This window comes from Equus quagga, chromosome 14, assembly GCF_021613505.1.
Source record: "Equus quagga isolate Etosha38 chromosome 14, UCLA_HA_Equagga_1.0, whole genome shotgun sequence".
In the NCBI taxonomy this organism is placed as follows: Eukaryota; Metazoa; Chordata; class Mammalia; order Perissodactyla; family Equidae; genus Equus; species Equus quagga.
Window position 1 is genome coordinate 23,750,447 of NC_060280.1, and position 72,089 is coordinate 23,822,535.

Genomic DNA, 72,089 nt, shown 5'->3' on the forward strand with positions numbered 1-72,089 from the left:
CAAGGGCACATAGGTGGAGCAATTCCGATGTTGTGAAAACACATTTCTTGTCCTGATTTGTGTTCTCCTCACGATAATTCATAGAGTTGTGTAGTCATGACTCATGTTGTCTTCTGTGTGTTTGTTATACCTCAATTAAGATATTACTTAAAAATAAATTAACAATCTTTGAGTTTTTAAGTTAATTTAATATTTGTGTCTCAAAAATTTTAGCAGATTGCAACAATGGGCTAGGTAATGCACTAATCATGACAAATTTATAGTGAAAACATATTCTATTAGCCAAAAATATATGCATATTGAGAAGGTGCTTGGCATTATATAATGTGCTAACTTTACATCTGTGAAGGTTTTATAGTCTCTTTCAAGGGAAAGTTTAAATCTAGAGGTGAAGAGAGTCATGATAAGATACTTAACTTACAGTTTTTTTGTTTTTGTTTTTGTTTTTTGACTGTCACACATCTGCCTTTATTGTGAGCAGCAGGGGGATCACTTCCAGCAATAGTAAAAAAAAAAATAATTTACAAAAGCAGGGATTCAGTGAAGCTGCCTGGTTGGAACCCTTGGGTGCTCATACGTAGATGCCGACCCAGAGCAGCAAGAAGAGGACTCCAAAGTCCGTGAAAAGCAAGGCCACCAAAGAGATGAGGAGCTCTTTATGGATATCCTGAATGTACTTGGTGGAGCTGACCTCATAAACGAACAACCAGGTGGTGAAGAACATGCCAATGGCCAACAACTCCATGGTCAGACGGAGGAAGACAGCCAGGTTCCCTGGGCAGGTATATCTGCTCATGGCCTCAAGCTCCATTTTGCTGGGCTCAGGGTATCCGCTGCTCTGCCCTTAACATACAGTTTTTTCAATGTAATTTTAGAGGCGTATCTCAGTTTGTGCGTTGGTGCAGGTGAGCTTTTATCTCTATCTAGTGCTAGTAAGATCTATAATTCAACGTTACTATTGCCAGATTTATGGGTCAACTATCAAGAAGAAACACCGGTTGATCCCTAGCCTGTTGTTAATGAATGAACTCAAACCCTTAACAAGAGCTCAAATAAAATGAACAGTGTTAATAAAATACTTGCCTGAAGAGAATAAGATGTGCTTTATTTTACACTTGGATTAGAAAAATAAGCTATATCATATCAGACACACAGTATTTAAGCTTCATAAATTGATTTTATTGTTACAATATAAATTATTCCTTTGTTTTGTATTGGAGGATCCAGTGTAAGAAGCATTTTTTCTTCTTTTTTGTTATCCACGACCCTGAGATCCCAGGAAGTTAAAACACAATGTACTAATAGCAACCCATGGCCTTGATTTACATGGTACTGACTCTTATTCTTTGTAGTCCATGTCACTTACAGAAGTAGGACACAGTTACAAAGCTCTATATGAATCAGACAGGATCTAGAGGTGGACTTGCACTTTCTTCAGGTGATTCCATGAGGCTCAATAAATCTCTAGATACAGTCCTGCAAGTGTCAAAATTCTTCCATACTAGTAGGACCCTCTGGAGAAGCTACATATCTAAAACCTCATAGCCAACTAGATACCATGGTACTTGTGATATAAATTAGAACTCAATGACTGTTAAATTTAAGATGAAGAAAATCTACTTCTTCAGTCAAAAGTATTCATTTATGGGGCCAGCTCCATGGCATAGTGGTTAAGTTCAGCGTGCTCCACTTCAGTGGCCTGCGTTTATGGGTTTGGATCCCAGACATGGATCTATACCACTCATCAAGCTATGCTATAGTGGTCAACCATATACAAAATAGAGGAAGACTGACACAGATGTTAGCTCAGGGCTAATTTTCTTCAAGCAAAAAAAAGAGGAAGATTTGTGATAGATGTTATCTCAGGGCAAATCTTCCCGAGCAAAAAAAAAAAAAGTATTCCTTTAGAACTTACAATATCTGTCTGGCATTATGCTAACACGCTACTGATAGACAGATGAATAAGTCGTTAATCTCTTCATGGGATACTTGGTTCAGAGATCCACGTGTGTGTAACAGGCACATATGCTATGACACAACTGCTATATTATGAGAATTAAACAAGCTTCTCTGATAATTCAAATGAGATCTTTTGACTTAGCTTAGGGCAAGCCTGTACCTATCATTTAATTAGTTGATTGACAAAAAATATGAATTATCCCTTAATTAATAACATGTTAGAATAGATGTACCCCAAATTCCTACTAGTATTGATAAGCAAGAATATATAAAATAGTCCAGGTAGATGTGACAGTGCTATAGGATTAACTGAAGGAAAACCAATTCTGGCATTCATCTATATATTAACAACTTTTACCTAAGGGGGAAAGAACAATAGAGAACTTTATACCAGGACCACAATGCAATCAATGTTGTATCCTCATAAAATGACTTTTACTGAATCTTTGTTTTTTGTTATTTTCTTGGTCTTATGAGGTACACTATACGAAACAAGAAACATCAATTATTTTTATTACAGAGATGCTATTTGGAATGCCATAAATTATAACAATGTGTTATATTCATTAGGACTCATGCAAACTAATATATCTCCTATCTCAGTATCAGAAATGTGTGGTCTCCCCAAAACAACTGGCTTTCATTAAGCATTTATAAAACTTAAAATTTAGAATTCTTTCTTTTTGTGGTCAAAATGATTGAAGGAAAATTTGAAATCCTAAGTGTGGCAATTTTTAAGAAGCATGGTGTCAATTTCTGTTTGTGAGTATTGTAATTAGATTATATTTTCTTGTTCATATTTTGCATAGGACTTATTTCCATCAATATCTATTTTTACCCTATTTTACCACCAGCATTTTTGCATCTGGGTCAATTCAACAGTTAAATGAGTGAAGGGTTAATAAATAAACAATGAGCAGGAAACATAAAATGAATTTGAGTTGACTCTGAGATGACTTAGAGAAACCAAATGAGGTTTGATTGAACTTGGAGGATGACTTAAAGTAAGGAAGTCTTGAAAAAAATGATCAGTCTAGGATAGAAGCATAAAAGGCTTAAAGAAGGACAAAAAAAAAAAATGATCCTGAACATGATTGCCGTCTTTTGGTTATAATTATGGAGAATTTTTTAAGAAGAATGTAAAATAGATGTTGACAATATGAAAAACAGTCCTGATAACTTTTTCAGTCATGGTGTACCCTATCTATTTCATACACAGTGAAATCATGAGAGTGTGTCCCCACCCCAACATAAATTACATTGAATGTTTTGTCTGTTTTACTTTCTCAGGGCCCATTGTCCCCAGTAACGTTCCTCCTCTTTCTGAAAAATGCCCTTTTATTCCTTCTCAATTTATCACCATGGAACCTGTGATAATCACCTTAGAATACACAAGCCCCAAACTAGTTTAATAGTTCTAGAAGCTCTGAATTCAAAATATGAAGGTGCTCTGATCATATATAATTTTCAAAGTTTTACCAAGTTATATAGATATCTATTTATGTTGATATTCTTAAAGTTTTTCATTAGACATTCAGATTATAATATTTAATAGTCCATTAAAATTGTACTATTCTCATAATTTTTAATTCTTCTCTTCCTGGTATCCGAAGGACATTATTTGGTTCACTTATTGAGTGATGCATGAAAGATATGGCACTTGGACAGTGAGTAATTATTCCATAAATGATTTCCCCAACCAGACGTGGACAATGAGAATGGTTCACTGGGCATTTGTAATAGGAAAAAATATTCCAAATGATTCTGAAATGTCTTGGTCTAATGAATATGATTAATTTTGATAATCAATATTATCTTAGTTGTGAACTGAGAAATAGAGAAAGACATTCTGAAGCAAGAAAAAAGGGTGCAGGAGATGCATATAAAGAAGATGTGAAAAGAGAGAGGTCTGAGAAACTACAGGTAGCATATTTCACATGCATTTCCCTTTAATTCCTTCAGACAATAAGCTTCATAATGTTGCTCTTTTTTATTAAGATTTTTGCTTTCAACCCAAACACTTCAAATATGTGTCACTTTTTCTTTGAGTTTCAATTGTTGCCACTGATTCCTTATAATAACTGAAAAGATACAAAGTGCCCCTTTTTCTTAGTTCTAGTGTCATTAAGGACACATTGGATATTGTATTCAGTAGATATCTTGAGAAATTAGAAAAGTGAGCATCATCTCTCCGTTAGCTGCTCTTATTTCAGAGTGAGAATGTTATATAAGCCCTGTATGAGCTCCTTGTTCTTGAGTGCATACACCATGGAGTTGAGGGCAGGAGGAATGACATTGGGTAGTACATTGAGTAGAACTGGGATGAAGGGAACTGTCAATGCTCTACTGTGGGTGATGGAAATGACAATGATGACTGTGTAGAAGAAAAGGATTAGGATGAGGTGGGAAGTGCAGGAACTTAGGGCCTTGGATGCAGCTTCTGCTGAGTTCAGCTTTAGCACAGAGTGAAATATCAAAGCATATGACAAAACAGTCAAACCCAAGTCACTCCCCATGAGTCTTCAGGCCAGATGGAGCTTTTAGATGCTGTGGATTGTCCTGTCGTCACAGAATAGGCTAGTGACTCCAAGAATAGAGCACAGACAGTGCTCAGTTTGGTTCCAGGAGCAGTAATGTTTCTGAGCAGCCAACATAGGCACTGGCATGGTAGACAGACTGTTCCTGAGTGCCATGAACACAGCTGCTTTGACCACAAATGATTCAGTAATTATTGTTGAGTAGTGTAGGTGTTAGAAAATGGCTACGTATCTATCTATAGCCATACAGACAAAAATTCCTGACTCCATGGCCACAAAACAAGGTATGACCTACATCTGAGCAAAGTACTCTGGGAGGCTGATGATCTGAGCATTAAACCATAAGATGGCCCAAATTTTGGACATGATGGTGGTAGCCAGGCCCATGTCCACCACAACCAGGATGCCCAAGAAACAGTACATAGGCTGGTGCAGGGTTGCCTCTTGATTGATGATGATCAGGATAAGCATGTTAGCACTGACAGCTAAGAGGTAGAGCAGAGCCAGGGCCAGGGAGAGCCAGTGCTGCCAGCTGTGAATGCCTAGGAATCCCTCAGAAGGAATTCAAAGACCTGGAACTCAGAACTCTTGGAATCTCTGAAATCCTGGAACATCCTTTACTAAAAGGAAATGTATTCAAGGTTAAAATTTTCAATAATGTCTGGCAGTATTTGAATTAGAGTCACCCAGGTCATGATATTGAAGAGGAAGAATTCAACATCTTTAATTTTCTCATCCCACCACTAACGCTATTGGACATTTATAATGAACTACGAACCACGGTATCACATTCTGTGTGTTAATTAATCATCACAAAAACCTCATAAGGCAGGTCACAGTAATTCCAGCTTCACAAAAAATGAGAAATAGAACATTAGAACAAACCAGGACCTTTGTTATTATCTTCTATCTTGTGAATCATGAAAGCTGGACAAATGGAAAGCAATCTGATATCACAGCCTGGCCGCTGAAATTTTATTTTGCTAAAGGGTTAGTTTCTTTAGAGATCAAGTGATAGACACTGAGTAAAGGTTTTTACACATGGAAACATTTAGGCAACATAGTAGTTAATAGAATCTAAGAAAAAAATTCATTTTTCGAAATGTGCTTGAGAATTTGTGAAATACTCATGAATATTATTTAATTTTTATTAAATTATATGAGATAATTTTGTGCACCTTTTTTTGGGTGAGGAAACCGAGGTTCAAAAATGTTAATGAGAGCTCAGCCTGGTGGTGTATTGGTTAAGTTCAGCATGCTCTACTTCAGTGGATCAGGGTTTGTGGCTTTGGATCCCAAGTGTAGACATACACTGTTGATCAATCCATGTTGTGGTAGCAACCCACATAAAAAATAGAGGAAGTTTGCCACAGATGTTAGCTCAGGGTCAGTCTTCCTCAAGCAAAAAGAGGAGGATTAGCAGCAGATGTTAGCTCAGCACCAATATTCCCCCCCCCCCCCACACACACACAAATGCTAATGGCATGTCTAAAGCCAAGCTTCTACAAAAGAGAGAAATATGATTGAGAAATCTCAGTATTCTTTGAGCCCAGTTGATTCTGGTTTTGAGTAAATTTCCCATAGTCTGACATGGTTTTGCTTCTCGAATCAGTCCAGAGAGTCACAATATAATGACTAAAGGAGACATGAAAAAAATAAAAAACAATGAGTTTGAGATAAAAGTTTTGAGAGAAGACCTGCTAAAACCAAATTACTCTATATCTAAGACATCCCTGATTTAATTATTCATTAATATTTCAAATGTGTACTATTTATTATATCTTTCCTTTCAACTTTTCAAATATTAAGGATGTAATATAAAGACATGAAGTTAACAATTTTGTGGTTCAGAATTATTGTATCTGGAGAGCAGCAGTGAAGATGTAGATTTGGGGGATGTGTTCACCCTAATAAAGTAATGACATTCCATAATATGTATATTATGATAGAGAAAGGTAAATTAAAGAATCCATACATTTATATATTTATATAAGTATATAAATTCTGATTCATGTATATTATTTTCATAAATTCTGAGGTTAAATCATTTATTCTGCTAGCTTTTTATGTTTTTCAACTTTAATTTTGGAACTATTTCTCAAATGTCTTGCAGTCTTTGACTTTTAAGTCATAGGTAATAAAGGGCCTTTAGAAAGCGGATTTGAAACTCCAGGTGATGAGTGAGTCTCATCAATTATAACATTTACTTTGAGTGGTCTTGTAGGGAGCTCTATGCTTCATTGTAGACATCCTCAGTTACCAGTGCTTATAGGTCTTCTCTCAGGGACTTTTAATTTTTCCAGAAAAGAAACCACTGATCTATGTTCTGGAGAAATATATGACTGACTGCCAGTGTTCTTGGCATTGGGTAGTGGAAGGACACTGAGGATCTCATGCTTAAATATAAATATTGGAGTCAACCCTCTCATATTTTATGATACCTTGTCCTTGGCCTTCATCACATATGATATATGTGCATTAATAGAGTTTGTTAAAGTTTCTTCCCAGAATAAGCTTCCAGTCATCATAAGAGTATAGTTAATATTATTTAGAATCATGGATAAATCAGAGATTTTAAGTTGTTCCTTGTTCAGTTTTTCTGCCACATCCCTGTTTTATCTTTATGTACTTACACTGAAGCGTGACAGATTAGATACTGCAAAAAAGCGACTTGTGTTGGAAATAGCAAATCAACACAAAGCACATTATTTAGTACAAGCGATTTTCAAAGAGATCTCTTGTGTCATCATAAACTCTAGAGTCATACAGGAGTAGACAGAAATGGAAACCAAGAAAATTTTGGAAAAGGTAAGGAAATTTTTAGAAGAGTAAAAGACAAATGCTCTTATACCTGAAGCATGATTAGGATTCTTCCAGATCAGTGTTTCATTTTGTTGCTTTTTGTTAATTCCTACTCACATCACACTGATATTTTTAGCTTTGTGATTTTGCGATCCCGTATTCTATTTCGTTCCCTCCCAAGACCACATATAGCGTCAATCATCACTTCTTCAGGAAGACTCAACTCTTTCCCAGAGAGGACAGAGTGCCACCCTTTAAATATTCTTAGATTAATGACGTAATTAGAAAAGTGGTGGGCTTCATAGTTAAGGGATATACTTGTTAATAGGTCAATATATTTCTTAAAATTTTAACATCATGGTTTTATAAGTGCTTATTTGTATTCTTGAATGAATCACAATTTAATCAAACTCTTAGTACATGACCATATCCTGCTTAAGTTTGTATCTGCAGTGTCTAGCAAGACATTGTGCACATGTAAGATGTTATAAATGTTTTCGAGTAAATGAATAGATGAATGAGTAAATGAATCAAAGTTCATAATAAACTTTAAGAATTATTAAACTGTAGCCTAAATATACTTTTTGGAAGCAAAAGAAGAACCATCAGAAGAAATAGAATTATAGTGTATACTTCATAAATTAACAGAAAACATAAATGCTTGAAAAAACAATTCCACATAATAAAATAGACAAAACAAAGAAAATCTAAAAATGCCGAGAAAAAAAATAAGGTGAAAGAGAAAACAAATATTTTGTACGAGACAATCAAGGTCAATTAAAGGAACTATACTATTAATTGAACATATTTCCCAGTAATTTTATGTACCTATATGCAATAATATATATACATATATAACATGTATATATAACACATATACATCTAAAGTATTTATATATATGAATATATGTATATATAAAGGAAACCATACACAAATCATACACAAAGAGTTTTGGAGAAACAAAAAACGTGCTAACACATCAAACACATAAACCAACCAAAATTTTCTGAAAAAATTATAATGTCAGACAAAATAGAAACCAAAAAGAAAAAGAAAAATGTTAGATCAAGTAAATTTTGAGAAAAAATAGATGGCATGCTTCACATACTACAGTTAAAGCTGATTGTACTAAATTGCTTTATCACTAGGTTTAATACAGTTTTTCACAAGCAAAGTAACAGAAAGTACCGAGATTATATTTTTCACTTTATTAGTACATGGTGGAAAATTTTAAAATGGAGATTTCAATTAAATTAATTGCAATTTTACTAGCTGATTGCCAATTTTCTACTTAGCCACACTAGTTGGACTAAAGCTAAGAATTGCAAGGGTAAACAGAAGCCCTGTAATTTGTATTAGAGAAAAAAGAAGAGTATGAATTTACAATATAAGTATGTTTCCTTACATACAATAATTTTCATCAACTTTCTTTCTTTTAGGCTTGCAAATTTGTAACTTATGTTTGTATACCATGTTATATTTTTCATGTTCCTTTTGAAACTTATTATAAAGAAACAAAACTGTGACTATTTGCATATATGCATACTTACATATATATTTACAAACATGATTACTATGGAAGTAAGATAGACTTTGAAATGTATTATTGATCAATATTTGACCAGCATGTACAAATTGTCAAAGTAGTTGAACAAATTGAGTCATTACTTTTTTCTCCCTCTCAATATATTTGAATAGTCAACTCTTACCTCTATGTGTCCATGTAACAGAAGCAAGTAGAGAAATTAGGGGAAGCATAGATACCCATAAATTGAGAATAGGAAATATATCTCTGAGATTACTTGTGCTTTATTCCTAAGAATGTATTTCCTACATATGAGATAAATATCCTATTTACGTCTTTTGCATTTCCTTTTTATAGTTCCAGTGTCAATTAATAAAACTGGCTTTATTGTTACATGAGATGTTTAGATTCCATCTTCAATACATTCTCAAAACTCTCAGTGAAAGATCCAAGTTTATACCAAGTAATGTAATAATACTCACAAAGTATATTAGATTTTTTCCAAGACAAATTTAAGTGATTTTGATATATTATAACTTAACTTTTCTGCAAAAGGGCTCATATTATGCAGTAGGTGAGCAAGTATACTAAAGTGGTAATGACACATGAATGTTGCCACTTATAAAGCACAATTTTTATGTTATCTCTTGTCTATTCTCATTTCCAAACTCCATCAACAAGTTTTTTGCCTCACTAGATGTTACTTAATTTGACAACTCATGATCTTCTCTAAATATAATGATGAGTTCTTCCAAGTAGATTTTCTATCAAAAATTGATTAAATAGTCAAAAATATGTCTCTCTAGAAATTAAGCAAATAAAATAGATTCCCCTTCTGAGAACAAAGGGAGGTAGGTTAAAAAAGCAAGAGTGTTCTGATCACAATCAATAACTATTCTGTAACTTTCCCACCATTTCTTCTTGTAAGAGTGAGTTATACCTGACTTCCACTGCAATAAAACCTAAGATTCATAGTTGTTTAGAGAGATAACATAGATATACACAATCACGATGGAAAATTACACTGAATTTCAACCTGAGAATTGGGGAAATAAGTATTTTCAAGAAAACTTAATCCTTTATAATACTTCTGTGTTCAATTGAGTAAATAAAATCAAATCTGTGTTTCTGAGAATATAGTAATCAATTCATATACACTCAAAACCTCTCTCCACTTTGTCAAAGCCTCCAATTTATCTTAATACTAACAACAACAAAAATCATGTGATTAGTCTCACTTTTGTATGTCCTTTTAATATCTTAGCTTGTGGATAGGAAAACAGTGAGCTGAATATCATCTGGTCCAGGTGTTCAGGATCTTGGTCAAAAAAATCACAATTCTACAATATGTGCACATAAACAGCTCTCAACCTCTAAATCCCCTGGTATCTGTATTATTGAAATTAATCTTTAAATAAAAATGTGTACTACATACCCCAAAGGATATTGCACAACATTAGATATACAAATGCTGTTTTGGAAATCAAGCTAACCTTATCTGTGGAGGAAAATGAATGGAAGCTGTACATTCTCACTACCTATAAGATGATACATAAATAAAAGAATAATTTCATATGCATTTATCTATATTTGTTTGCTTGTGTGTGAGGAAGTACATATGGGAGGATGAGAATGAACACAGCAATGTTTAATGAATATTTGCAATTTTAATATTTATTGAAGAGTTTTGTATCTTTCCATGTCAGGTTCTTAAGAACACAGGTTGAAATTACTCGCAATGTTTCAGAATGTTTAAATCACTCTCACACACAAACATATGTTCTTTTATTGGTTTATTTTTTCTTTCAGTTGAAGTTGATGATGAATATTATGGCATTGTACAGTTCCATCAAAAGTTCAGGAAGAGTGACGTCAGTATCATGGCAGAGTGTGTTGCTCCCTTTGTCTCTCCCCTCTAAGTCACAATGATTGATCAATAAAGGACTCCCTACAGAGCACACCAGAATGCCTGGGATATTTATGCCTCTATACATCTAAAGGTTGGTGGAGTGGCCTTCCAGAAGGCAGTGGAATGAGGGGAGAAGTCGCTCCCTCTGCTCCTTGTTGCAGCAGTCCAAAATGCCGATCCTTATAACAGCACATACACCAGTGACCAGAGACTGCAGGGGCAGACACAGCATAAGCAACTTAGGCCCTTCCCCCTCCAGCAGTGGTGGGTGGTTTACATATCCAGAGATTCAGGACACCGAGTGGAGAGGGTGACCCAGGCACAACCCCCTTTCTTGGCAATGGCACTGGTCTTTCCAGCAGAGGGAATACCATCCAAAACAGGGATTTCCCTGGTGGGAACAGGGTGTCATGAGCTGAGATTTCAAAGCAACCAGAGCCTGAAGTACCAGCAACAACACTCACTCTTATCTTAGCCTTTGCCCCATAGTTGTGGTTGATGACACACACATCCTGAGTCTTCAAGGCACAGAGTGGTGCTGGTGACCCAGCCTTCTCCCTGACCCCTGGCAGTGGTATTGCTTTTTCCAGGAGGAAGGACAGCATCAAGAACAAGGATATCCCTGGTAGGGGCATGATGTCCTGATAGGTTTCAAAAAACACACTGGTGCACCAGCAACCAGAGGCTGCAGGACCAGCAACAACACTCATGGCTTAGCCCTTGCCTTCCCACAGCAGTGACCATTGAAACTTGTGACCTGAGGCTTCAGGAACCACAGCAGGTCTGGTAAGCAAGCAGCTAGTGGTGGCACCCCTGACACTGACTCTACCAGCAGTGAGAGCTGCATACATGATCCCTGGGCCCCAGCAGTGACAGCAATACCTGTAAACCCAGCATCACTGGAAGTAGTGCTGCCAGCACCATCAGAAACCCCAAGAGCAGCAGTGCAAGTGATGCATGGGGAAGAAGCACCCAAGCCCCTGGAGAGCCTGAAGATAGACAGTGGGGAAACATGGGACCCATGCAATCCTGGGGGCAACAGAAGTGTTTGCAGCCTGATGACTCTGCTGGTGATGCTTAATACTGTAGTGACACCATAAGAAGTAAGGGATCAGCAACCTCAGAGGGACAAACAGCACCAGGAGGGCACTGATGACAACTCTATCAGACTGCAAGGTGGAACATTCAGCCTCTCAATGACAACAAGAAGCAGCACAGAACCACTGTAACCAAAGTCTTACCCACAAAAGACAGGTGTTTATTACCACAAAGGTACTGGGGGAGAAACAACTCATCAAGTACCATGAAGAACTAAAGTAACACAGCACAATTGAAAGAGAATGACAACTCTCTAGAAGCTAAACTTGAAGACACAGAAGATTACATTATAACTGACAGAGAATTCAATATTGCTGCCATGAAGAAACTCAAAGAGTTACAGAAAAATTCAGAGAGACATTTCAATGAGCTCGGGAATAAAATTAGTGAACAGAAAGAGTACTTCACCAAAGAGATTGGAACCCTAAAAAAAGCCAAATAGAAATTCTGGAGACAAAGAACACAATTAATGAGATAAAAAAAGGTAAAACATAATAAAAATAGACCAGGTCATATGTAAGCAAGAATTAGAGAGCTCAAAGAAAGAAATCTAGAAATGATTCAGGTGGAAGAGGAAAACAACAGGATTTTTTTAAAAAATGAAGAAATTCCATAAGAAATATGACTCAATTAGGAAAAGCAACATAAAATTAATAGGTCTCCCAGAAGGATAAGAGGGGTAGAAAGGAGAAAAGAGCTAACTCAAAGAAATAATAGCTGAGAATTACCCAAACCCCAGGAACAAACTGGATATACAAGCAAATCAAGCTAATAGAGCTCCTAATTATCTCAATTTCAAAAAGACATTCTCAAAGGCATATTATATTAAAACCATCAAAAGTCAATAACAAAGAAAAAATATTAAGGGTGGCCAGAGAGAAGAAAATAACTTATGGAAGAACTTCCATTAGGCTATCATCAGATTTCTTGGCAGAAACTCTACAGGTTAGGAGAGAGTGGGATGATATATTCAAAGTATTGAAAGACAAAAGTGATCACTATGAATACTCTACCCAGCAAAGTTATCCTTCAGACATGAAGGAGGAATAAAACTTTCCCAGAAAACAAAAGCTGAGGAAGTTCATTGTCTCTAGACTTGCCTTACAAGAAATGTCAAAAGGAGCCCTTCTACCTGAAATAAAAAGGCAAAAGTTTACAAAGCTTTCATAAAGGTGCTGAATTGAAGGATATAATCAGAAAATTGTAATTCTATATTGCAATAGGTTAATACACCATTATAACACAAAGACAAAATGGAAAGAAAGTATAAAAAAAAACTATAGCCTCTTCAATTTATTAAAAAATATCACTAATTATTAGGAAATAGAAATCAAAACTACAATGAGATATCATCTCACATCTGTCAAAATGACTATAGTTAACAAGAAAAGAAAAAACACAAAAAGAAATAATGGAGAAAAAGGAAGACTCATATACTGCTGGTGGGAATGCAAACTTGTGAAACCACTATGGAAAACAGTATGGAGATTCCTCAAAAATGTTTTAAAAAACTACCACACTATCCAGCTCTCCCACTACTGGGTATTTATCCAAAGAAGCTGAAATCAACAACTCAACATGATTTATGCACCCCTATGTTCATTACAGCAGTATTCACAATAGCCAAGAGGTGGAAGTAACCCAAATGTTCATCAATAAATTAGTGAATAAAGAAGTTGTGGTGTGTATATACAATGGAATACTACTCAGCCATAAAAAAGGTAAAAATCATGCCATTTGTATGATGACCCTTGAGGCTGTTATGCTAAGCAAAACAAGTCAGACAGAAAAAGGCAAATGCCACATAACTAACTCATATGTGGAAGATAAACACATAGATAAGGAAAATAGTTATTACTCAGTAGAGGAGAAGTGGGTAGGGAGAGGACAAAAAGGATAAAGGTGCACATATGTATGATGATGGATGAAAACTAGACTAGTAGTGGTGAACACAGTGCAGTGGGACATAAACTGAAATAGGCTGAGGTACACCTGAAATTTATGCAATATTACAGCCAATATGACCTCAATAAAATAATATAATAAAAAAAAAAACTATAAGCACCTGAGTTTGGTAATAAATTCACAATGCAAAAAGGAATAATTTGTGACAACAAAAACCTACAAGGGGAAGAACAAAAGAACAGAATCTTCATAGACTAATGGACATAAGCCAGTATCAGCAGAAAAAGGACTATCTCACTTATAAGATCTTTTGTACAGACCTCATGGTAACCACCAAACAAAAAGTCAGATCAGTCACAAAACATAAAGAAGAAACTGAGAAAAACATCACAGAAAACCACTAAACTGAAATGACAGACAGAAATACAAGGATACAAATGATGGAACAATAGAACAACGAGAAAAGAAAAAAGAAAATGGAAGTATGAAACACTCATATATCAACAACCACTCTAAATGTTAATGGATTGAATCCCCCAATCAAAAGACATAAAGTAGATGGATGGATTAAAAAACCAGACACAACACTATGCTGCCTCCAGGATACCCATCTTGGCTCTAAAGACAGACATAGATTCAGACTGAAGGGACAGAAAATGATACTCCAAGCAAATGGCAACCAAAAGAAAGTGGTATAGGCATATCTATATCAGAAAAAAATAGACTTTAAGCCAAAAAAGATAAGAAGAGACAAAAATGGACATAATATAATGATAAAATGTACATTCCACCAAGAAGACATAACACTTATTAATATATATCTATCTGACATAGGAGCATCAAAGTATGTAAAGCAACTATTAACAGACCTAAAGGGAGAAACTGACAGCAAGACAATAATAGTAGGCGATTTTAACACACCACTGAATCAATGGATAGATTATTCAGAGAGAAAGTCAACGAGGAAACTGTGGCCTTAAATGAAACACTAGACCAGAAGGACTTAATTGATAAACATAGAACATTCCATCCAAAAGCAATAGAATATACAATTTTTCAAGTGCCCACGGAATATTCTCAAAGACAGACTATATGTTAAGAACAAAACAAGTTTCAAAAACTTAAGAAGACTGAAATTGTATCATGTATCTTTTCTGATCACAATGGTATGAAACTAGAAATAAACTACAAGAAAACTAGAAAGGTCACAGATACACTGAGACTAAACTTCATGCTACTGAATAACTATCGGGTCAATGAAGAAATCAAAGGAGACATCAAAAAAATACCTGGAGACAAATGAAAATGAAAACACAACATACCACAAACTATAGAAAGTAGCAAGAGCCGTACTAAGAAAGAAGTTTATAGCAATACAGTCCTACCTCAAAACCAGGAAAAATCTCAAATAAACAATTTAACATATCTAAAAGAACATGAAAAATAAGAAAAAACAAAGGCTAAAATGAGTAGAAGGAAGGAAATAATAAAAATGAGAACAGAAATCAATAAAATAGAGACTACAAAAACACTTTAAGGGATCAATGAAACTAAGACTTGTTTCCTTAAAAAGATAAACAAAATTGACACACTTTTAGCCAGACTCCCTGTGGAAAAAAGAGAGAAGGCTCTAACAACTAAAATCAGAATGTAAGAGGGGAAACTACAATGGATATCACAGAAATAAGGATTATAAGAAAATACCATGAAAAGCATCCTCATACACTGCTGGCGGGAATGCAAAGTGGTGCAGCCACTATGGAAAACAGAATGACTATTTCTCAAAAAATTTAGAATAGAACTACCGTTTGACTCAGCTATCCAACTACTTTGGATTTATCCAAAGATCATGAAAACACTAATTCAAAAAGATGTCTGTGCCCCTATGTTCATTGTAGCCTTATTTACAATAGCGAAGACTTGGAAGCAAGCCAAGTGCCTGTCAATGGATGAATGGATAAAGATGTGGTATATATACACAACAGAATTCTACTCAACCATAAAAAAAGACAAATTGTGCCATTTGCAACAATATGGTTGGACCTTGAAAGTATTATGTTAAGCAAAATAAGTCAGACAGAGAAAGATAAATATTTGATTCCACTCAAATGTGGAAGATAAAGAAAGAAATACATAGATAAGGAGAACAGATCGGTGGTTATAATAGGGAAAGGGAGTTGGGGGAGGGTGAAAGTAGTAAAGGGGCATGTATGGTGACAGATGGCAACTAGGGCTTTTGGTGGAGAACATGATGCAGTCTATACAGAAGCCAGAATATTATGATGGACAACTGAAATTTACACAATGTTATAAACCAATGTGACCTCAATAAAATACAAAAGAAAAAATAAAAAAATAAAAAGACTAAAATAGCAAGTGTTGGTGAGTATGTGAAATGAATAGAAGTGTCTTACATTGCTGGTGGAAAGTAAAATGATACAGCCACTTTGTAAGAGACTCTGGCAGTTTCTTATGAAGTCGCATATACATCTACCCTACGACCCAGCAGTCAAACTCTTTGGTGTTTAAGAAAATTAAAATGTACTTCCATACAATGATTGGTATTCAAATGTTCATAACAGCTCCATGTGTTGTAGCCAAAACCTGAAAACAATCCAAGTATTCATCAATTAGTTTTTCTCACCTTACCATTTTTGATATTGAGATGAAATTCATATATCATAAAATTAAACATTTTGCCATTTGAAATGTAAATTAAGTGGCTTTAGTGCAGTCAAGATGCTGTGCCACCATCAGCACTATATAATTCCGGAACATTTTCGTTACCTCAAAAAGAAACTCCATAACCATCAATCAGCCATTCCTGGCAATAACTAATTTGTTTTCTCATTCAATGGACTTGTCTATTCTGGACATCCCATAGAAATAGAATCATACAACATGTAGCTTTTTGTGTCTGCCTTTTTTCATTTAGCATAAGGTTTTCAAAGTTTATATAACATGTATCAGTACTTTCTTTATGTGGATGATTAATAATTCCTTGTATGAATATGTCTAGTTTTGTTTTTCCACTCAATAGTTGATGGCCATTTGGGCTCTTGTAATTTTTTTGGTTAATGATGCTACTATGAATATCATGTGCAGGTTTTATTGTAACATCTGTTTTCAATTATTTTCGGTATTTACTTAGGAGTTGAATTCCTGAGTCATATGGTAATTGCATTTAACTCTTTATCTGTCAGTACTGTTTTCAAAAGCTCCTGTATGATATTAGGTTCCCACCAGCAATATATGAGGATTCCAATGTATTCATAAAACTACCAACACTTGGTAATTTCTTTTTTTTTTCCTTTTGAGGAAGATTAGCCCTGAACTAACATCTGTGCCCATCATCCTCTATTTTATATGTGGAACACACGCCACAGCATGGCTTGATAAGTGGTGTGCGGGTCTGCTCCCAGGATCTGAACCAGCAAACCCTGGGCCGCTGCAGTGGAGCACATGAACTTAATCACTACACCACCAGGTGGGCCTAGTGATTTCTTTTTATAAAAAGTATTCTAGCCACTTTGGAGAATACAGTGATATACCTTATTGTGCTTTTGATGTGAATTTATGTAACGGATAATTAAGCTGACCATCATTTCACGTGCTTGTTGGCCATTGCACGTCTGCTTACAGAAATGTCTATTCAAGTCCTTTGTCTATTTCAAAACACTCATTAGAGGCAAATAGACAAATTACAATAGTAAGTCTTATGCTATCAGTAACTACATCAATGCGTATGAATTAAACTCTCCAATTAAAAAGAAGAGATTGTCCAGTTTTGCTAGGTACTTTCAAATGAGAAAAATATCACAACCAGAAGGACCTATGACTAGAATATACACTATGTACTGGGGGGCTTTGGGGAAAAGAAGAAAAATTAAATAAAAGAGAAGATTGGCAATAGATGTTAGCTCAGGTGCCAGTCTTTAAAAAAAATGAGAAATATGGAATAAAAATTACAGTGCGCTTCGTTTAAAATCTCACTAAAACTTTTGATAAAAAAGAAAAGATTGGCAGATATCTGCTCTTACTATCCCTATTCGACAGTGTCTAGAAGTTCTAGCCAGGGCAACTAGGTAAGAAAATGAACTATATATTTCACTTATCTTTCCCTTGAGTTCCTTGAGATAATCAGTATCATTGTGTTATTCTTTTGGATGACAATCTTTCCTAAAAACCAAGATTTCAAAGATTAGTTTCATCATCTTTTTGAGGTTTCATTAACTGCAACTGAAAAATGTCTGTGTTCCTTACTTCTTCTGATTTATTTATTTATTTTTTTGGTGAGGAAGATTGGTGCTAAGCTAACACTGGTTGCCAATCTTCCTCTTTTTGGTTTAGGAAGTGTGGCTCTGAGCTAAAATCTGTATCCATCTTCTATTTTGTATGTGGGTTGACGTCACAATGTGGCTTGAAAAGTGGTATAGGTCCACACCTGGGATCTAAAAGCATAAACCCAGGCCACTGAAGCAGAGCACGCTGAATTTAACCACTACGCCACTGGGCTGGCCCCCAGTTCTTCTGCTTTCTGGAATCCTTGGAAATGTAATGGAAATATATGTGGATATACATCTCTGAAAATACCTGTGCTCTAGGCTTAAGAACATATTTCCTAAATATGTCCCTCATGATTCTTTTTATCATTCTAGTATTCATTACCTACACTGGTTTTATTGTTAAAAGAGAACTTTACGTCTCATCTTCAATAGATCTGCAAAACTCTTAGTTACTGATACCAGCTTACACCAAGTAATATAGTATTAACCACAAATTACACTGGAGTGCTTCCAGAACAAATTTAAAATGGTTTTGATACATTATAACAATTTTTCTGCAATGGATTCGTATTATTCTGAGGATGGGAGGTATATGGAAGTAGTAACATTAGCAAATGAATATAGCCACTTACGGAATAGATTTTTTATATCGTCTGTTGTCTATTCTCATTTCCAAACTGCTTAGAAAATAATTTTGTTTCCTTACTAGACAGTCTTCAATTTTACAACCTATATTCTTCTCTAAATATGATAGCAGGTTTCTCCAAGTAGGTTTTATTATCTAAAGTGGATGAAACACAGTCACAAATAAGCCTCTCTAAAAATGAAGCAAGTAAACTAGATTCTCATTCTGAGAACAAGAAGAGGGCATGTAACAAGCAAGAGTGTTCTGAGCATCATCGAGAATTGTTCTCTAGCTCTCCTCCCATTACTTCTTGTCCTGAGGGTGATTTATACCTGACTTCCACCACAACAGAACCATTGATTCCTTTTTAGTTAGGGAAATAACTTAGATATTCATAATCATGATGGAAAGTCACACTGAATTGCAATTAGAGAATTGAGAGAATAAACATTTTCAAGAAAACCCAATTGTTTACAACATTTTTTGCCTTCAACTGGGTAGGTGGAATCAAACTAGTGTTTCTGATAGTATAGTGATCAAATCATATACACTGAAAGCCTCTCTCCAATTTATCTTAGCATTAACAACAACAACAAAAACAACAAGTCTATCATTAGTTCTACTTTTGTATGTCCTTAATACCTTAGTTTCTAGATAGCAAAACAATGAGCTGAAAGCAATCTGGTCCAGGTATTCAGGGTATTGGTCAAAAAACATCATGATTCTGTAATATATGTACATTCACAGTCCTCAACCTCTGAATCTCTTGATATCTGTACTATTGAACTAAATGTTTAAAGAAAGATGTGTGTTATATATCCCAAGGGGATATTGCACAAGACTACTCACAGGTGTTTCTATGGGAATTAAGCTGACTATTACCAGAGAAGGAAAATATTGGAAACTTTCTGTTCCTGCCTATAAGATAACGTACAACTAAAATAACAATTTTATATGCATCTAACTATGTATATGTGCTTGTGTGTGAGTGATATATATGGGGGAATGTGAATGAGCATCAACTAATTTTAATGAAATTAGCAATTTTAATATTTTTTAAGGGTTTTCTTCCTTTATGTGTAATGTCCTTTAGGACACAAGTTGAAAGCCCTTACAATGTTTCAGGATGTTTCAATCACTCTCATATACAATCATTTGTTCTTTTTTATTTAATTAATTAATTAATTAATTTTTTTGAGGAAGAATAGCCCTGAGCTAATGTCTGCTGCCAATCCTCCTCTTTTTGCTGAGGAAGACTAACCCTGAACTAACATCCATGCCCAACTTCCTCTACTTTATATGTGGGACGCCTACCACAGCATGGCTTGCCAAGCGGTCCCATGTCCCCACCCAGGATCTGAACCGGCAACACCCTCAGCTGCCAGAGAGCCTGCAAACTTACCGCTGGGTCACTGGGCTGACCCCTTCATTTGTTCATTTATTGGATTATCGTTTCTTTCAAGTGAGATTGATGAGTCTTATGGCATTGTACAAATTCATCCAAAGTTCAGGCTTATTATTCATGCATCTTAAGTTAGGAATATTTAGATGCCCAAATCTTGAGATAATGATGATGATGGTAATAATATTTTCAACATACATTTGCTATGCATATTTTGGAAAAAAGTTTGGATAATACCATATTAAAACACAAATTATGTCATTTTTAATTGACATTATATGATAAGCATATTTCAAGGAGGGTTATTGAGCAACATTGTGATTGAATGAGTACATAATTATCATTTACATAATTAATTTAATGATTTTCCTAAACAGATATATATGTTCTTTTATATTGCAGGAAATAGTAAAAAAATGTATATGCAGACAATAGATTTAAAACAGCTTTTGTCCAACTTATTTTTTATCAAGGTGAAATTCACATGCCATAAAACATCCATTTAAATATGTACAATCAAGTGCTTTTTAGTACTTTCACAATGCTGTGCAACCATCAGCACTACATAATTCCAGGACACTTCCATTGCATCAAGGGGAAACTCCATAACCTTAATCAGTCACTGCTTATTGACCTGTCTCTCCAACCCCTGCCAATACCTAATGTGATTTCTGATTCAATGGATTACCTATTCTGGAGATTCCACATAACTGAAATCATACAATATGTAGTATTTTGTGTCTTTTTTCACTTAGCATAATATTTGCCAAGTTCATCTACAAAAGAGCATGTAACGGTACTTCATTCTTTTTATGGGTGAATAATAATGTCTCGCATTTGTATGTCTAAATTTGTTTATCCCTTCAATAACTGATGGACATTTGGGTTCTTCCCATTTTTTAACTAACAATACTGTTATGAGCATTTCTGTACAAATTTTGCTGTTACATTTATGTTCAATTATTCTCATTATAGACTTAGGAGTTGAATTGCTGACTCGTGGTAATTGTGTTTAACTATTTGAGTGATTATAAAACTCTTTCACATCTCACCTCTGATTTTACATAGTATGAGGACTTAAATGTTTCCAGAAAATCACTGCGTGCTATATTTTTAAAAAAATACATATTATAGCAATTTTAGTTTATGTAGTGGTATCTTATTGCAGTTTAGATTTGAGTTTAGTGATGTTGAGTATCTTTTCGTGTGCTTGTTGGGCATTGTGCATCTTCTTTAAAGACATTTATGTTCAAGTTCTTGGGTCATTTAAAAACAATGTGAGACATATTTGAAAGCAAATAGACAAATGGCAGGAATAATTTCTACCCAGTCGGTAATTACATCAAATATACATGGATCGGTCTTTCCAATTAAAAAAAAGAGATTGGCATCTATCTGCTCTAATCATCTCTATTCAGCATTGTCTGGAAGTTCTAGCTAGGGCAACTAGTTAAGAAAACTAAATGTATATTCCACTTGTCTTGCACTTGGATTTCTTGAGACAATCAGCATCATTGTGTCATTCTTTTGTATGAATATTTTCTTAACAACCAAAATTCCAGATATTAGTTTCACCACTTATTTTGAAGTTTTTTTTTTATAGTCACTGTTTCCTTATACTAACTGAAAAGTTCCCACAGTGTCCACATTCTTTAATTCCTCTGCCATTTCCAATTCTTGCAGAATATAGTGGATATATATGTGGGTAAATTCCAAAAGTGAGTACCTTCTCCATATTAGTTTCCTTTCATGCCCAGTTTAAGAACCTTATAAAAGCCCTGTCTGAGCTCCTTGTTCTTGAGTGCGTACACCATGGGGTTGAGGGCAGGAGGAATGACATTGTGTAGAACATTGAGGAGAACTGGGACAAGGGGAACTGTCATTGCTGCACTATGGGTGATGGAAATGACAATGATGACTGTGTAGAAGAAAAGGATTAGGATGAGGTGGGATGTGCATGTACTTAGGGCCTTGGATGCAGCTTCTGCTGAGTTCAGCTTCAGCACAGAATGAAGTATCAAAGCATATGACAAAATAATCAAACCCAGATCACTTCCCATGAGTGTCCAGGCCAGAAGAAGCTGGTAGATACTCTTCACTGTCCTGTCATCATCACAAGATAGGCTAGTGACTCCAAGATTAGAGCACAGACAGTGCTCAATTTGGTTCTGTGAGCAGTAGTGCCTCTGAGCAGCAAATACAGGCACTGGGATGGTAGTCAGGCTGTTCCTGAGTGCCATGAACACAGTTGCTTTGATGACAAATGATTCAGTAATTATTGTTGGGTAGTGTAGGGGTCTGCAAATGGCTACATACCTATCTATAGCCATGCAGACAAAAATTCCTGACTCCATGGCCACAAAACAATGTATGACATACATCTGAGCAAAGCACTCTGGGAGACTAATGGTCTTAGCATTAAACCATAAAATAGCTAAAATCTTGGGCATGATGGTGGTAGCCAGACTCATGTCCACCACAGCCAATATGCCAAGGAAATGGTACATAGGCTGGTGCAGGGTTGTTTCTTGATTGATGATGATCAGGATAAGGATGTTGGCACTGAGAGCTAAGAGGTAGAGCAGAGCCAGCGGCAGGGAGAGCCAGTGCTGCCAGCTGTGAATGCCTGGGAATCCCATCAGAAAGAACTCAGAGACCTGGAACTTAGAGCTGTTGGAATCTCTGAGATCCTGGAACATTGTTCACTAAGAGGAAAAGTATTCAGTGTTACTAATCTTAATAATCTCTCTCACAGTATTTGAAAGGCATCTCCCAGTTTCAAGATATTGAAGGAGGGGACTGATGATATTCGTTATTGGCATCCCGTCACTAACATTATTAGGCATCTATAATGAAACAGGAACTGTGGTATCACATTATTTGTGTTAAGTCAGTTAATTATCACAAAAACTACATAAGGTAGGTCACATTATATCTACCTCTCATCATTAGAGAATAAAATCTTAGATAAAATAAAAATTTGCTCATGATCTTCCGTCTTGTAAGTCATGGAAACTGGACAAGAAGAAAGTCATCTGATATCACAGCCTGTTTCTTAGGTTCACTTTGCTAATGTGTTAGTTTCTTTAGAAACTGAATGTATAGACTCCAACTAGTGGTTATATGTTATAGTATTTTTAGATAAAAGATAAGATTGTAGAGTACGTGGAAAATAACGTTTTTTATCCAAGGACTTGGGATTTTTTGAAGGACTCAGAAATAAAATTTAATTTTCATTAAAATGTAGGTCAGTTAGCATACCCATTGTATAGTGAGGAAATTGCTGTCCAAAATACTAATGATCTATGTAAAGCCAAGCAAGTATAAAAGAGAGAAATAGGGTCTGGAAATCTCAGTGTTTATAAATACAATTGTTTATAGTTTGAAGTTACTTTAGTCTAGTTGAATATATTTTTGCTTCTTGGTGTAGTCCAGACAGTCACATTATAATTAATAAAACAGAAGTAAAACAAAATCAAAACAGACCATGCTAACAAGTCCAGGACAATTTTTTTTTTGTTCAGAAATTCTTCTAAAATCAAATAATTCTAAATCTAAGACACTTTCATGATATAGTATTTTATTTTAAAACTGACAGTTGATTCTCATTATTTGTTCATACCAAATGTGTGTTATTTGTTACTTATTTCCTTTTAAGGACTTCCTATACTAAAGACAGAACATTTAAAAATTATTATGGATTAACATTATAGTACCTACAGAGAGGCAGTGTTGACGTAGACTTCGTGGATATATTCATCTCATCTCAGATAATGGCACTTTATACTACCCATAAAAAAACAAAGGTAAGTTAATTATGGTGGAACTACAAATTTTTAATTCTTAATAAAATATAACAAATAATAGTTCTAATAAATATACTAAATATCAAATTAAAAATTAAAAAAGGCTGAGTTTTAAATGAAGAGAGACATTTAATCCAGATATCGAAAATTGCAAATTGAAGCCACAGTAATGTGGAGAGATATTCTGTAAGACAAAAGCTCTAACGTCTATGATTTGCCATTTTAACACAAACCAGAACAGGGAAAATGGTCTTGAGTGAGTTATATTGGGTACTGGGAGTGAGATCGCTTCTTCAATTTAGAAAGATGCAATAGCTTCAACGATACTGAAAAGAGCAGTTAGAAAGATTTTCTAACTGTCCAAAGAAGAAACAAGGATGCATATCAATGTCTAGGTCATTAAGTCTACGTACACTTCTCCCAAAGAAACAAAAGGATGATATGCTTGTGATTAATATTACTCATTTATCTCAAGAGCCTGGCACTTAATAGGCACAGTATATATTTCTTATATGAAGAACATTGAAGGAGGATTAAACAGTTTACATGCCCACGATTTTTGTATTATTCAGGAGGAGTTTAGAGCTATTGACAGATAAGCATGTTAAGAATGTAAAGATAGCGGGGTGGTGAGGGAAGAATCATATCAAAACAAAGGGTTAGGAGACAATAATGAATATTTCATCGAAGTCAAGATAAAATCCAAAGTAAAATGATAGGTATTAGAAAACATAAAAAATACAAATCATATATATTTGTAATCACAACAATTATTATGGAGCACACTAGTTGATTAAAAAATTAGATTAAATTATAAAAACCATGTACTATTTATGAGACACAAAATGCAAAGTTTGAATGCAAATGTATAGGAAGAATCAGGTATTCTTGCATAAACAAAACAGCTTAATAATATCAATATCAGATATTTAAAAAGCAGTGATGCAGTTAAAAATAATATTTATACAATGATTAGAAGAACCATTACCAGGATAACATAATATTTGTGACTAGCCTGAACTTAAACATATAATCTCAAGTAGAAACAAATTCCAGTATAAAATTACAAATTCAATGTGATATTAAGAATAAATTTTAAAATGTGTTTCTTGAAATGAATATGTAAACAAAAACTGATATAGCATAGATTTGAGAGCACTGTTAAGAATTTTGGGCCAAATGGCTTATATATAAACCTACATGCAAAAAAATAAGAGATTATAGACCATGTTGAGCACACACATGTATATATCAGCCACGTTCTGTCATAAGTGAGAAGAAACAAAGAATTACTATCATAGAGATCATAAAGCAAAATGTAAAAACAACATTAATAACACAAAAGAAACAAAAGAAATGCATATATTTGGAAGATTTAGTGATAGTATTAAATGATAAATGGATCAAAAATAAAATAATACTGGAAATCACAAAAAGTCAAAAATAGCAAAAATGAAAAATTTAAAACTTTGACATGTTTAAAATGGTATTTAATATATCTGTAACTTTAAATGCATATATTATAATAAAAGAGTTTAGGAGTTAGTAAACTAATTTTTTAACACAGAAATAAGAATTACAGAGTAAACAAAGGAAATAATAAAAAATGAGACAATAAAGTATTGAAATTGAAAAAATGTAATAATTATCTAAAAATGAAATAAATTATTTAAAGACAGTCATAAATAAACAAAACATCTCAGAAATTATTCAATGGAAAACAAAAACAAAAAATTGAGACATTGCATGAAGAAAAATTATTTTAAAATACTAAAGAATGTAATGAGTTACTTTATGACTCAAAATTGAACATTAAGAAACTCTACAGGGGCTGGATGGGTGGCGCAGTGGTTAAGTTTGCACATTCTGCTTTGGTGGCCCAGGGTTCACTGGTTCAGATCCTGAGTGCGGACCTACCCACCACTTGTCAAGCCATGCTGTGGCAGGTATCCCACATACAAAGTAGAGGAAGACGGGCACAGATGTTAGCTCAGGGCCAATCTTCCTCAGCAAAAAGAGGAGGATTGGCAGCAGGTGTTAGATCAGAGCTAATCTTCCTCAAAAAGAAAAAAAAAAAGAAACTCTACAAAATATTAAGGAGTGTACAATTCACTATAACCAAATAAAACAGATTAGTAAATTGAAAAAGAATTGGAAATGTACAGAATACCAAAAAAATTTTCCATACAATTTAAGGTATAATTCTTAAAGTACACCTTAAAAGATAATTCCCTTCTTGAAAGATATAATAATACCTCATGCATGTTGTTCTAGGAATTATGAAAAGAGAAGAACTCTCCAACTGGACTATCAAACTAAGACAATTTAAAACTGGAAAATACACTTAAAAAATGTTAGGGATAATTTGATCATAAATTTCAAATATTGGCAAATCTTATTAAGTATGTAAAACTCAATATATATGCATGACCACGTATGATTTAGCATTAGAAATTTATTATTTGTAATTCAGTACATTAAAAAATTTAAAGAAATATGTATGTATGGGTTTAGGAGGTACATAGGATATCTCTGTACATTCTGCTGATTTTTAAAATTGTGTTAAAACAGACATAACATACAATTTATCTTAACTATTTTTTTCTGTACAGTTCAGTGGTATGAAATACAATCATGATGTTGTGCAACCATCACGACCACTCATCCTCATAAATCTTTTTATCTTGTAAAACTGAAACTCTATGTATCTGTTAACAACTCTCCATTCTCTCCTCCCCCCATCCACTGGAAACCACCATTACACTCCTGTCTTTATGATTTTGACTAAGTATCTCATACAAGCATAATCATATAATATAGTGGCTTATTTGACTTAGAATAATGTTCTCAAGTTTCATCCATGTTGTAATTTATTGCATAATTTCCTCCCTTTTTAAGGTTAAATAATATATATGTATATATACACACAATATTTTGCTTATCCATTCATCAGTCAAAGGATACTTGAATTGCTTGCACGTGTTAGCTATTGTGAATAATGCTGCTATAAACATGTATGTAAAATATGCATTCAGGACCTTGCTTTCAATTCTTTTAGGTATATACTGAGAAGTGGAATTGCTATATCATACGGTAATTGTTTTTTAAATTTTTGTGCAACTACCTTCTGCTCAATTTTGCTGTAAACCTAAGTTGCTATAAAAAATAAAGTATATTAAAACATTTTTAAAAATTAAACAACATATCAGTATAGATAAGATAGATCAAAGAAGTATTTACCTATTTATAATTTTAAGAAAGTTAGACAAGGTGAAAATAGAACTTTTGTAGTATGTATTATATAATAATATTCAATGGTTATTTAATTGATGAACAAGATAGTGGTTCCCACCATCTCAATTTCTATTTATCAATGTAGTTGAGATCCAAAGGTCAATGAATAAATAAATACAGCTCATAGCTTAGAAAATACAATGAAATAGACTGAAATACCAGAAAATTTTAAGATGAACCTTTTAAAACATGAAAAATTGCTTGGAAGAAAACAGCAATGTATTCTTACAGTGGATTATGTTTATTTATCCACTGATTTGTGCTAATATTAACATTGTATCTTGCCAGGTGTTTAAGAGAAATTAAATGTCCTTTCAACTACAGGGTTGCTCCTTGAAAATTGCACACCTGAATGTGTTATTCTTATAGTTCAGCAAAAATTGGAATATTTTGGATAAATTGAAAAATTATCATAGTCTCTAGGATCCCCTGTTCTAATCTATAAAATGAGATAATCCATTTCTAGCTCCTGAGGTTGGGTTAAGAATCAAATTCTATTAAAATCCTTGCTTGACAGAAGGAGAATTACTGTTTATACCTGTCAATTTTAATGAGGTCCTGGATAGCTGCTTCCTCAATCAGGACAGTAGCCATTATTGTCTGATACTATGACAATGCTTAGGAGTCAGAAAGCTAAGAGAAGCATGTGCATGAATATGTGTAGAAACTGTGGAGCTGGAGACTGATGACTTCTGGTACAGCCAGCTAAAACTTGGGATTGAAAAATTTTGTGAAGAATTACAAAGATACAAAGTATAGAATAAAATAAAATAGACAAATCAGTAAATATAATTATAAAGAATATTGGTGCTAATATATTATATATTTTTTATGTATTAGGGCATAGTGGTTATGGAAATTCTAATATTTTGTCACATCAAGTTCGATAAAATTTTCCAGTATTTTGGTTAATGTGACACAGAATGCATTTCATGATTTCCACAGAGTCACTGGAGGGTTATAATGCAGATACTCCTACCATAGATGAGCCCTCTTCTATAGACATTCCCGAATATCTGCAGAAGATTAAAAGACTGACTCGTACTTACTGTGTACTTACCGTGGGGGTACTGTACTCAACACGTCTAGTATTAAGTAGCATATCCAGAGCTGGTTTACAGCCATGGCAGATGGACTCTAGGATTTTATGACCAGTAGAGAGAAACTCTGAGGCCTGGGTGGTGGAGAGAATGCTTATTCCCTTGAGCTGTAAAACCTGAGTCAGCCTGAAGTAATCAAACCCGGAGGTGGAGGTAAATAGGGACAAGAATAGAAATCACATCATTTAACTGACATCCTAATTTGGGTTGATAGAGCTAGATTTTATTAAATACAGGCACAACTGTTTTTAAATGTCTATGTTTTAGGGTAGCTTTCTCTTTAAAGACAGCCTTTTAGTTTTTTTTTTAAAGAAGAGTAGAATATAAAATCTTTCTCTATATATTTTTTAAGTTTTGTATACATAGAAATTGGAGAGGGATTTTCTCACAATTTGTGTCTCTAGGACTTGTTCTTTTTTTGTGTGAAGAAGATTGGCCCTGAACTAATATACCTTCCTGATTTTTGTCTATTTGCTTGATAAACCACCAAAGAATAGAGACTTGGAATTCTTGCATCTTGTTATTCTTGGCTTAGATAGTCTGAGGTCTATTACATAAAAGGAGAGAAGACTATACTCTTAGCTGTCTGAGAGGCTGCAGAATAGCTGGATTCTCTCTGGGTGACTCTAGTAATAGTCTTCATGAAGAGTTCAATCAATCAACTCAGTCCTATCCTCCAACTTACCTCACACAAACATACACAAGTCAGGAAAGCATACGATTTTATAATATTACATATCAACTAATATGCCCATTTTAATAGCACAGAGTGTCCACAACATGCCTCCCCAAACTATTTCCCAAAACTTTCAAACAACTTTTTCTTCATGCAAGCTAGATTCAGAACTATACCTATTTCAAACTAAAAATAGCAAACATTTCTATAGTGCTTCCTATATGCCATAAATTATTCTAAGCTAGAGATATATTTTAACAAACTAATTGTCCTATTAATCCTCACTGAATTAGGTACCATTATTTTTCCATTTTACAGATGAGGAAACTGATGTTGAAAAATATTAAGAAACTTGCCTGACATCACACAGTTAGTACGTGGTAGAGCTGAATTTGGAATGCATGTACTCATTGTTTCCATTGATCCATCTACACCAACAAAACCCCAACACTAGATTAAAGTCTCTAATAGTTATGTTTCTCTTGATTTTGGGTCCTATCCAAATTTTGTTTCAATGACAAAGCTTTTCTTTATCCAGGAGTATGTTTACCACACTGCTCACAAAACTAGTACTATTAAATTTTAAACATTTTCCCCATTCTTATAGCCACATTCTTTTCACAGATTTCTACAAGGGTTATTGAAGCCTGTGTCTTGAGTGTCTATACAAATATCCAATAATTGCAAATTTTGACTATGTAGGCTTTCGAAAAGTAAAAAAATGCTCTTTCACAAAATTAAATTTTCTATTTTTGTGATTTGTTTTAGTCACATGTAAAGGGTAAGTATAAGCCACAACTAGAAGGACCCATAACTAAAATATACAACTAAATACTGGGGGGATTCAGGGAGAAAAAAGCAGGGAAAAGAAAAGGTAAGTATAAAAGATCCATTCATTTACACACAAAAATACACACATTTAATGAACATATTGAAACTTTAACCATGTTTAGACATTTTCATTTGCTGGAAGTTTTAAACAATGAATCAAAAGTCTTGCATTTGAGGAAATTATTTTCCATCAGAGGTGAAATTCACATTATTATGCCATATAATATAATATAATATAATATAATACAATATGATATGCATTTCTGTATCAAAAGGGACACATAGAAGCAAGAAATTGGTTGCATGTGATGAGAACAAAAAAATGTTCTCAGAAGATGTAAAATTTGAGATAGACCTTGGAAGATGAGCAGGAGCCTTCCAAAGAGATAAGTTAGAAGGAGAAGTACATTGCAAGCTCAATGAGTTGCATGTGCAGGAAGTAGAGAAAGTTACACAGGAGTGACAGAAAATTTTGGTTGAGACACAGGGGAACTTTCAAATTAAATTTCTGGGCAAGATGTTAGTTTTATTCTGTTGATACAATACCAATTAAAGATTAAAGATGAAAAGAAATCATATAAATATGTAAGATCATGGGAAAAATGTTCCATTTCAGAGGGTCTTCTACAAACACACCAAACGATGACAGGACAGGAGGAAGAAAGAAGACAATATTTTCTGTAAGCTTTACCAACTTCTTACAACCAAAATCACAAGCAGAGTTATATTTCCCCCCTTTTCCATCAGCCTGCTGGCTAACGTGGAAGAGATAGCTCCTCTTTCTACTAATGCCCCCAGTCGTACTTCTGCTTTCAGATACTTGTTTTCTTCTCTACTTTCTGCGTTTCTGGCCTCTCTTTTAATTTTTAATTCTTCCTACCTCAAACATTTAATCATGTTTAATCATTAATAATTTTAAGAAACATTCTAATACTCTCTTTGCTCCATAGAAGAGACTTTTATGTGTTGTTTTCCTCCCTTCCTGCTGATTAATAATTTGACTGTCATTAAATCCCATTATTAACGAACTCCTGTACCTGAATTCAATCTACATATTCAAAACCTCTTCTTGTTCTCTCTGCAGCTTTTGACATTATTCAGTAGGTACTTGTGATAGATTAATGGCATCGATACCTCCAATGAATGGTCTTCTATACCAACATCCTTTGACACAAAAACTTGTAGTCTTCTGTCTATTATCTTGGGCTTGGCTATGTGACTTGCTTTGGTCAATGGGGCAGTAGCAACCCTGATACAAGCATAGGCTTACCAGCCAGTGACACCATAAGAACAAGCTGAGGATGCATGACCACATGTACCAAAAGTCAGGACTTCCAAATAAGGCTCTCTTATGCCAGTCAGCCCCAAGTGATCCAGTCAGGTGACTGCTGGATATCTGAACAAGCCCAGTGGAGATCAAGATAATTCTCACTTAAATCAATGGATTTGCCTAGGTGATTCCCACGCTCATGAACAAAAATAATGATTTATTGCATGCTAATGACGTACTGTGGTTGCTTGTCAAACAATATTATTTGTATTGACTGATTGTTTGTATTTCTGTGACTGATTCAATCCTTCACTAGAAGACACTGTATTCAGAGACATTATATACTTATAATTCCATTCACATATCTGTCCATTTATTTCAAGCTCCTTGGATGGCCTTTTATTCCAATGTCTCCTAGCAAACATTGTTCTTCAAAATTTGGACTGAAGCTTCCTTTCCTACAGTCCATTTTCTTCTTACCTGCTTGATTTTTAGAAATAATTTCATCAATACGTTTATTTATTCAACGAATATATTTTTAAGGTCATGTGTGTGTGTGTGTGTGTGTGTATGTGTTCATGTACACATGAATCATGCCTGTAGTCACTGTGCTGAACAAGAAGGAAAAACCTTATATTTTGGCTGGAGAGAAAAATCAATAAAAAGCATATAATTAAGATATTTAAGAAAATATGAATCTTGATGATATAGTAATTGAAGAAACCTTTGTTGACATTGGACCTTAAACAGACAGATGTAAATAAAAAAGCCATGAATAACAAGATTAACAAGTATGAACAAAGAAGATATATAAAACCTCAAAATAAACAAAGAGAAATCATATGTATATTAATGTAATTTAATTAATATTAAATCTTTTGTATAATCATATGTATATTAATCATATGTATAGACATATTAATTGTATGTATAAACATGAGATGTGTGCACATAAATCAATATATATGGAGTTCCAAATGAGGTCTCAATCTCCCCAAAATCCACATGAATAAAATATATTTTCTGACTATAACAGAATAAAACTAGAATTTAATAACAAAAGAACAGGCTAAATGTAAAACATGTGCTACTAAATAACTTTTGAGGAAAAGAAAAATGTATAAAAATAAATTATAATTGAACAACTTCATGATAAAATGTGAATGAAATATCTAAAGGACATAGCAAATTTGCTTTCTTTTTTTAGCTTGACAAAGTCTGTCAAAAAAAATATAAAGTACTAATAATTAAGCAAATATTTTATACAGAAGTCCAGATAAAGAGCAAGTGAGTTAACTCAAAAGAAATAGAAACTAATTAAAACAAAGGCAGAAATTAATGCAATAAAAACATGAAAAAACTATGAAAAATACAACTAATGAAAACAAAAACTGACTCTGAAAGTATCATTGAGATAGACACATTTCTTACAAATCCATTATGAGGAAAATTAGAAATAAGATGAACCAAATTTGGATTCCCAAAACACAAGAAATAAATAGCACATGCTCAATTTAAAATAATTTTAAAATTATTAACACTATATATATAAATATATATATATACTATATATATATAGCATAAAGAGTTCTAACAAAGTTGAATCTTACAGTTTTTGTTAACTTTTTAGTAATTTCATTAGGAACAGACTTTTGAAGAGTCTACTTTGCCATTTTGGATGATGTCATTCATTGTTTACCGGTTTGTGTGAACCTAAGTATTCACTTATCTGGGATAAATGTCCATCAGTGCTACGGGTATGTTGTGTGGTATTGTGTGTTTGAACTTTTAAGAAACCACCAAATTACTCTGCAGAGTGGCTGTAAAATTTTTAATTCATACCAGCAATGTATAGCAAGGCATGTGTTATCCAGTTTCCCCACATTATTGATAGCATTTGGCAACTACTATTTTTTTATTTTAGCTGTTATCAAGGTTGTGCAGTGATTCTCCATTACGATTTTAATTTTCATGTAACTAATGACTAACAATGGTACACATCTTTTCATGTATCTACTTTTCAACTCTACATCCTCTTCACTGAAATGTCTGGTTTTTGCCTGTTTTCTAAATTTTTGGGTTTTTTTCTATTCAAGTGTTGAATATAAGTGCACACAAACACACACACACACAGACTAGACCTATTTTCAGATATGCGATTTCTAAATATTTTTTCCAGGCAGTAACTTCTCTTAATTTCTCTTAATATAGTCTTTACAGACAAAATTTTTATTTCTTGAGGTCAAATTTATCACTTTCCTTTTAAAGATTTTTATTTTGGCATCAAGTCTATATTGCTTGGCTCTAGATTCTGAAGATTTTTCCCAGAGTTAAAAATATATATATTTTAGAGCTTTGTAGTTTACATTTACACCCATGATCCACTTTTAGGTCACTTTTGCATAAGCACAAATGTGAAAGTTAGGTCAACGTTTTGTTGTTGTTGTTGTTTTCCTATTTCTTAGTTCTGCATTCTGTCGCATTGATCTATGTGTCTATCCTTTGCCCATACCACACTGTCTCAATTAGTATAGCTATATAATAAATCTTGAAATTGAGAAGACAATGTTCTCTTACTTTAGCATTGTATTTCAATTACTTAATATTTTTATTGCAGTAACATTGGTTTATAACATATAAATTTCAGGTGTACGTCGTTATATTTTGATTTCTGTGTAGGTTACATCATGTTCACCACTGAAAGTCTGATTGCAATCAAGAACCACACACATGTACCTAATCACCCCTTTGCCCCCCATTCTCTCTCCCCTTGCCCCCTGGGAACCATCAATCCAATCTCTGTTTCTATGTGGTTATTTGTTGTTATTTTTATCTTCTACTTACAAGTGAGGTCATATTGTATTGGACTTTCTCCCTCTGACTTATTACAATCACTTTAGTTACTATAGTTCTTTGATTTTATATTTTAAATCATCTTGTCTATATCAACAAAAAGTCTTGGAATTACTATAGGAATTGCATTAAACTTGTGTATCTACTTGGGGAGAATTGATATTTTCACATCCATGAGCATGGTATGTCTCCCCATTTACTGAAATTTTATTTTATTTCTTTCAAAAAGATTGTGTAATGCTCAGTATAAAAGTCCTGTACAAGTTTCTCATATTTGAATCCAAGTATTTTCTTTTATTCAGCAGTTGTAAATAGTATTGTATATTTCATTTTGTGTTTTCATTGTTAGTATATGAAACTACAATTAATTTTTGTATGTGTATCTTCTTTTTTGTAACCTTACTAAACACTCTTATTTGTGTGATATTTTTCTTAGTTTACTTTGTAGTTTCTACCTAGACAATCATGACATCTGTAGATAGGGACATTATAATTTTCTGCTTTGTAATTTGTATGCCTTTTATTTTCTTCTTTTGCTTCATTGCACTGACAAGAATTCCAAGCACTATAATAATAATGGTGGTGAGAGAAAACATTGTTGCTATGTTCACAATATTACGGGGGAAACATTTACTATTTCATCATTAAGAATATTAGCTTTAGGGGATTTTTAGGTTATCTTAATAAAATTGAGGAAATTCACCTCTCTTCCTATATTCGTTTTTCATTTAAATCAAGAGACGGGCTGAGGGCACCAGCCAGATGGGAGAACAGGAAGCCCCAGACCTTATTCTCCCTTTGAGATACTACATAATAATACGCGGTGAAAAAAACCTTTAGGAGAACTCCAGAAACCATTTGGGAAGCAACAGTACCCCAGGCAAACTCAAAGCCTAGAATGGCTGCATTGAAATGAGTAAGAAAATTTGTTTTATTTCAACTATACCAGCCCCTCCTCCAAGCTTGCACAGCTCACTGCAATTGGGAAAACCCCCACAACTGGCAACTTTTTCTTTGGGAGGGAAAGAGAAAAGCAGAATGTGCATCCAATGTCAAGGGACTGATGGAGAGACTGATTTCTGTCTCACTTGACTTGGCCCTACAGAGGCCCTACAGAACCAGCATACTTTTAATGCCTGAGGACAACTGAGAACAATGAGAACTCAATTTCTTGTACTGCCAGAGAACTTGTAATACTGCAGACAGAAACCAACACTAGGCAGTACAGTTATGAGAAAGTGTCTAGCTCACAGCTTCCTCCATGGGAGAGAAAGAGGAGAGTAGAATGCATGCGTAATGTTCTGCCTTTTCAAGGGGCTGGTTTTTGTCTTGCCTGACTTGGAACACTTACAGACCTAGCATACTTTAGATGTCTGGGGGCTGCTGAGAATGAAAGGGAGCTCAGTGGCTGCAGTGCCTGAGTATTTCTGACAAGCAGACTGATACCAGAGGTAGCAAGAAATTATAAGCTGAAGAAGAGACCAGCAAGCCTCTTTAATTGGGAAATTACACAACCAAATTCAGTAAGATGCCTCCCTGTAAAGGATTTGAGAGCCTCTCAGAATGTCTAGCCACGTTGATTGGTGAAGGTCTTTTCCTAATTGGAGATAGTTGGTAAAGACTCGGAGAGATGATTCTTTTTTCAAATGAATAAATCATAACCAAAATATAATAAGGCAAAATAAGAAACAGGGAAACATGACTCAATCAAAAGAACAAAATAAATCTTCAAAAACTCACCCTACAGAAATGAAGATCTATGAATTGCCTGACAAAGAATTCAAAATAATAATCATAAGGAAATTCAATGTGTTACAACAGAAAACAAATAGACAACCAAACAAAATCAGGAAAAGGATGCATGAAGAGATAATATCAACAAATAGAAACTATGAAAAAGAACCACAAAAAATCTGGAGCTGAAGAATACAACAAAATAATTTAAAAATTCACTAGAAGAGACAAAAAAAAAGATTTGATGAAGCAGAAGAAAGAGACAGCAAATCTGAAAACAGGTTATTTGATATTATCTAGTCAGAGAAACAAAAAGAAAAAAAGAATCAAAAAAATGAAGAAAGTCTAAGGAACTTATGGGAACTTAGTAAGAAAATCAATATATGTATAATGGGAGAGACGAGAAAGCGAAAGGAAAGGGGCAGTGAATTTATTTCAAGAAATAATGGCCAAAGAATTCCTAAATCTAAGGAAGAAAATAGACATCCAACTTCAAAAAGCTTAAAGAACTCCAAAGAGGATAAACTCAAAGAGGCCCATACAGACACATTATAACCACATTATCAAAAGTCAAGACAAAGCGAGAATCTTGAAAGCAGGAAGAGAAAGGCAACTCACCGTGTACAGGTGAGCTGTCATAAGATTATCAGTATGTTTCTGAACAGAAATGTTACAGGCGAGAAAGGAGTGGCATGATATATTCGAAGTGCTAAAAGAAAAAAACTGCCAAGCTAGAATACTATCTGGCAAATTGTCCTTCAGAAATGAAGGAGAAATAAAGACTTTCACAGATAAACAAAAGCTGAGTGAGTTCCTCAATGCTAGATCTATCTTACAAGAATTGCTAAAGGGAGTACTTGAAGTTGAAACAAAAGGACGCTAGACAGCAACAGGAAATCATATGAACATATAAAGCTCTGCTGAAGGTAAAAATCAGACAAATACAGAACCCTGAAATACTGATACAGTGACACATAAATCACTTTTAATTCAGGTATAGAATTTAAAAGATAAAAACATAAAAATAGCTAAATATAAGACTATGCTAATGGTACAAAATAACGTAATTTTTGACATTGATAACAGAAAGTAGAGGGGGAGCAATGTAAGGGAGTAGCACTTAAATAGATTATTAAAACTAATATATTATTATACATAATCCCCATAGTAACCACAAAGCAAATACCTATAGAATGCTCAAAAAAGAAAAAAGAATGATATCAAGCATGCCACAACAAAAAAATCAATGAAATGCAAAGAAAGGCAATAAGAGAGGAAAAGGACAACATACTTAAAAGACAAACAGAAAACAATTAACAAAATAGCATCAGTAAATCCTTCCCTAACATAAATTTCTTTAAATGTAAATGGGTTGTAAGTAGAAGGGTGAAAAAAGTAGTCCTGCCAATGATAATCAGAATAGAGTAGGAGTATCTATACCTGTTTTTGACAAAATGAACTTTGTCAAACTGTCACAAGACACAAAACAGTACATTACATATTGATAACAAGTTCAATTAATCAAGAGGCTACAACAATTATATGTATGTATATATATATATATATATATACATACATATATATATATATAAACCTAATGGCAGAATATCCAAATATATAAAGCAAGTAATGACAGAATTGTTAGAACTAATACTCAAATTCATCAAAGTACAGGTTACAAAATCACCACACAAATTTCAGTTTTTTCCTCCATGCTAAACATGAACAACCCAAAAAGAAAATTAAGAAATCCTATTTACAGTTGCATCAAAAAAATAATATTTGGAGGGGGCTGGCCCCGTGGCCAAGTTATTAAGTTTGCACGCTCTGCTTTGGCAGCCCAGGGTTTCACCAGTTTGGATCATGGGCACAGACATGGCATGGCTCATCAGGCCATGCTGAGGTGGCATCCCACATGCCACAACTAGAGGGACCCACAACTAAAAATAGACACCTATGTACTGGGGGTGGGCGCTTTGGGGAGAAAAATAAAATCTTAAAAATATATATTTAGGAATAAAACTAAGAAAGAATGTAACAGACTTATACACTGAAAGCTACAAAATATTCCTGAAATAAATTAAAGAAGACACAAATAAATGGTAAGACAGCTTAGGGTCATGAGTTGAAAGATTTAATATTGTTAAAATGTTCATACACCTATTCCAAAGCAATCTATGGAATCAATGAATTCCTTATTGAAATCTCAGTGGAATTTTTTGCAGTAATAGAAAAACTAATCTTAAAATTTACGTGAAAGGATTCTAAGTAGTCAAAATAATCTTGTGAAAGAAAAACAAAGCTAGAGGTTCACACTTCCTGATTTCAAAACATATTATAGACATAATGCAATCCATATGGCATGGTACTGACATGAAGACAGACATCTAGAGCAATTGAACAGAATAGATAGTCCAGAAATAAATCCTCATGTATACAATCAAATAATCTTTGACAAGAGTGCCAGGATAGTCTTGTCAACAAATGATGCTGGGAAAATTGGATATGCTCATGTAAAATCATCAAATTGGACCCTTATTTTACATAATACACGAAAGATAACTCAAATGGATTAAAGAGTTAAAAAGAACTGAAAATATAAAAATCATAGAAGAAAACAGAGGAAGATATTCATGACATTTTATTTGGAAGTGGTTCCTTGGATATAACACCAAAAATACAGACAAAAAAAGCAAAAGCAGACAAATGGAAGTATATCAAACTTAAAAACTTCTATGCAGCAAAGGAAACAACCAAAGTGTGAAAAGGAAGCCAGTGGAATCTGGAAAAAATATTTGCAAGTCATATATCTGATAAAAAATTCATATCCAGAATATACAAAGAACTCCTTTAACTCAACAACAACAAAAACAAACAATCTAATTAAAAATTGACAAAGAACTTAACAGACATTTCTCCAAAGAAGATATGCAAATGGTCAACAAGCACAGAAAAAGATGCTCAGCATCACTAGCCATTAGGAAATTGCAAATCAAAACCACAATGAGGATCTCGTCAAGATGGCGCTGTGAGCAGACGTTGAACTCGCCTCCTCCCATGAATACAACCAGGTTACAACAATTTTGGGAAGAATCACCCTGGATTGAAAACTGAAAACTGGATAAAAAGAACCCCCACAACAAGGGACAGTCCTGACAAAAGCAGAAGAGGCAGTAACTCCAGCTGGAGAGGAAAAAAGCCACCTTTGGGAGCAATGGAGCTTCTCAGCTGGCCAGGCGGGAGCCACCCTAAGGTACGAGCCCTCCCTGGAGGTGTGAGGTCTGGAGCAGGGGCAATACTGCTATAACCATCCTTCAGACTCAGCCCAAATGAGATGGGGGTCTTACTGTTTGGCTTTGCTGGCTATTAACTGCAGTGAGGACAGCCCCAGAAAAGCTATCCACCGAAAACTGAAAAGATCCTCATCTTAAAGGGCCCACGCACAAACTCACTCATTGAAGCAACCTAAAATCACCAGAGAGAAGGTTGGCTGTCCTTTGATGAAACAAGACTCACCTGGTGGGCTCTGGGGGCATCTTGGTGAGAGGTGGGTCCTCTCCAGAGACTGAGACATTGGTGGGGGCCATTGTTCTGAGCTGGTCCAGGCGTGCTGATAAGACACTGGTGGGGGCCATTGAGGTGCATCCCTTGGGCTGTTAGCCCAGGGGTCTGCCACACCCACTAGAGCACAGATTTAATCCAGTTCAGCCAAGGCAGGCAACCTGCCCTAGGGACTGGTCCCACCTAACAGCAAGCCCTCAGGCTACTTTTCAGCCTGCATTGACTGAGTGCCTTGATCCTCTACAGGCAGGCAAAGGTATTCATCTCTGTGGGGCAGGGCCTGTGTGAGGACCAGGTGAACTGTGAGGGGCATTGGGGCAAAGGTGGGGACCTCTGCAGTGTGGTATTGGGGTACGCTCCAGGGGGTTGAGAAGTGTGCACAGACCAGGACTGTGTTGACAGTGTATGTGGTCCAGTGGGGGGTGAGGCTTATCAGTGGCAGAAGACTTGTGCTTCACAAATAGCCATAAAAAGGATCAACCCCATCTTCCAAAGCCTGAAACAATTGTGTGCCCCCATGCCAAGGGCTAGCCCCACTCAACTGCACTCCTAAGAGAATGGACAATAGCCTTGTTGGCCTCAGGCCTATCACAACTGTATGCTCCTGAGCCTAGCAACCAGCTACACTGGGTACCAACCCAATTAAGAGGACAATTGCAATAAGAGTGTGCTGATAGACTTTTTAGCCAACAGTGTTGAGGACCCCCAAACAGGATTTACAAACAGCTGGCCAGGGAAGGAAAGATCAGACTCCCTGGGTACCTGCAGTGGGAGCAACCCTGCCACAGTAGAAGAACACAAGTAGCCCACAAAGGCATCACTTCTGGTTCTTATGGTCTGGTGACAAGAGGCAAGCACACTGCTGGGCCACATAAGCCATCTCATATATAAGGCCACTTCTCCAAGATCAGGAGACATAGCTGACTCACCTAGTACAAAGAAAATAGCACAGAGAAAGAGGCATAATGAGGAGGCAAAGGAATACTTTCCAAGCAAGGGAACAGTACAAAACCCCAGAAAAAGAACTAAGGGAAACAGAAACTAGCGACCTCCTTGACAAAGAATTCAAACAAAATATAATGAGGATGCTCACAGATATGTGGAGAAGAATGGATGAACACATTGAGCACATCAGCAAAGAACTGGAAGATATATAAAAAAAATCAGAAATGAAGAATACAATACTTGAAATGAGAAATTCACTAGAAGGACTCAATAGCAGAGTAGAGGAAGCAGAAGAACTGATCAGCGAGCTAGACAAAAGATTAGAGGAAATCACCAAAGCAGAACAGAAAAGAGAAAAAAGAGTTAGACAGAATGAGAACAGTTTAAGGGAACTCTAGGACAATATCAAGTGTGCTAATATTCAGATCATAGGGGTCCCAGAAGGAGAAGAGAAAGACAAAGGGGTGGAAAATTTGTCGAAATAATAGAGGAAAATTTTCCTCACCTGAGGAAGCAAACAGACATCCAAGTTCAGGAAGCACAGAGAGCTCCAAACAAGAGAAGCCCAAAGAGACCACACCAAGACATATTATAATCAAAATGTCTAAAATTAAACACAAAGAGAGAATCCTAAAAGCAGCAAGAGAAAGGCCACAAGTGACATATACAGGGAAGCCCATCAGGCTCTCAGCGGACTTCTCAGTCGAGACCCTACAGGCGAGAAGAGAATAGCATGACATATTTGAAGTGCTAAAAGGAAAAAACGTACAACCAAGAATACTCTATCCATCAAGGCTGTCATTCAGAATGGAAGGAGAGATAAAGAGCTTCCCAGACAAGCAAAAATTAAAGGAGTTTGTCACCAAGAAACCAGTTCTACAAGAAATGCTGAAGGGACTTATTTAAGTGGGAAAGCAATGACCACAAATAGAGATAAAAGAAAAAAAATTATCAAAAAACCCCAAAATAACAACAAGAAAAAACAGGCAATAAAATCACTTGTAAGGTAAAAGTATAGTAAAGGCAGCAGATCAACTACCTGTGCAGATAATATGAAGGTTAAAAGACAAATGTACTAAAATTACCTAGTTCAATGATAAGAGGGTAATGGATAGACACACACTAAACAAAAGACAATATATGATGTGAAAAACATAATGTGGGAGGAGGGGAGTGAAAAAGTAGAGCTTTTAGAAAGAGGTCAAGCTAAAGAGTCTATCTACTCAATATAGACTGTTATATGCATAGTATATTAAATAGGATCCTCATGGTAATCACAAACCAGAAACCTATAACAAGCAGGAAAAAAAGTAAGACAAAAGAAATCAAACATATTGCTAAAGATAGCCATCAAACCACAAGTGAAGAGAGCAAGAGAAAAAGAAAGGAACTGAGAAGAACTATTAAAACACCCAAAAAAAAGAAAAAGTGACAAAATGGCAATAAATACATATTTATCAATAGCTAGTTTAAATGTCAACGGACTAAATACTCCAATCAAATACCATAGGGTGGCCAACTGGATAAAAAAACAAGATCCATGTATATGCTGTGTACAAGAGACACACTTCAGACCTATAGACACTCACAAATTGAACGTGAAAGGATGGAAAAAGATATTCCATGCAAATGGCAAAGAAAAGAAAGTGGGGGTAGCAATACTTATATCAGACAAAATAGACTTTAAAGCAAAAACTGTAATGAGAGACAAAGACGGGCACTACATAATGATAAAGGGAACAATCCAACAAGAAAATATAACACTTGTAAATATCTACACATCCAACATAGGAGCACCTAAATATATAAAGCAATTATTAACAGACATAAGAGGAGAAATAGACAGTAACACAATAATAGTAGGGGACTTTAACACTCCACTTACACCAATGGATAGATCATCCAAACAGAAGATCAATAAGGAAACACTCGCCTTAAAGGACACATTAGACCAGGTGGACTTAGTAGATATATACAGAACATACCATCCAAATACCACAGAATACACATTATTTTCAAATCCCCATGGAAGATTCTCCAGGATTGATCACATATTAGGCCACAAAACAAGTCTCAATAAATTTACGAAGATTGAAATAATACCATGCATCTTTTCTGACCACACAGGTATGAAACTAGAAATCAACTATAGAAAGAAAACCAGAAAAGTCCCAAAAATGTGGAGATTGAATAAAATCTGAACTATGCTTGGGTCTACTGAACAATGATTGGGTCAATGAAGAAATCAAGGAAGAAATAAAGAAATTCCTGGAGACAAATGAAAATAAAACATGGCATGCCAAAATCTGTCGGAGACAGCAAAAGCAGTTCTATGAGGGAAGTTTATAGCAATTCAGGCCTACCTCAACAAAGAAGAAAAATCCCAAATAGACAAAAGCACACCTAAAGGTACTGGAAGAAGAAAAACAAACAAAGCCCCAAATCAGCAGAAGTAAGGAAATAATAAAAATCAGAGCAGAAATAAAGAAAATAGAGACTAAAAAAACAATAGAAAAAATTAATGAAACCAAGAGCTGGTTCTTCCAAAAGATAAACAAAATTGACAAACCCTTAGTTAGACTCACCAAGAAAAAAAGAAAGAAGGCTCAAATAAATAAAATCAGAAATGAAAGAGGAGAGATTACAATGGACACCTCAGAAATACAAAAGATAAGAAGAGAATACTATGAAAAGCAATATGCCAACAAATTCGATAATCTAGAAGAAATGGATAAATTCTTAGAAACATACAACCTTCCAAAACTGGACCAAGAAGATGTAGAAAATTTGAATAGATCGATCACCAGCAAGGAGATCAAAAGAGCAATCAAAAGCCTCCCAAAAAATAAAAGTCCAGGACCAGATGGCTTCCCTGGTGAATTCTACCAAACATTCAAGGAAGACTTAACACCTATCCTTCTCAAACTCTTCCAAAACATTGAAGAGGAGGGGAGGCTTCCTAACTCCTTCTACAATGCAAACATTATCCTGATACCAAAACCAGACAAGGACAACAAAAAAGGAAAATTACAGACCAATATCACTGATGAACATCAATGCAAAAATCCTCAACAAAATACTAGCAAATCAAATACAACAATACATTAAAAAGATCATACATCATGATCAAGTGGGTTTGATTCCAGTGATGCAGGGATGGTTCAACATCCGCAAATCTATCAACGTGATACACCACATTAACAAAAATGAAGAATAAAAATCACATCATCATCTCAATAGATGCAGAGAAAGCATTCGACAAGATACAGCATCTATTTATGATAAAAACTCTAAATAAAGTGGTATAGAAGGAAAATACCTCAACATAATAAAGGCCATATATGACAAACCCACAGCAGATATCATTCTCAATGGAGAAAAACTGAAAGCTATCCCTCTAAGAACAGGAACCAGACAAGGATGCCCACTGTCATCACTCTTATTTAACATAGTATTGGAAGTCCTAGCCACAGCAATCAGGCAAGAAAAAGAAATAAAAGGGATCCACATTGGAAAAGAAGAAGTGAAAATCTCACTCTTTGCAGATGACATGATTTTATATCTAGAAAACCCTAAAGAATCCACTAAAAAACTTTTGGAAATAATAAAGGAATACAGTCAAGTTGCGGGATACAAAATCAATGTACAAAAATTGGTTGCGTTTCTATACGCTAACAACGAAGTAGCAGAAAAAGAAATTAAGAATACAATCCAATTTATAATTGCAACAAAAAGAATAAAATACCTAGGAATAAACTAACGAAAGAGGTGAAAGATCTGTACACCAAAAACTATAAAACATGGTTGAAAGAAATCGAAGAAGACACAAAGAAATGGAAAGATATTCCGTGCTCTTGGATTGGAAGAATTAACATTGTTAAAATGTCCATACTTCCTAAAGCAATCTATAAATTCAACGCAATTCCTATCAAAGTTCCAACAACATTTTTTACAGAAATAGAACAAAGAATCCTAAAATTTATATGGAACAACAAAAGACCCCGAATAGCCAAAGGATTCCTGAGAAAAAAGAACAAAGCTGGGGGTATCACACTCCCTGATTTCAAATTATACTACAAAGCCATAGTAACCAAAACAGCATGGTACTGGCACAAAAACAGACACACAGATCAATGGAACAAAATTGAGAGTCCAGAAGTAAACCGACATGTTTATGGACAGCTAATATTGGACAAGGGAGCCAAGAGCATATCATGGAGAAAGGAGAGTCTCTTCAATAAATGATGTTGGGAAAACCGGACAGCCACATGCAAAAGAATGAAAGTAGACCATTCCCTTACACCATGCACAAAAATCAACTCAAAATGGACTAAAGACTTGAATGTAAGACCGGAAACCATGAGATTCTAGAAGAAAACATAGGCAGTGCACTCTATGACGTTGGTCTGAGCAGTATATTTTCAGTCCCATGTCTGACCGGACAAGGGAAACAAAAGAAAAAATGAACAAATGGGACTACATCCAACTAAAAATCTTCTGCACAGCAAAGGAAACCATCAATAAAACGAAAAGACAACCTAACAATTGGGAGAAGATATTTGCAAACCACATATCAGATAAGGGGTTAATATCCAAAATATACAAAGAACTCATACAGCTCAACAACAAAAAAACCAACACTCCAACTAGAAAATGGGCAAAAGATCTGAACAGAGATTTCTCCAAAGAAGATATACAGATGGCCAACAGGCATATGAAAAGATGCTCAACATCATTAGCTATCAGAGAAATGCAAATCAAAACTACAATGAGATATCACCTCACTCTTGTCAGAATGGCTATAATTAACAAGACAGGAAACAATAAATGTTGGAGAGGGTGTGGAGAGAAGGGAACCCTTGTTCACTGCTGGTGGCAGTGCAAACTGGTGCAGCCACTATGGAAAGCAGTATGGAGTATCCTCAGTAAACTAAGGATATATCTACCATATGATCCAGCTATCCCACTGCTGGGTATTTATCCAAAGAACTTGAAAACACAAAGGCATAAAGATACTTGCCCCCCTGTGTTCATTGCGGCATTATACACAATAGCCAAGACTTGGAAGCAACCTAGGTGCCCACCCAGGGAAGAATGGATAAAGAAGATGTGGTATTTATACACGATGGACTACTACTCAGCCATAAGAAATGACGAAATCTGGCCATTTGTGACAACATGGATGGACCTTGAGGGTATTATGCTGAGTGAAATAAGTCAGAGGGAGAAAGTCAAATACCATATGATCTCACTCATAAATAGAAGATAAAAACGACAAAAACCCCCACAAACACATAGAATTGGAGATTGGACTGGTGGTTACCTTTGTGGAAGGAGGGAAGGGGGGCAAAAGGGGTTATTAGGGTCACATGTGAGGGGATGCACTATAATTAGTGTTGGGGTGGTGAACATGATGTAATGTATACAGAATTTGAAATATGATGTACATCTGAAAAAAATAAAAATTAAAAAATAGAAAAAAGAAGAAAATCTTAAAATATTTTGCCCAAACAAAAAAAAATAGTGAATAAATAAATAAGATGTTAATAAAAAAAAAAACCACAATGAGATATCACCTCACACATTTTATTATGGCCATAACAACAACAACAACAAAAAACAGAACAAAACCATTTTGAAGATGTGGAGAAATTGGAATCCTTACATGCTCTTCATGGGAATGTAAAATGGCACAGCCTTTATATAAAAGATTATGGAGTTCCTCAAAAAATTGACAATAAGATTACCACATAATTCAGCAATACCACCTCTGTGTGTATATCGAAAAGAAGTGAAAACAGTATCTGGAAGAGATACTTGCACATACAGGCTTATTACTGCATTATTCACAATAGCCAAGAAGTAGAGGCAACCTAAGTGTCCATAGACAGTTGAAGAGAGAAACAATATACATTATGTACATACAATGGAATGTTATTCAGCTTAAAAAAAGAAAGAAATCCCATCATGTACTACAACATGGATGAAGCTTGACAACACTATGCTGTATAAAATAAGCCAGTCACAAAAGGACACACCACGTGATTCCACTGATATGACGTATCTAAAGTAGCCAAACTTAGAAACAAAAGCCGAATGGAGGTGCAAAGTGATGAGAGGAAGGAGAAATGGAGATTGTTGTTCAACAGGTATAGTTTCAGCTTTGTATGATGAAAAAGTTCTAGAGATCTGCTGTACAAAACCGTGAATTCACTTAACCCTACTGAATTGCACTGTTATAAATGGCTAACATGGTAAATTTTATGTGGTGTGTTTTCACCAAAATTTTACTTTTTTTTTGCTTTTTTTATTGTTTATGATAGTTTACAATATTGTGAAATTTTAGTTGTAAATTATTGTTTGTCAGTCCTGTTGTAGGTGCACCCCTTCACCCTTTTTGCCCACCCCCAGCCCCCTTTCCCCTGGTAGCCACTAATCTGTTCTCTTTGTCTACATGTTTAAATTCCTCATATGAGTGGAGTCATAAAGAAATTGTCCTTCTCTATCTGACTTATTTCACTTAACATAATTCTCTAAAGGTCCATCCATGTTGTTGTGAATGGGATGATTTTATTCTTTTTTATGGCTGAGTAATATTCCATTGTGTATATATACACCATATCTTCTTTATACAATCATCAGTTGATGGGCAGTTAGGTTGCTTCCACATCTTGGCTATTGTAAATAGTGCTGCAATGAACATAGGGTTGCATGAGACTTTAGGCATTGCTAATCTTAAGTTCTTTGGATAGATACCCAGTAGTGGGATGGCTGGGTCATATGGTATTTCCATTTTAATTTTTTGAGAAATCTCCATACTGTCTTCCATAGTGGCTGCACCAGTTTGCACTCCCACCAGCAGTGTATGAGGGATACTTTTTTTCCACAACCTCTCCAACACTTGTTACTTTTTGTTTTGGTTATTTTTGCCATTCTAATGGGTGTAAGGTGATGTCTTAGTGTAGTTTTGATTTGCATTTCTCTGATGATCAGTGATGATGAACATCTTTTCATGTGCCTATTGGCCATCACATGACTTCTTTTGAGAAATGTCTGTTCATCTCCTCTGCCCATGTTTTGATCGGGTTGTTTGAGTTTTTGTTGTTGAGTTGTGTGAGTTCTTTATATATTATGGGTATTAACTCTTTGTCGGATATATGATTTGCAAATATTTTTTTCCCAATTAGTGGGTTGTTTTTTTGTTTCACTCCTATTTTCCCTTGCCTTGAAGAAGCTCTTTAGCTTGATGAGGTCCCATTTGTTTATTCTTTCTATTGTTTCCCTTGTCTGAGAAGACAAGGTGTCTGAAAAGATCCTTTTAATACTGATGTCAAAGAGTGTACTGCCTACATTTTCCTCTCGAAGCCTTATGGTTTCAGGTCTTTCCTTTAGGTCTTTGATCCATTTAGAGTTTATTTTTGTGAATGGTGAAAAAAAATGGTCAATTTTCATTCTTTTACATGTGGCTTTCCAGTTTTCCCAGCACCATTTGTTGAAAAGACTTTCTTTTCTCCATTGTATGCCCTCAGCTCCTTTCTCAAAGATTAGCTGTCCATAGATGTGTGGTTTTATTACTGGGCTTTTAATTCTGTTCCAGTGATCTGTGCACCTGTTTTTGTACCAGTACCATGCTGTTTTGATTACTGTAGCTTTGTAGTATGTTTTGAAGTCAGGGATTGTGATGCCTCCAGCTGTGTTCTTTTTTCTCAGGATTGCTTTAGCAATTCGGGGTCTTTTCTTGCCCCATATGAATTTTAGGATTCTTTGTTCTATTTCTGTAAAGAATGTCATTGGGATTCTGATTGGGATTGCATAGAATCTGTAGATTGCTTTAGGTAGTATGGACGTTTTAACTATGTTTATTCTTCCAATCCATGTATATGGAATGTCTTTGCATCTCTTTATGTCCTCATCCATTTCTTTCAGGAAAGCCTTTTAGTTTTCATTGTATAGCTTCTTCACTTCCTTAGTTAAATTCACCCCGAGGTATTTTATTGTTTTTGTTGCAATTGTGAATGGTATTGTGTTCTTGAGTTCTTTTTCTGTTAGTTCGTTATTAGAGTATAGAAATGCTACTGATTTATGTACATTGATTTTATATAATGCAACTTTGTTGTAGTTGTTGATTATTTCTAAAAGTTTTCCAATGGATTCTTTGGTATTTTCTTTATATAAGATCATGTCGTCTGCAAACTGCGAGAGTTTCACTTCTTCCCCTGCTATTTGGATTCCTTTTATTCCTTTCTCTTGCCTAATTGCTCTGGCCCAAACCTCCAGTACTATGTTGAATAAGAGTGGTGATAGAGGGCATCCTTGTCTCATTCCAGTTTTCAGGGGGATGGCACTTAGTTTTTGCCCATTGATATGATGTTGGCTGTGGGTTTTTCATATGTGGCCTTTATTATGTTGATGTAATTTCCTTCTATCCCCATTTTGTTCAAAGTTTTTATCATAAATGGCTGTTGGATCTTGTCAAATGCTTTCTCTGCATCAATTGAGATGATCATGTGGTTTTTATTCCTCAATTTGTTGATTTGGTGTACCATGTTAATTGATTTGAGGATGTTAAAGCATCCCTGAGTCCCTGGTATGAAACCCACTTGATCATGATGTATGATACTTTTGATGTATTGCTGAATTCAAGTTGCCAAGATTTTGTTGAGAATTTTTTCATCTATGTTCATCAGCGATATTGGCCTGTAGTTCTCCTTTTTCATGCTGTCCTTGTCAGGCTTTGGTATCACGGTGATGTTAGCCTCGTAGAATGTGTTAGGAAGTGTTCCATCTTCCATAAATTTTTGGAATAGCTTGAAAAGTATAAGTATTAAATCCTCTTTGAAAGTTTCGTAGAATTCCCCAGGAAAGCAATCTGGTCCTGGGGTTTTATTCTTTGGGATGCTTTTGATTGCTGTTTCAATCTCCTTCCTTGTGATTCGTCTGTTCCGACTGTCTGCTACTTCTTGAATTAGCTTTGGGAGATGGTAAAAGTCTAAGAATTTATCCATTTCCTCTAGGTTATCCATTTTGTTGGCATATAGTTTTTCATAGTATTCTCTTATAATCCATTGTATTTCTGCAAAGTCTGTTGTTATTTCTCCTTTTTCATTTCTGATTTTGTTTATTTGAGCTTTCTCTCCTTTTTTCTTTGTAAAACTGGCTAGGGATTTGTCAATTTTGTTCATCTTCTCAAAGAACAAGCTGTTTGTTTCATTGATCCTTTCTACTGCCTTTTTTGTTTCAATAGCATTTATTTATGCTCCAATTTTTATTATTTCTCTCCTTCTGCTGACTGTGGGCTTTGTTTGTTCTTCTTTCTCTAATTCAGTTTGGTGTAATTTGAGGTTACTTATTTGGGATTTTTCTTGTTTGTTAATGTGTGCTTCTGTTGCGATGAATTTCCCTCTTAATACAGCTTTTGCAATATCCCATATGAGTTGGTATTGCATATTTTCATTTTCATTTGTCTACAGATATTTTTTGATTTCTTCAATGACCCATTGCTTGTTCAATAGCATATTGTTTAGTCTCCATATCTTTGTCCCTTTCTCAGTTTTTTTCTTGTAATTAATTTCTAGCTTTATAGCATTATGATCAGGGAAGATGCTTGTTATTATTTCAATTTTTTTTAAATTTATAGAACCTTGTCTTGTTTCCCAACATATGGTCTATCCTTGAAACTGTTCCATGTGCACTTGAGAAGAATGTGTATTCTGCTGTTTTTGGATGGAGTTTTCTATATATGTCTATTAAGTCCAACTGTTTTAGCTTTTCATTTATCTCCACCATTTCCTTGTTGATTTTCTGTCTGGATGATCTGTCCATTGATGTGAGTGGGGCATTGATGTCCCCTACTATTATTGTGTTATTTTTAATATCTTCTTTTAGGTTTGTTAATAGTTGCTTTATGAACTTTGGTGCTCGTATGTTGTGTGAATAGATATTTATAAATGTTATTTCTTCTTGATGTAGCGTCCCTTTGATCATTATATACTGACCCTCTATGTCTCTCTTTACCTGCCTTATCTTGAAATCTACTTTGTCTGATATAAATATTGCAACACCTGCTTTCTTTTGTTTGCCATTAGCTTGGATTATCATCTTCCACCCCCTCACTCTGAGCCTGTGTTTGTCGTTGGAGCTAAGGTGTGTTTCCTGCAGGCAACAGATTGCTGGATCTTGTTCCTTAATCCATCTTGATACTCTGTGTCTTTTTATTGGAGAGTTCAACCTATTTACATTGAGGTTGATTATTGATGCATGAGGGCATGGCCTAAACTGATTCAGGCCCTTTCCTCCTTCCCTCCTAAGTTATTCTTGTCATCTCTTATTCCAACTTGTGTTGTGAGATTGTGGTTAAAGTGATAAGATTGTCTTTGTTTTTCCTGTTTTCCTTCCCTTTATCCTAATGCTATAGCTGTATATTTGCTATCCTATTGTGATTCTATCTGTCTCCTTAATCTGTGTTTTGTGACGCTTTCTCCCTATTTTCTTTTTTCAGGTATGAGGGCCTTCTTGAGGATTTCTTGTGTGTGTGTGTGGCGGGGGGGTCTCTTGGCTATGAAGTCCCTTAGCTTTTGTTTGTCTGGGAAAGATTTAATTTCTCCCTCATATCTGAAGGATGTTTTTGCCGGATAGAGTATTCTTGGTTGAAGATTGTTATATTTTAACGTTTTTAACAGGTCATTCCAATCTCTCCTAGCTTGTAAGGTTTCTGCAGAGAAATCTGCTGCAAGTCTGATAAGGGTTCCTTTGTAGATTATTTTCTCCTGCCTTGCCACCCTAAGTATTCTTTCTTTGTCAATCACTTTTGCCAGTTTTACTACTATATGCCTTGCAGTTGGTCTTTTTACATTGACATATCTAACAGACCTCAAAGCTTCCTCCACACATATTACTCTCTCATTTTAAAGATTTGGGAAGTTATCTTCTATTATCCCTTTGAGTACACTTTCTGCTTCATTCTTCTTTTTGTCACCCTCAGGTATTCCAATTATTCTTATATTGCATTTCCTCATTGAGTTGGCTATTTCTCAGAGATTTTCTTCATCCTCTTTTATTTTTATTTCTCTCCTTTCCTCTATCTGGAGTCATTCAACCTGTCTATCTTTGATTATGCTGACTTGCTCCTCTATGGCATCCACACGGGCACTCAGGGAATCAATATTCTGTTTTATCTGATCCATTGTATTTTTCATTTCTAGTATTTCTGATTGATTCATCTTTATAGTTTCAATCTCTTTTGTGAAGTAACTCCAGAACTTGTTGACTTGTTTCTCTATATTTTCCTTTACCTCATTGAATTTTTTGACTATAGCTATTCTGAATTAATTTTCACTTAGTTTACTTATTTCTGAGTCCTCAGGGCATAATTCTGGGTGCTTGTTTTCCCTATGATCTGGAGATTTGTTGAACTGACGGATGCTGGAAGAAGGACGGGTCTTCCCATGGTGATATTATTCAGTTGCAGTTACAGCCTGTCGCCACTATATGGGTGTTGAGAGCTGCTATTGTGAGCCCTTCACCTTCAGCTGAGATGGTGGCGCACAGTGCAGGTTGGGGGATGGAGGGGCTCCTCCTCTCATAAGCAGACCTGGTTTCCTGATCAGCTCTTGTTATCTGCTCTCCTGGGGTCTTGGCTTGCTGAGGTTACCCCAGGAGAAAGCTTTCCCACATTAGAGGGCGTCCATCAGGGTTGCACAGCTGTGGGAGTCCTGGGTGATCCTGCAGACATGTGGCCCCTCCCCCACTCCTTCCCTCACAGAGCCTCCCATGGCAGTGATCCCAGTCTCTAGGGGAGGGAGCAAAGATCTCTTATGCCATTCCTGCTCCTCTGAGGGGCCTCTCTGCCCTCCGTTGTTTGGCTGCTGTGGGTCTCTGATGACTTCTGTGCTATTATGATAATTTTTGTTGGAATACTGTTGTTCCTTTTTTGTTGTATGTTGGAGGGGAGAGAGTCCCAGTAAAGCTCCCTCCGCCATGACTATGATGTCACTCCTAAAATTTTAAATTTTTTAAAAAAGTAGTCCAACTGTTAGAAATAGAAAGTAGAATGGTGTTTGTCAGGGATGGGGAGGAGGAAGAAAAGGGGAGTTATTCAATGTTTATATACAGGATGTTGGTTTTGCAAGATGAAAAAGTTCTAGAGATCTGTTACACAACAATGTGTATATACAGATCCTCCTCTACTTAAGATGAGGTTACATCCTAATAAACTCACTGTAAGTTGAAAATACCATAGGTTGAAAATATATTTGATACCACCTAACCTATGGAACATCATAGCTTAGCCTAGTCTAAGTTAAATGTGTTTAGAACACTTACATTAATCTACGGTTGGGCAAAATCATGTAACACAAAGCCTATTTTGTAATACAGTGTTGAATATCTCATGTAACTTATTGAATACTGTACTGAAAGTGAAAAACAGAATGGTTGGGTGGGTACAGAATGAGTGTTAAGTGTACTGGTTGTTTAGCCTTGTGACCACATGGCTGACTGGCAGCTATGGCTTTCTACCTCTGCCCAGCATCTGGAAACAGTATCATACAGTGTATCCCTGGCCCAGGAAAAGATCAAAATTCAAAATTGGACATATTATTTCTACTGAAAGTGTATCACTCTCCCATCATCACAAAGTCAAAACATCATAACTTGAACCATTGTAAGTCAGGGACCATCTGTAGTTAACATTACTGTACTGAAGACTTAAAAATGGTTAAAATGGTAATGTTTATGTTATATCTTTTTTCCGTAATAATAAAGAATAATGGGTTTTGAATTTTGCCAAATGCTTTTTCTCAGCAATTGACATGATGATACTATGAGTTTTAGTTTTTAGCTTGTTAATATGGTTTAGTATTGAATACTGAAACAGTTTTAAACCCTGAGAATAAACCCCACTTGACTATGGTATATATATTTTATATATATTGTTGAATTTTATTTGTCATATTTTTCAGGATTTCTGCATCTATATTCATAAATGATATTGTTTTGTAGAGTTTGTTGTTTTCTGTCTTTCTCTGGTTTTGGCATCAGAGTAATACTAGTTTTATAGAAAGAATTGTGAAGTGTTCTCTTGTTTTCTATTTTCTAGCAGACATTGTGTATATTGATGTTAATTTTTCTTCATGTGTTGGGAGGGTTCTCCCTTGAAACTACCTGGCTCTGGAGATTATTTTTTTTTAATATAAATTCAATTTCCTTAATAGTTACAGGACTATTCAAATTATATTTTTATTATTATTATTTTTTAATTTTTAGGAAGATTAGCCCTGAGCTAACATCTGCTTCCAATCCTCCTCATTTTGCTGAAGAAGACTGTCACTGAGCTAACGCCCATGTCCATGTTACTCCACTTTATATGTGGGACACATGCCACAGCATGGCTTGCCAAGTGGTGACATGTCCACACTCAGGATGTGAACCCTGGGCCACCAAAGCAGAACCTCTGCACCACTGGGCCAGCCCCACAAATTATATTTTTAATAATGAATAAGTTGTGGAAGTTGGTGTTTTCTGAGGAAGTGGTTCATTTCATCTAAGTTGTCCAATTTATTTGTTCAACGTTGTTCATAACATTCCCTTATAATCCTTTAATGTCTACACAGTCCAATGTGATATCCCATTTCATTCTTGGTATTGACAATTTGTTTCTCTTTTTTTTCTCCTCATCAATATTGCTAAAGTTTTGTTAATTTTAATGATTTTTTTCAAATAGCAATCTCTATGCTTCATTGATTTTCAATTTCATTGATTTCTGCTCTCATCTTTATGGTTTCCTTCCTTCTACTTGTTTTGGATTTATAGTCTCATTGTTTTTCTAGATTCTTGAAGTGGAAGCTCAGATTATTTCTTGGATACTTTCCCCTTTTCCTGATGTATCTATTTAGTGCTCTAAATTACTCTTTCAACAACACTTTAGTGTGTTTCAGAAATTTTGAGATATTTACTTTTATTTTTATTCAGTCAACATATTTTTTAAATTTCCTTTGACACTTCCTCTTTGACTCATGGATTATTTAGAAGTGTCTTGCTTAGTTTTCAACATTAGTGGATTCACCTTTTTAAATTTTTGTTATTGAGTTATTGTCTGATCTTGTTGCAGTTGGAAAATATACAGTGTATGCTTTCAATTATTTTAAAATGTTTAAATTTCTTTTATGGCCTGGGATACATCTTTCTTGGTATATGCTTCATGGGCACTTGTAAAAGAATGTGTATTCTGATATCCTTGGTTAGATTGGTCTATAAATGTCCATTAGATTATGTTGATTGGCAGCATTGTTGAGTTTTCCAACATTCTTGCTGGTTTGCAGTATAGTTGTTCTATCAATTGTTGAAAGAGATATGTTGCAATTTCCTATTCTAATTGCAGATTTGTCAATTTCTCCTTCCTGTCCCATTATTTTCTATTTCACATGCTTTTTAAGCTCTGTTTTTTGGTAAATATATATTTATGATGGTGATATCATTTTGGAAGATTGACCTTTTTATCATATATAATGTCCTCCCCTCCCATCTGGCAATTTTCTTTCCTCTGAAGTCTACTTTATCTGTTGTGAATATAGCCACACCTGCTTTCCTTTGATTAATGTTTGCATGATGTATTTTTTAAACACTTTACTTTCAACCTGGCTACATAATTATATATGATGTTAGCTTTTGGTAGATAGCACATAATTGAGTCACGTTTTTAATGCAGTCTATTAATCTCTTTTAAATTGGTGTATTTAAATGATTTATATTATTGATATGTTAGGGCTTAAGTCTGACATTTTCTTTTTTGATTTATGCTTTTTGTCTCTGTTTTTTAAAGTTTTTCTGTCATACTGTAGGTCCTGAACATATTTTTAGAAGCTCATTTTGATTTATTTATAATGTTTTTACAGTGTATCTCTTTGCATGAATTCTTCAGTGATTTCTATACATACTATATTTATATACAGAACTTATCACAGTCTCCTGATCTTCCTTTACTTGTTCAAGTGAAATATAAAAACATTAACTCCCTTTATTTCCCTTTACCCTACCTTGTTTGTAATTATCTTAAATATTTCTTCAACATAAATTCAGAACCATATCAACAGTTATAAATTTTGCTTCAATAGTCAAACATAATTTAGAAATTTGAAGATGAGAGATCATATTATTTTATATATCTATTTTTTTCATTACTACATTCTTTCTTCTTTCCAGATCCAAAGGTTTCTTCGTTGGTAAGATTACTATTTGAACAGTCTCCTTTGGCCACTTTGCAATTTAATAGAGGAGACACAGTCACATGTCTTATTTCCAATTTACAGTCCAGAGGCTGAAATCTCATTACTCTCTACTATTACCACAATCTCATTGTCTAATGACATCATGGTTTATTTTCTAGCTTCTCTTAAATAAGATGATACTGAGAAAATGAAGAAATTTTGGTAATGATGAGAAAAACATAGCACATATCCAGAGGGAAGTAATAACTGTCTTGCAAAGTGGAAATTGCAGTCACTATTTGAAAACAAGACAAAATGCCTTCCAGACACAGATTATCTGTCTCTGATCCATTCATTTATTGTAACAATTTACTGTTTCCTATTATATTTTTGTTCATGGGAATTTGGGTTAATGAAGAGACTAGTCCTTCACAGGGGTGAGGTGGTGAAAAATTCATAGAGACTGTGTGGGGCATGTCAGTGATTTTGAGATTCGAAGACATTTAATGTCCCACTCCTCACCTTCCCTTACCATGACCAAAACGGTACTCTTAAAAAGGTATCCTGCCATTTCGGGATGCCAGGTTAGCAAACGCATCTGCAGGATCCGGGCAAGAGGGGAGCAGGAAGACCCATACGAGGGTGTGTGGATTTGAGCCTCAGCATTTCTAACCCACGATCTCGACGTGCATCGTGATTCCTGTCCATTGGACTGTAAGGTTCATACAGGTAATCTTGGAAACAATGGTAACAAGACTGAATTGGAACGAGCTTTTGTTTGTTACGGACAACTCCGAAGTGTGTGGGTTGCTAGAAACCCTCCTGCCTTTGCTTTTGTTGAATTTTAGGATCCCCTAGACGCAGCTGATGCTGTCTGAGAGCTGGATTAGAGAGCAATATGTGGCTGCCGAGTAAGAGTGGTACTGTGGAATGATGAAAAAAGTCGAAATCGTAGCCCACTTCCCTCTTGGAGTCACCACCCTCGAGACAGTGGAGGAGTCCTCCACCTAGACGCAGATCCCCAAGACAGAGAAGCCTCTCCCGTAGCCGGAACAGGTCCCTTTAGAGAGAGAGGAGGAGAGAGAGATCACCGTCCCAGAAGAGAAATCACAAGCCGTCCTTATCCTTCTCTAGGTCTCATAGCTGATCTAGGTCAAACTGGAAATAGAAAGCCAGTTTGGAAGAGGAGGGGTGTTCAGGAAATAACTTCATTTTGAAAGAGTATGTACAGAACATTCAAGTTTTGTTTGAGATTTCATGAGCTTGGTGCATCTTTAGGATGTTTTAGCTGTTCACATTTTTTGTCTCTTTGAATAGTGACGCATAAAGACGTAATTCTTTATGGTTTGCAATCGATCATAAAAGGCATATAATACTGATTGTTACTTTACATTGTTCCCTAAAGAAAAATTGAATTTGCTTTGAACTTTATTTAATCTTTCATAGACTGATAATAATCATCTAACTCCTGCCCAGCTAAAGTGTGATGTTTAATATGACGGAAACAAAACCTGCAAAGTTGAACTAAGACTAACTTTTGCCATAGCTGGGATATGGTATGTAGCTGTAGTTGGAAAAACAGTCTTTAAAAGCTGCTGTAAACACAAGCCAGCAGGTAAAAATTAAAGCTGCACAATTAAACCAAATTAGAGTTTATTTTGTTTTCTTTTGAAAGATGCAACTAGTCTTCACACTGGGCAGAGGTTGTCTAGTTGGTGTAGAATCTAAGAAGTTTCAAGAAAGTTAGTTTACCTTTGCTTTAGCTCAAAAGTTTCTGATCTGAATGCTGTATATGAACACATAGCTCTTTGTAACATTCTTTATTTGGAAATTTGAGACTATTCAAGATACTAATGTCCTTCCGGTTTAAGGGTGCATTGTAGAGCTGAACTTTGAGTTACTGTGCAAGATTCTTTTTCATGCTGTCATTTGTAATATGTTTTGTGAGAATCATTGGTGTTAAAGTTTTGGTTACAAATTATTGTTTAACCTGAAAGCCTGTTTTTCTTTGAAAAACTAAAATCCATGAGCTTGGTACCCAGTCCAGGTAGAACATTCCTATTGGAAGCTATACTTATATTTTCTTGTAAAGTGCTTTTGAACTGATAAAATATTAGCATAATTGTGTAATAGTTAAACCTACTACTACTATATTTCTTTTCCCATGGAAAGCAGTTGGTTACACAAATCTTATTTTATAAGAAAAACAATTGAATATTTTGAAGGAAGGGAATTTTTGGTTGTTATCCTTAAGTGATTGTTAGTACTTACCATTTTTTAGGAGTAGAAGCCAGTTCAAGTCCATGATACTCAGTGACCAACATTTTAAAGTATAGCAGCCTGGTACATTATAACTCAAAGTTGCCCATAAAAAAAGAGCTTTTAATCATTAGCTTGAGGCTATGATTTAATGACAAAGCTTTAAATTAAATTAAAGCTTAATGATTTATGACAAAGCTTTAAAAATTGCTTCCATTTTATATAATTTGAGGTGTTGCATGGAAATTCTAAACTGATTCATAATGATGTAAAATTGACTAAATGGTTTAACTGTAACAGTGCAGAACTGAATATGAAGGCATGCATAATCTTCCTCTTAGAAATCCAGAGGAATTGTAATTTCAATTTTGTGTGCAATAGATTAAATCATAATGCAACAGTCTTGCGGCTAGTTTCCTTAAATGTGCTATTTAAAGATAGTTTTGGATTATGCTGTACTGACATTCTTTAATATTAAAGGTAAGTCATTGCATTAAAAGCTCAACCTATAAGGATATTTTATAAGATGTAGGTCTTAAACAGAATATTTCCAGTGGTCCTTCTTAACCTTTCATGTGAATATCAATGAAGGAGGAGAGTCCTTGATGTCACAAGGGAGAATTGGTGTCAATGAGGTTCAGTATCAGCCTTCTTACAGAAGACACTTTTAAGACTACCTGTTGATGTACTGGGAGCACTGACTTTGGACCTTTTGTCTTTTGGCATTTCCTCATAGCCTTAAAACAAAGCAAGATAACTAAGTCATAGAAGTAATGCAATACAGAACATCAATAATTAAAACACTGTTCTTATAACTGAACATTTATATGTGCATTTTTGGCAGCATGCAACTTGAAAAATCTTAAATTGGAAGGGTTTCTGTAAAAAATATAATAGATTATGAGTATAATGTGGCTAATACAGAATCTGGGGTATAGTTGATCTTAGGGAGTTAGCCTGACTTAGGGTCCAAATTTACCATCACTTTAACCAGAAGACATAGCACAACTTTATGGCTTGTAAAAAATATAGAAGATAGAAATTATTAAAACCTTAGATTTCACACTTATATTGTGGCTATTGAAAGTTCTGAAGTTACTCTAATTTCTACAATTACAAGTCTTATTAGCCAGTTTTGTCATAACATACTCTGAGTTGAATATGTTACTGAAAGCAGTCACAAAATCTTTTGACTTGCAGTGTAATGACTACAGGTGTTCTTTAGAGGTCACTATTAATACTTGGTGACAATTTAAGGAAACATATCTAAAGATTATACTTGTTTTTTATGCCTTCAAGAATTTTTAATGACCTATGGTTCACAGTTCACAGTGGCTTACATTTGACCTCCATATCTTAAACATAAAGGTGAAGACAAAGACAAATTAGCCAGAGAAATTTTAATTTCATGAGATGTAGATACCTTTTGTCTACTGTTTAGATACTTTTTACAGTTCTTTGAAAGATCATTTTATTAGAGATTGCTCTCCATGCTTTTGATTGGACTCACCCATATCTGGATGGGAAGTCCTGGTTTCTTTTTACTGTAAAGTCATGGTTCATATTAGTACAATGTTTTTTTCATCAGGAATAGTGCTGATCATAAACAATTTTCAAAATATATACAACTTGGGGCTGGCTGGGTGGTGTAGTGGTTAAGTTCACACACTCCACTTTGGCGGCCCCAGGGTTTGCAGGTATGGATCTCGGGCTTGGACCTAGCACTACTCATCAAGCCATGCTGTGGTGGAGACCCACATACAAAAAAATAGAGGAAGATTGGCACAGGTGCTAGCTCAGGGACAATCTTCCTCACTCCCACCCCCCCAAGAAGCATCATTAGACACTCAATAAGCAGCCAACAGAGGATCGCTGTTCTTTCTTTTCCCTTCCATCTCTCCCCTGAAATACATCCCTTTCATATACTGTGAGATTTGATGTGCTTAGAACCTGAAAGGATCCTTATGACACAATCTCTTATCTGCTTGGTTTTCACCCCATAAACAATAGGGTTCATGGTGGGAGGCAAAAGCAGATAAATATTGGCTACAATGATATGGCAAGATGGAGGAATTGTATGACTCCCAAAGCGGTTAAAAAAGAAACAGAAGAAAGCTGGACTGTAGGAGAAAACAATGGCACAGATGTGGGCAGTGCATGTGCTGAAGGCCTTCTGCCGGGCATCTGCAGAGGAGAGGCTGACGACTGCCCGAAGGATCATGGTGTAGGAGACTGTGATGCACAGGATGTCAAATCCTCCAATTAAGAGGGCAGCCATGAGACCATAGATAACATTGGCTTTGATATTCCCACAAGATAACTTGGCTACAGATAGCTGATCACAGTAGGTATGATGTATTATGTTGCCTCTGCAATAGGGTAGCCGTTTGGTGATGAAAATCAAGGGAATGATGAGCAACAGTGCTCTCAGGAAAGTAGCAAGCCCCGCCTTTGCAATGACTGGATTGGTGAGGATAGTTGAGTAGCGCAGAGGATAGCAGATGGCTATATAGCGGTCCAGGGCCATAAGCATGAGCACCCCAGACTCCATCCCTGTGAAGGTATGGATGAAGAACATCTGGACCAGGCATTCTTCAAAGCTGATTTCCTTAAGATGAAACCAGAAGATGCAGAGGGCTTTAGGGATTGTACTAGAGCACATGACAAGGTCCGTAAGAGAAAGCATGGCCAAAAAGTAATACATGGACCTGTGCAGGGAGTACTCATAATGAATGAGGTAGAGGAGTCCACAATTGCCTACCATAGCCACAACATACATGGAGCAGAATGGCAAGGAAATCCACATATGCATGTCTTCTAGTCCTGGAATCCCATTAAGAATGAAAGAGGCTGGTGTCACATGTGTTTGGTTCAGCATTATCATGGTTAGGCTGGTATAATTGTTAAGAAACTTGTAGGGTTTTAGCTTTATTGTTGTTTTGTTTCATTTTTTGACCTTCCTAGGTTTAAAAAATAGAAAAAACAATTTTAGTTGTGGTGTTCCTCCCTCTTTGTCTTTCTCTTTATGTCTGTCTCTTCTCTCTGATAAATATCACATTTAATACAAAGAACTAAAAATTGTAAGTGCCAGGAAATACTTACTTAAACATAGTTTAAATCAATTATGTATTGTTTTTTATTCCTTAATTTATCAATTAATTCAACGAATACTTATTTGGCATCGACTATGTGCCAGGCTCTCTCACAGATATTGTGTCTACATTATCTTAAAATAAAATGACATTGATACAATCCTCACAAATTTATAAGCAAGTGTAATTGTTATGATCCTTCTGATTGATATTTATTATAATATCGTGTTTAAATGTTAATTACCATACACATCTCCCTATGGATGATTTCTTAAGGTAAAGCTCATTGATTACTTCACTAATGACACAACAGATGTGATTGAGATGTATTTATTCTTATTCTTAATTAATAGTTCATATTTATGCTTGCAATATACCAGTTATGGTTGAAGGGATTTTGTAAATATTAACTCATATAGTCCTTACTACAAGCACAGGAGGTACTTATATTAATCTACACTTTACAATTGAGTAAATGGAGGCACTATGAATTTTGAAGACATTCTCAATATCTTAGCTTCAGGTATAGATACTAAGAGAATACTTCTGATTTTGAGACTTTTTACATGAACTCTGTTCCTCTTCCTTTCTTTCTTTCTTTGTTTTTTGGATTTTAAATATTTAAGAAAATTTTAAAACATCTATGCTTTCAAATTTAATGGTGATGGTAGAGATGATGAGGTGTATGTGTGCATGTGCATCTTTTATTGTGCAGGAACTTAGCTTTTTGAATCTATAAATCTATGAACCACAGCATTCAAAATTTCCTTATATTAATTTTTGATCATTTCTTCCCAATTGTGTCCATATTATTTTATTTCAATTACTTTTAGTCAGATATTGAATTTCTGATTTATTCTCTTCTTTTGTTTAATTTCTTCTATTGCATTTCTCTATCTTTTTGATTCATTTTCTAGAAAAATTCTTCAATGATATCTTCCAAACATATTGATGTTTTTGTTATCTAATTTCACAAATATCCAAGATCTTATTTTTCTTGAATCTTGTGAATCTGACAATTATATATATAATTTCTATATCATCTAAGTTTCAATTATTTATTTTTATAGCATTTTTTTTGTCGTTTACTTTGAAGGAGTTTCTCATGTCTAGTAGTCATTGAATGTTAATTCACACTTAAGAAAGAAGCTATAGAAAGCTGATTCAAAACTCCAGGGAATGAGTGACCTTCATCAATTGGTAGAATCTGCTTAGACTGCTCAAGTAGGGAGCTCCACTTCACTCGAGACATTTTTGGGTATCAGTGTTCATAGGTTTCTTTCTCAGAGACTTTTAATTTTTCCAGAAAAGAATTCATAGTCTGCATCCTGGAGGATTTTATGACTTGCTACCAGTGTTCTTGGAGTTAAACAGTAGAAGGCTACTGAGGATCTCACATTTAAATATGAATATTAGAGTCAATCCTCACCTTTTTTATGAATCCTCATCCTTGGCCTTCATCACACCTGATGTATACAAATTCATATAACTTGCTTGAAGTTTCTTGCCACAATAAATTTAGAGCCATCATCAGATGATAGTTAACATTCAGTGGATGAAAAAGAGATATCAAGTGGTTCTTTATTTAGTTCTACCTACATCTCCGTTTTATCTTTATGTGTTTGCACCAAAGGATAACAGATTAGGTTCTGCAAAAGGCAACTTTTTTTGGAAATAGTGAAGCAACATAGGATGAACATGTTCATGATAGTGGTCTTCAAGGATCTCTTCTTATGTTAAGAAATGTTAAGAGTCATATAAGAACAGATAGAAAAGACAACTAAGTAAATTTTGAGGCATAGCAGGAAGAGTTTCTATCGCTCTTAGTCCTGAAACATGCTTAGGTTTCTGACAAACCAAAATAGGCAGAACAGTGTCTGTCTTGTTGCTCTGTGCTATTTCCTACTCAAAGCATACTGATATTTTTAGCTTTGTGATTTGGCAATCTTCTCTGCTCACTGACCCCCTCCCCCCTACAAAAGCCTCTAGTATGACATTTTTCGTGAAGACTCAACTCTCCCTTGCAGAGGGTGGAGAGCCAACCTCTAAAGCCTTTTAATATAAGGTAATTAGCAGAGTACCAGGCACATAGTTAGGGAATAGATTTATTTATGGAACGAATTTGTTTCACCATTTTAACATCATAGTATTATAAAATTCTTATTATTTCTTGAATCATTCACAATTTAATAAAACCCTTAATGTTAGGACTTATTATTTTTTATACCTGCAGTGTATAGCAAGACACTACATATTAGTAGTTAATACATATTTTTGAATAAATGCACCTACTAATGAATTACCAAATCATATTTTATACCTGACTTTAAGCATTAGTAGATGAATCCTGTAGTCTAAATATTATTACTTGGAAAGCAGAAAGGAACCACCAGAAGAAACAAAATGATAACATCTACCTTATAAGTCACCAGAAATCAGACATTTAAAAAAAAACCCCATGAAATAGAGAAAACAAAGGGAATCTCAAGAAAGCAGAAAAAGTATGTGCTGGGAAAAATAAATATATTGGTTTGGGAAATAAGGTTGAATTATTTAAACTACACTACAAAGTGGTCTTAGTTCAGAGTGATTTTTTGAAAAATACATTTTAAACAAAGAGGTGTTTCAGAAAGACAACCACACTCAAGATATGCACAAAGATTTTTTGGTAAACAGAAACCATACCAAATAATAAAACACACCATAAAATTTTGGAGAAAACACTAATTTGAGACGATGCAGAAATGAAAGCAAGAAAGTGTTGGAACAAGATCACTTTTGAGAAAAAGAAAAGAAAGGCTTGACACAGGGTAATTAAAGCTGTTGAACTAAACTGTTTCTTCTCTAGATTTGGCAAAGTTTCTCCTCAATAAAAACATTAGAAAGTACTGAAAAAATTCTCTTGCTCACTTTGCTCGTAGACCGTAAAAGTTTTAAAAAATAGGATGATCAGGGGCTGGCCCCGTGGCCGAGTGGTTAAGTTCGCGCGCTCTGCTGCAGGCGGTCCAGTGTTTCCTTGGTTAGAATCCTGGGCGCGGACATGGCACTGCTCATCAGATCACGCTGAGGCAGCATCCCACATGCCACAACTAGAAGGACCCACAACGAAGAATATACAGCTATGTACCGGGGCACTTTGGGGAGAAAAAGGAAAAAAAAAAATAGGATGATCATTTAAATTATATTGCAGCTAATTAGCTGATCCTCAATTTCTCACTTTAATGTCATTAGTATGCCCTTCAACTGGAAAAAAGAATACTAGAAGTTTATAATATAAGAGTTGTTTCCACAAATATCAAAATTGTTACCAACTTGTTTTCTGTGAGGCTTGTAAATGTGTACTTTATATTTTAATTCTTCCACAGATATCATTAAAAGAAATAAAAAACCTATAAAAATCATATACATGTACATATGTGCATATGTCTCCCATATATATGATTACCATTGAAATAAAATAGACATTGAAATTTATTTTTGAGAAATATTTGGCTAGTGTATAATAAGTTGCCATAAGTTGTTGAAAAATTAATATCACTATTCATTTGTCTGTCTTAATACATTCATATAGTCAACTCTTAATTGTATGTATCCCTGCAACAGAAGCAAGTAGAGAAATTAGGAAAAGTATAGGTATCCATAATTTAAAAATAGACAGTGTATTTCTGAGATTACTTGTGCTGTATTCTGAAGAATATCTTTTCTAAATGTGAGATAAATAACCTTTATGTCCTTTGTGTTTTCTTTTTATACATATATCTTTAATTACTAAAATTAATTACTTACTTATTACACAATAATTTTAGGTCCCATCATCAATACCTTTATAAAACTGTCAGTTAGAGATCCACACTCATACCAAGGTAATACATTATTAAGCACAAAATAAGTAAGAAATTTTCTAAAACAAACAAAATGATCTCAATACATTGTAATTTTATTTTTCTTGCAAGGAAAATTAACAAATATTTTGCTGTGGGTGTGGACAGCTATTTTGGAATATTAGGATTAACACATGAATGTCATCATTTATAAATCACAACTTTGATATCACCTGCTGTCTATTTTCATTCCCAAGCCTCAATGACAATGTTTGTTTTCTCACTAGACTGTCCTCAATCTTTAAAACACATGATCTTTTCTACATATGGCAGTGGATCCCTCCAGGCAAATTTTGTTATCTAAAAATGGATGAAATATAGTCATAACTAAGTCTGTTCAGAAATGAACCAAGAACAATTAGACTTTCATTTTGAGGAACAAGGTGGAAGGTAGGTAAAAAGTAAGAGTGTTTTGACTATGCTGGGCAATTGTTCTCTAGTTCTTTCCTCATTTCTTCTTGTCATGGAGGTGATTCATACCTGACTTCCACTGCAACAGAACCAGATTCCTATTTGTTTAGGGATATCTGGTTATAAATATCTATAGTAATAATGGAAATTTAAACTGAATTGTAATCTGAGAATTGTGGAAATAAACATTTTCTAACCTCATACCTTCCCACAATACTTCTGCCTTTAAACATGGTGAATGAACTCAAATCCGCATTTCTGAGAATACTGTACACAATTTATATACATTCAAAATCTCTCTCCACTATATCTTACTGACTGAAAAAAATCCTGCCAGTAAACTGACTTTTGTACATCGTTTAATACCTTAGTTTCTGGATAGCAAAGCAGGGAGCTGAATGCAATGTTGTTCGGGTGTTTAGGATCTTGGTTAAGAAAACATCAGGATTCTACAATATATGTACACACACAGGGCTCAATTTCTAAATCCCATGATATCTGTACTATTGAACTGAGTATTTAATAAAAATGTGTATTATATATCCCAAGGCAATACTTTAAAACATTAGAGACACAGCTGCTTGTGTAGCAATCAAGCTAACCCCAGTGAGAGGATAAAAAGGAGTGGAAGCTTTCCATTCTTACTGCTATATGATGATACTTAAGTAAATTATTTCATATGTGTGCATCTATATGTGTGTACTTGTGTGTGAGCATATATTTAATGGAGAGGAATTAAAATGAATGTGGACTAATTTTAATGAAAAGGAGTGATTTTAATATCTATTGCAGAGTATTGTTTCTTTCTATGTGAGGCCTTGCGGGATGACACGTGGTGAAAGCGCTTAAGTATAGAATGTTCGGTCATTCACAGATCCATCCATTTCTTCTTCTATTCATTATTTTTTGTGTCTCTAATTAAATAACATCACTGAGTACTTAGAACTTGCCAAGTCAGGGTATAGCTATGAAGAAATGATCAAATAACATGAACCTTAAAAACTTTATTCTGGGTCAAAGACCCTAGAGACAAATAACCACATATTGTATGATTCCACTTAGATGAAATATTGAGAATAGGCAAATCCATAGAACAGAAAGTAAATTTGTGGTTGCCAGGGACTAGGGGAAGAGAGTGACTGCCTAAAATTTTATCAGTTTTTTTTTTATGGAATGATTAAAATATTCTGAAGTTAGATAGTGGTGATGGTTGCACAAGATTGTGAATGTACTAAAAGCCCCTGAATTGTACATTTAAAATGATTAAAATGGTGATTTTTTTATGTGACTTTTACCACAATTTAAAAAATTCCACAAAGCTCTCTTGCTGAGATTCAGCTGTCTTTTCTTGACTAAGCATTCCTATAATTGCTGTAGGCTTTTGATTAGTATTAACAGTTATGAGAAAATCAGTTCTGATAGTTTTTCCCCAGTTTATCCATTCCTTTTATTAGGGATAAACTTTTTATGTTCCTTACTTTGCCATTTTCATTCACACCACTCACAGTTTACTGGTTTTTGTTTGAAAATAAGTATTCATTTCTCTGGAATAAATGCCCAGGAGGGTCACTGCTAAGCTGTATGAAAGTTCCCAGTTTGTATTTTTAAGAAACTGTCAAAATATTTTCCAGAGTCATGGTACCATTTTACATTCTCATCAGCAATGTATTAGTGATTCAGTATTCTGAGAAGATGTCAGCACAAGAGAACTATGAACTCACCTCCTCCCATGGATGCAACAAACTGAAAACTACATGGGAAATAATTTTCTCTAAGACATATTTAGAAACTGGATAACAAGAACCTCCACAATAAGGGACAACATTGACAGGGGTGGAAAATACAGAAATATACCCCTGCAGAGGAAGAAAACACATCCTAGTTGTAGTGCCTCATGGCTGAGAGCAATCTTATAGGTACAAAGCTTTTCCCGGAGAAGCAGCGGGATCTGAGTGAGGATCTGTACCACAATAAGCTTTCTGGCTTTGAAAACCAACAGGGAATACCCCAGAAAAACTATCAAACTTCAGAGAAAGAAAAACCCACTTTTAAATGGTTCATTAACAGATTCAGCTGTTCCAAAAAACAACACAAAAACACCAGAAAGAAATTTTCATAGTCCATTGGTAAAAAAGACTCACCTACTAGGCTCTGAATACATCTCAGAGCGACAGGAGGCAGCTGGGCCCACTCACTCCAGGGATTGAGACTCTGGTGGCAGCCATTATTGTGACTTAGTTTATTCATGCAGACAGGGACACTGGAAGACAGTATTTGATTGCTTCCTCTGGGCTGCTGGCACAGGTGTTTTCCTCCACCCATTAGGACACTGATTCAATCCAGCACAGCCAGGGCAGGCAGCCCACCAGAGGGACTTGTCCTGCTCATCAGCAAGCTCCTGGTGAACTTTTGGGACACATAGGCAGGTTGTGTGGGACTTCTGCAGTACGGCAAGTGGGGGGAACCTGTGTTGGTGGGTTGTACGGGCCCACAGGTGTGGGCCGTGTCAATGGCAGTGTACTTCTACCACTGGTCATCTCAGAAAACCACACAAGGAATCTTTCCCATCCTTCAACAGCTGAAAAGATTGTGTGCTGCTGCTCCTAGGGCAGGCCCTAGACATCTGTGCTCCTGAGAGAGATGACAACAGCTGCATTGCAATGAATAGCTACAGAAATTGTAAGTCATGAGCTTAGCAACCACACATACTTGGGGCCTGACTCACTTAAGAGAAAAACAGCAGTGCTTGTGTGCTATCAGACTTTTCAACAAGCTATACCAGGGCTCACCTCCCCCCCCCAATAAAGTGACCATAGCAGCCATGCTTGTCTGAGCCTTACCACAAGCCATCCAATGGGCCAGCCTAGCCTACGTATGTGCCCATAACAAAAGCAACCTGGCCACAATAGAAGGGCAGACATAGCCCACACAGGGGATACTCCTGGAACATGTGGAAATGGTGATGAGAGGGAAGGAAACACCTGGGCCCCACAAGGCATCACTTACGTAAGAACACCTCTCCAAAATCAGAAGATACAGCTTATTTACCTAGTACAAGATATGAGCAGAGACAAGTAGGCTAAGAGAGGAGAAAAAGGAATATGTTTCAAATAAGGTCACAGGACAAATTCTCAGAAAAAGAACTAAATGGAACAGAGGTAAACAATCTACCTGATAAAGAGTACAAAGTAATAGACATAAGGATGCTCACTGATCTTGGGAGAAGAAAGGATGAACACAGCAAGAACTCCAATAAATATTTAGAAAAGATGAGAAAGAACCAAATGGAGCTTAAGAATACAATAATAGAAATAGAAAATTCACTAGGGGAAATCAATAACAGAGTAGATGACACAGAAAAATGGATCAGTGATCTGGATAAAAGAATAGAGTAAATTACTCACTCTGAACAGTAAAAAGAATTAAAAAGAATGAGAATAGTCTAAGGGACCTCTGGAATAACATCAAAAATATTAACGTCCATAGTACAGGTGTCCAAGAAAGAGAAGAGAGAAAAAGGGAAGAGAAGCCATTAGAAGAAATAATAGCTGAAAACTTCCCTAACCTGAAGAATGAAAGAGACATCCAGATACAGGAAGCATGGAAAGTACCAAACAAGATGAATCCAAAGAGGCCCACACCAAGACACATTATAATTACAATGTCAAGAATTAAACATAAAAAGAGAATCCTAGAAGCTGCAAGAGAAATTAGTTACAAAAGAAACACCATAAGTTTATCAGCTGATTTGTACGCAGAAATTTTACAGGCTAGAAGGAAGTGGCACCTTATATTCAAAGTGCTTAAATGAAAAAACCTAAAGCCAAGAATATTCTACCCAGTGAGGTTATCATTGAGAATGAAAGATGAGATAAACAGTTATCCAGACAGGCAAAAACTAGAGGAGTTTACCACTGCTATACAGGCCTTACAAGAAATCTTAAAGGGCCTTATTTAAGTGGAAAAGAAAAGACCATAAATAGAAATAAGAAAATTGCCAAAGAAAAGTTCACTGGTAAGGCAAATATATAGTAAAAGCAGTGGGTCAATTACCTATAAAGCATGTATGAAGGCAAAAAGACAAACTCATTAAAAATATCTATATCCAAGATAAGAAATTTGAGATACACACACAATAGGTTAAGTATGATATCAAAAACAAAATGTGTGTCTGTGGGAGTAAAACTGTAGGGATTTTAGTAAGAGGAAAAACTTAAGAGACTATCAACTTAATATAGGTTGCTATTTACATAGGTTATTATATATAAACCTCAGAGTAATCACAAATTAGAAATCTATATAAAATACACAAAAAATAAAGAGAAAGGAAGCGAAACATAACACTAAAGAAAGCTATCAAATGATAAGAGAAGATAGCAAGAGAATAAGAAAGAGAGAGAGAAGAACTACTAAAACACTCCCCAAAAAAGTGGCAAAATGACAATAAGTACACAGTTATCATTAGCTACTTTAAATTTCAGTGGACTAAATGCTCTAATCAATAGTTATAAGGTGGCTGAATGGATAAAAAAAAAAAGACCTATATATACACTGCATACAAGACACACACTTCAGACCTAAAAACACAAACCAAATATGAAGGGATGGAAAAAGATACTTCATGAAGTTGGAAACAAAAAGAAAGTTTGGGTGGCGATACTCAGATAGGACAAAATAGACTTTAAAACAAAACTGTAACAAGAGACAAGGAAGGACATTACATAATAATAAGGGAACAATCCAACAAATGTCTAATATGTATGCACCCAACATAGGAGTACCTAAATATATAAAGCAATTATTAACAGACATAAAAGGAGAAATAGACAGTACCCCAATAGTAGTAGGGGACCTTAACACTCCACTTACACCAATGGATAGATCATCCAAACAGAAGGTCAACAAGGAAACATTGGCTTTAAATGACACACTAGTCCAAGTGGATTTACTATATATATATATATATATATATATATATATATATATATATATAGAACATTCCAGTCAAAAAACACAGAATACACATCCTTTTCAAATGCACATGGGACATTCTCCAGGATAGACCAGATATTAGGACACAAAATAAGTCTCAATAAGTGTAATAAGACTGAAATAATACCAAGCACCTCTTCTGACCACAATTGTATGAAACTAAAAATCAACTACAAGAGGAAAATTGGAAAAGCTACAAATATGCGCAGATTAAACAAAATACTACTGAAAACTATTGGGTCTATAAAGAAATAGAAGAAGAAATCAAAAAATTCCTGGAGACAGGGGCTGGCCCCGTGGCCGAGCCGTTAAGTTCGCGCGCTCCGCTGCAGGTGGTCCAGTGTTTCGTTGGTTCGAATCCTGGGCGCGGACATGACACTGCTCATTAAACCACGCTGAGGCAGCGTCCCACATGTCACAACTAGAAGGACCCACAACGAAGAATATACAACTATGTACCAGGGGGCTTTGGGGAGAAAAAGGAAAAAATAAAATCTTTAAAAAAAAAAAAATTCCTGGAGACAAATAAAAATGCATATGTGACATACCAAAATTTATCTGATACAGCAAAAGCAGTATTAAGAGGGATGTTTTCAGAAATATAAGCCAACCACAAGAAACAAGAAAATTCTCAAATGAATGATCTAACAGTACACCTAAGTGAGCTAGGAAGAGAAGAACAAACAAAACCCAAAATCAGTAGAAGAAAGGAAATAATAAAAATCAGAGTGGAAATAAATGAAATAAAGACTTAAAAAAATAAATGAAATTACAACTGGTTCTTTGAAAAGTAAAAAAACACAAAGCTTAATTGCAAAAACATTTTGCTAAACTCACTAGGAACAAAAGAAAGAAGGATCAAATGATCAAAACAAGAAGAGAAATGTGGAAAATACAACGGACATAAAAATTAGGATTACAAGAGAATACTAAGAAAAGCTATGCACCAACAAATTGGATAATCTAGAAGAAATGGAGAAATTCTTAGAACTAAACTAACTTCTAAAAATGCATCAAGAAGAAAAGGAGAATCTGAATAGACTGATAACTAGTAAGGAGATTGAAAGAGTAATGGAAACCTCCCAAAAAGCAAAAGTCCAGGACCAGATGTCTTCCCTGGTGGATACTACCAAACATTCAAAGAAGACTTAATAGCTATCTTTCTCAAACTCTTCCAAAAAATTGAAGAAGAGATGCTTTCTAACTCATTCTATGAGGCCAACATTACCCCAATACAAAAACCAGACAAGGACAGCACAAAAAAGAAAATTATAGGCCAATTTTGACTGATGAACATAAAGAAAAACATTCTCAACAAAATAGTAGCAAATGGAATACAACAATATGTTAAAAAGATCATACATAATTATAAAGTGAGATTTATTCCAGTGATGCAAGGATGGTATAACATCTGGAAATCAATCAACGTGATACACTACATTAACAAAATGAAGAATAGAAATCACATGATCATCTCAATAGATGTAGAGAAAGCATTCCACAACATATGGCATCTATTTATGATAAAAACTCTGAGAAAAAGGAGTATAGAAGGAAAGTACCTCAACACAATACAGGCCATATATGATGACCCACAGCTAACATTATACATATTCAATTGTGAAAAACTGAAGGCTATACCTTTACAAACAGGAACGAGACAAGGATGTGCACTTTCCCCACTCTTATTTAACCTAGTTTTGGAAATCTAGGCCAAAACAACCAGAAAAGAAAAAAAAAAGGGGGGATTCAAATTGCAAGGGAAGAAATAAAAGTCTCAGTATTTGCAGCTGACCTGATTTTATCCATAGAAAACCCTACATAATCCACCAAAAAACTATTAAAAATACAAAAAGAAAACAGTATAGTTGCAGGGTACAATATCATCATACAAAAGTTAGTTGTTTTTCTATATGGCAACAAGAAAATACCAGAAAGAGAAACTAAGAATACAATCCCATTTAAAATCTTAACAAAAAGAATAAAATACCTAGGAATACCAAAGAGGTGAAAGACCTGTACACTGAAAACTATAAAACATTGTTGAAAGAAATTGAAGAAGACATAAAGAAATAGAAAGATATCCTGTGCTCATGGATTGGAAGAATTAATGTAGTTAAAATGCCCATACT

At 35.0% G+C, this 72,089-nt stretch overlaps 2 protein-coding genes and 2 pseudogenes across 2 annotated transcripts; 1 reads left to right on the top strand and 3 right to left on the bottom strand.

The window, feature by feature from the left end:
- Window positions 1–4,163: 4,163 nt before the first annotated feature.
- LOC124252268 (putative olfactory receptor 56B2) lies at window positions 4,164–21,717 on the bottom strand (annotated as a pseudogene).
- A 68-nt stretch (window positions 21,718–21,785) lies between these two features.
- Window positions 21,786–22,748, bottom strand: LOC124252269 (putative olfactory receptor 56B2). Its single transcript, XM_046685551.1, has one exon. The coding sequence runs from the start codon at window positions 22,746–22,748 to the stop codon at window positions 21,786–21,788; it is 963 nt and encodes a 320-aa protein (XP_046541507.1).
- A 33,151-nt stretch (window positions 22,749–55,899) lies between these two features.
- Window positions 55,900–56,490, top strand: LOC124252270 (serine/arginine-rich splicing factor 3-like; annotated as a pseudogene).
- A 3,009-nt stretch (window positions 56,491–59,499) lies between these two features.
- LOC124225851 (olfactory receptor 52N4-like) lies at window positions 59,500–60,465 on the bottom strand. Its single transcript, XM_046638588.1, has one exon. It carries the CDS (start codon window positions 60,463–60,465, stop codon window positions 59,500–59,502), a length of 966 nt encoding a protein of 321 aa, XP_046494544.1.
- Between the last annotated feature and the right edge of the window lie 11,624 nt (window positions 60,466–72,089).

Bases quoted from the DNA above. Each gene is read 5' to 3' on its own strand.
- LOC124225851 (XM_046638588.1), bottom strand. From the start codon at position 60,465: ATGATAATGCTGAACCAAACACATGTGACACCAGCCTCTTTCATTCTT.
- LOC124252269 (XM_046685551.1), bottom strand. From the start codon at position 22,748: ATGTTCCAGGATCTCAGAGATTCCAACAGCTCTAAGTTCCAGGTCTCT.